The sequence below is a fragment of the Azolla caroliniana genome, unplaced genomic scaffold (assembly GCF_043228905.1).
Source record: "Azolla caroliniana isolate FFs.n. ecotype wild unplaced genomic scaffold, voAzoCaro1.0.p SCAF_17, whole genome shotgun sequence".
NCBI lineage: Eukaryota > Viridiplantae > Streptophyta > Polypodiopsida > Salviniales > Salviniaceae > Azolla > Azolla caroliniana.
Genome location: NW_028230452.1, coordinates 5,596,053 through 5,668,141, shown reverse-complemented (window position 1 = coordinate 5,668,141; position 72,089 = coordinate 5,596,053). Strand labels below are relative to the sequence as shown.

Sequence of the window (72,089 nt, the reverse complement as noted above, 5' to 3'; positions counted from 1 at the left end):
ATATGTGCATATGCATGTGAGTTATGTTATATGTATGTAATACAGAGGAGGGGATGTGTGTGTCTGTATATGGGATTGTGTGTGTATGTAGATGTGTGCACATAAGCATATGTATGTATTTGGGTGGGTGGGTGTGTGTGTGTGTATGTATGGATTTGTATGTACATCTCGATGAATCTGTGTGTATGTATGGATTTGTATGTAACATCTCGATGAATCTGTGTGTATGTATGGATTTGTATGTAACATCTCGATGAATCTGTGTGTATGTATGGATTTGTATGTAACATCTCGATGAATCTGTGTGTATGTATGGATTTGTATGTACATCTCGATGAATCTGTTTGTATGTATGGATTTGTATGTACCTCTCGATGAATCTGTGTGTATGTATGCATTTGTATGTACATCTTGATGAATCTGTGTGTATGTATGGATGAATGAATGGATTTGTATGTACATCTCGATGAATCTGTGTGTATATATGGATGGATGTGTATGTACATCTCGATGAAACACTGTGTATGTATGTCCAGAGGGATCTGTGTGTATGTATGAATGGATGTGTATATATGCCAAGAGGGATCTGTGTGTATGTGTGTATGTATGAATGGATGTGTATACATGCCAAGAGATCTGTGTGTATGTGTGAATGGATGTGTATATATGTGGAGATGGATGTTTATGTTTGTATAGATGGATGGATGAACTGTGTATGTTGTGCTATGTATATCTAGATATGTATGTAAGCATGTATGGTATGTATGGTATGTATGGTATGTATATATGTATGTATGTAAGCTTGGGTTATAATAGTGGTGGGAGACATGTAAAGATGGTGATGGTGATATGCAGCTTTGTTCCAATCTCTGCTGTATGAGGCATGTGGGCGGACGGTGAATCCCGTGTTTGGGGCGGTGGGCCTCCTGTGGACAGGGAACTGGGCAGTCTGCCAAGCAGCAGTGGACACAGTCCTCAAAGGAGGCTCCCTCAAGCCCACAACATCTATACTTGGGAACCCTTCCATCATCAAACCTAACACCACCATGATACCTACTAAATTCGCCATGACTCTACATCCCGATCTCGAAAGACTATCCTCCTCCTCCTCGCACCCGCCCACATTAGACCTCTCTTCCAACCCCTTCGTCATTAGCTCCGACCCAAACCCAAACCCAAACCCAAACCCAAACCTGAACCTGAACCCTCTCAAGAGATCCCGACCCTCGTCCCCACCTTTGGAAGAGAAACATCCTGCAGCACCCGAGTCCAAGGCCGAGATTGATAGTGCTAACCACCATGCCTCATCCATTGCCTGCGAGACCTTTACGTCCCCTCCGTGTGAGCATGTCGTGAAAGATGCCGGAACTTCTCCGAACCTCATTGCTCCCGTCCCAAGGCGAGTCAGGCCGATCATATTGACCGGACATAATAACATTGTGAGCAGATCGTCATCGGATCACACCACATTGATGGGTTCCCGCCGGCCTTCTCCTGAAATCTATGATACCGATGCATCGACGCGGCATGTTGATCAAGACAGTAATGTCCAGTGTGTAGTTGAGCTCAATTTGACCCTTAATTCACATGCCAATTTAGGCTCCATTTGTAAGCACTCTAATGGGTCTTCTCCTAGGGTATCAAGCCCTTGTTCTTTTTCGGAAGGCTCCGTGACGACGAGCTTAGATACATCGGAGCTCCCTATATCTTGCTTCAGAGCAGCTTTGTCGCCGCAAGGGTCTCTTTGCGAAGCACCTCAGCTACTAAAGTTACTTTAGCTTTTGTTGCAGTAAGATACACAACGCAACACAACACAACACATCACAAACACAGCTACACAACATGCACATGCACATATGCATTTGAACCCAACTTTGTCTAAAGTTTGTGAGTGAAGAAGTTTTGATACTCTTAACGCCTAACCCAATCCTGACGGTGCTAATTTGTGAACTCCTATTGAGACAAACACCATTAGGCTTTGACAAAGAGAAACAATTGTTTTTGTGCGTGAATGATGAACTTCAATTGAGATTGGAGTAGGCGATGTGATAAGGAACTTGGAAGATAAGTGTTTTTGGGTCCCCTATGCAAGCATGCTTTGTTTTGTTTAGTTTATCTTAACCTATCACCTTTAATAATGATACATTTTTGTTGACACGATTGAGTAATATGTTTTTTGGTGGTGTGTTTGTGCATGACATCCCATCGTTTTGGAGCACATTTATGCCCACAATGGGAATTTGGCAATGAAAATAGTGGCTGTGGATTTCAATTATGTTGAAGCTACAACCCATCACTACAATCAATCAACTCTGGTTACATGTCTCATTTTGTGCTTTCTACTAATCAATCTAATCAAATTGAGAAAAAGAACTATTTGTATGAGTGTCTAATGCTTGTAAGAAATTTTATGGGGAAAACTTAACTATTGTGAATGGAGCATTGATGATGGCATCCTCCAACCTAAGATGACTAGAGCCTTCATTGATGTTTCAAGAAAGATGACCCATGCAAATTGCACTTGTTTTTTGTTCATAAGTGTTGTCATTTGGATTGAGTTGAAACCATGGTTGGATTGGTAAGAACAAATAAGTAAAGAGTAAAAATGCTAGTCCAGGATGACTAGGTGTGACATAAGCAAGTTGCCATTTTGTACATGGTTCTCTCTAATGGAACAATGTATTCGCATATTGTATGCTCATAAGACACCATATTCACTTATAAGAGGCTTGCTTGAGTTGCCAAATGAAATGAAATCTTACTTGGGTGTGGATCTCATCAATAAGCTCTTCCATTTAGAGGGGGTTATAAAATTAAACACTTGAATACATAGCTTTAGGGAAATATTCCATCCCTCAAGCTTATTGCCAATATACATGAACATATTTACCATGTTTACTTGAAATTGATTCATAAACACTATCAATTGGTTACAACATAGTATCTTTAATTGATGGTATCTAGGTGATGTTGATCTATCAATGAATTCAAGTCATGGGAAAATTTCACGAATAAGTGTCTTGACACTAAGCGGGTGCATTGCGTGTCTTTATTCTTGTGAACATATTGTACGTGCGCATGAATCCCCACAATGCTCTCCTCTAAAGTAATAAAATTGACACACATGGAGTAGATGGAAATAACTTGTTGTGCAAGAAAGAGCCTAGCCATTAGTGCCCACTCTGCTCCTCATATTAGATAAATAAGGAAGTGAGAAAAGCAATGTGAATGCTTCTAGACAAGCGTTATGAGTGATTTTTTATATGTCACGAAAGTTGGTGCATTAATTGAGCATATTGTCCTTGCTTGTTCCAAGTATATGCCATTACAGTGTGCACTCCAACCAAAGATAGAAGTGATAACACGTCAGAAAGTTTGATTTTTCTTGTCTACTTTTAATTAACTCAACTCAAAATTCCAATAGAAACCACTCCGTTGCAAAATAAGACTTTCGATGAATGTTTTTAAATGATATTTTAATAGAAATGTATATTCTATGTGTAAAGATAATCCTACTCCACATAAACTATTGAATTCAGGGTGAGAATCACAAGTAATGTGCACACATATATCTTGGGGCATTGTGTTATTAGTATTAACATATTATCTGATAGTTTCGTCCATGTGATTCGTGGCATTAAAAAAGTTATAAATGGTGACAATTGTCATTAACTTGTAGGCTATAAGAACGAGTCTCTTGCTTTTGCATCCAGTTCCTCCATAATTATAAGTAAAAAAGTGAAGAGATTGGACATAAACAAATAGAGCTAAAATTTGGAACTAACATAGTGTTGTCCTCATGAGACCAAAAGGCAGGGTGTGCATAGCTACCACAAGAAGTTGTCTTTGTTTAACATCTTGTGTTCTATATTTTTTCCCACAACATTCAGGTTGATGAGCTTTTGGGTGCGACTTGCGACATACTTGGACGATGCGATTGCTCATTGTTGGATCTTGAGCAGAACGATGTGACATTTCCTATTCAATTATCCACAATGCTTGAGGACATACAATCTAATTCATCTACAAGTAGCCAACACCCTTATAGTGTCCAATAAACTTACAATATGATTTTTTAAGCGTTGACAAAGTTGTTGCGGTTTAGACGGGAGAGAGAGAGAATGTGACAAAAACTAGGACGTGTCACGCAAGTGGAAAAAGATGACGCGTGTTCAAGAAGTTATGGAAACTCCTAGAGCACAACAACGTTAAAAAGCAAAATAAAAGAAAGAGGTTGAAAATATATTTTTGATTACCAAGTTCTTTATTTTGTTTGTTCTTTAGAAGCATCGAGTTTCACTTAATCCCTCACAAAAGGGCCCCTCCCTCCCCTTAACAATATCTATTGAATAAAAACAAAGGAATAAGAGAAACCTAAAGTCTACACAAAGTCCAAACTTTTAAACATGAACAAAAAACACTACATTGACCAACAACCAACCACACCTACTGCCCTCTTTAAAACCTTAATGCAATAGAACAAGTGTGTCTCTTGCATATGAATCTTGCACATAAATAATGAAACATCTCGAGTTTGAACGGAAGAAAATGACTCAAAATGTATGTCGTGTCTTCCGTCCCTAGCTTGAGAATATTTCACTTTCCTTCCTAACTCGGCTTCCACTACATCCAAAGGTCGCTTCTCGAATTGTTGTTACACCCTCACAAGGTCATCCTCCATCATGCATGCCTCAATCATTGCGAATTACAGTTGTACTCCTTATATTATTAAAGAAAGAAAGAAAATCATTTGACACACATGGTTCATGAACTTAAACACACACACACACACACACATCATTAACCATGTTACATTTAAATCACTTTTGTGTCCATCCTTAGAAAACTTTTTAGGGTCACTCTTTCACGGAATGCACTTCTTTAACTAGCTTTAAGCTCCTAACAATTTATTGTTGTCGGTTCATTTGGGTCATGAAATCCTTTGATTGCTTTTCATAACCTAGCAACACCATTTTCATGTAAGTGAGAAAAGGTTGATACTTACAAGTTAAAACTAAAATGAAGCCAAGAGCAATGAAATATAAATAGAACACGAATGTATTTAACTATTCTCTATAGATGAACTTGAAATATAAAGACGCTATGATCATAACTAGCCCTTCAATGAAATTGAATGCACAAAATCCGCCTCGTTTTTATCATAAACATCATAATGTCAAAGTTAATTCAAGAGATAAGTGTCAAAAAAAACTAATTTCTTTGTTTCTCACACTCTTCACATGATGTATAACGTACATAGAAATTTGGGTGCCATACATGGGGTCCATTAGAAGGATGGTGTGTTGTTGTGCATAGCCAATATTTATGGATCTTCTTTAGTAAAGGTAAATGGTATGATTGCAAATTTCCCATTTTACTGTGTTTTCTGAACTCCAACAGTTAAACATTGATGTTTGTTCCATGAGACTAGATTCTATGTTGTCGCGATTATATTGGGGGAGAGAACAACATGCATCCTCAACTTGGTGAAAGAAAAGTTTTAGAAAGGTAGCTAAATATTAGTGGGCCGGGAGCTAGACAAAAGTATTTGTTTCTTTGTATGAATAGTGCTTTGCCATGTCAAAGTACCTCCCAAATTTCATGTAGCTATGTAAATAAAATGTATGAGTATTATTTGTCAAATAACATCAAAACAAAACTTATGAGCATTCGTCGACAACATCTACAATTCCGTTCTTTATATTTTTTGTGGATTCCCATGGTTGAATGTATGATTGATTCCACATTGTCAATTGTGCAATGTACACATTCTATGCCAAACTATCCATGAGTTGCATAATTTTTTATGTTTTGAAATTTGGATAACACCACGCTTGATTTTGTCCTTTTTAAAACCACACCTATTAGCTAACTAGTATGAATATTAAAAAGCATCGGAGCATGTTTTAGGGCATTTACAAAATTCCATGATGTCACAAAGTAAAGGATAAGGGATGAAAACGCCGATTAACAAAAAAATATGAATGTAAAAAAAAGAGAATTTATTTCCCTTTCCCTTTTTCTTTTCCAAGCGCTGATTGAGACGAGTTATCATAGATTATATATATATATATCATTCAGGCAATGTAGTTATGTGTTTAGATAATCTTTACGACATTTGTCCAATAACTCTTTGGATTCTATGGAAACAACGGTGTAGACGGGTCTTCTCCAACCAAACTGCACATCCAACAAGGTTACTGCAAGAGATATGGAGTGAAATTGTAGCCACTCTAAAGAGCCAATATGATGGCCTCAAGGGCGGCTCCGATGGAGTCAAAAGACAACGAATAGCCTTTATCCAACAATGGTCGTCCTCTCCCTTTTTTGAGTCATTGGGTATCCACATAAGATGGAACTATCGTGTCCCTACAGGGATTTGTACATAATAATCTCATTTGTAAAATTTTATAACTAATGGAAGGAGTTTTTTTTGGAAATAAAATAAAAATAAAAATAAAAATCTTTACGACATTTGTTTTTTTGCGGAAGCTAGCACATCTAATACTTATGATTCTATATCTTTTGCCACTACACCATGACTCTTCTTGATTCCCTAACCATCAAATATATCATTTTTATTCACCCATGCCATTCCTAGACTTCACACATGGGCTCTACACATGGACCATATGCCCTTGTACACATTCATGATTCTATATTTGTAAGTCGTAACTACTATAGTCCTCACATTATTCCTACCTATGAAGGAATGGTCTTAACCTTGAAAAATAATCCTTTAGCACACTCCCCCTCACAACTTGATTACTAATTTATGACAACTCCACTTTTTATATGAATCCAAAACACGTTACAGTTCATGCATAATGTAAATGCATTGTTCTCAAGAAATGTCAATCCAATATTGACATACACAATTAAGAGAATCGATTTATTACGGTTTTAGATGTCCCTCTACTTGGCAATCAATTAGGGACTATTTCTAAAGATTTGAAAACTTTTGGATTATTTTTTTGACAAATATTGTTGAGAGTTTTACCACTTTACTAAAAATCTACAAATAATTGAGAATTATGATAAAGTGCTACTTTGGGGAAATTAGAAATATTAGCCCTATTTTTGACAATTGTGGTAAACATTCCATGTTCAAGGATTTGTCCTTGATAATGTTGCTAAGCCACTCAAACGTTTGGTGTTGCAGACCACGATCCCAAAAGAATCAAGGGGTGACCCATGTTATCTAACTACATAGTTTGTCATGGGAATGACTATGTTATACTCATCGTGACTGGTTTTTAATAGGAGTTGGCCAAGACAACAATAACATGAAACTCTTTTGAACAATCCCCAAGATGAGAGAGACTCTAAAACAATGCAACACTTTAAAAATACAAAAATATAAATATGTGAACCCGAATTCATTTGGATAGCATCAACTTACACAATATGGCCTAGGCATTGATTTTTATTTGAAAATGTAACCCCTTTGGGAAGCTCTTGCATACAAAGCATTACAAAGACCAAAACAATAACTCTTTGTTGATGTTGTAAATGCATGCCTTGCAATGGACTACAGATGTGATGAATCCAAGATGACAATGAAATAATGGACGAAGCGCCATTTGTTAAGTCTTATAAACAAGGTTGAAGTTGCATAAGATTGGAAGCTATTACTAAAATCTCATAATCGGCAAGAAGTGCATGAAATGTCGTTTTATGGATATCATCCCTATTATATACACGAACTTTATGATTTCCTAACACAAAAGTCGTTTTTGTCTAAATAACGAGCACCCCAAAGTTGATGAATCTTAACTTATAAATTAAAGGAACCGCATATTTTATCCATAACAAAAGTGTGTGCGACATCATTCCATCCTTTTCTTAAATCAACAACATGGATTTGGGCCAAGGAGAAAGGAACAGATGAAAGACACCTGGTATAGTAAGTATGTCACATTTTGTGGTCGATTGTTTCCTCAATTTTGGTAGCTACATGATATGGGGGTTTTCTCATGGGTTTGCCACTAGATAGCAACTTATCAACTGCATGCTCAGGCTTCTATGAAAGGAGAAACAAGGATTTAAGTCATTTGAAATTGCACCCATATAGTGTGTGTAACTTAGGAAGAACTTCTACCATGCAAGGCCTCCATATGGTCATTCAAATACTTGGAATTTTGGAATGTCTCATTTAATTCTCAAATCAACAATTTTGCAAAACTTGGTTCAAATTCATACATAGATTTACCAAAGGAACCTAGAAATGGAAGGAAGTACACTATGAGTTACAATTAAAGTTTTGATGCCTAAAGCAAGAATAAAATCCATGACAAAGAATGTTGAAGGAATGGGCAAAAACAAAACATTTCATATCCTTCTCTGAATACAGAATGTGTGATGCCGATACCCATATGAAATAATGATAAAAGTTGAATGATCATCTAAATCAAAAAACTTAATATGAGGAAGAAACAATGATGATAATAATGGCAATAATTTGACGATGGTGATAAGGAGGATTGTATCGAGGACAGGGAACATTAGGATGCAAGAAACACTAGGGGCAAAATACTATTGATGTGAGAGAATGGAGCAACTAGCTTTATTAGGAAAAAAACCATAATTGTTAAAGACATCTAAAGGTTAAAACAAAAACGAGTTCTCTTTAAAAAAAATTTACAATACCCAAAGCTGACACCACTATGATGACTTGATGACGCAAGTCACTACAACATGACACTAACTAATGTCACCTTCACATGCTTGCTTGTATGCCAACATTGTTGCCCTAGTCATAACTAAATTTCAGGTTTCCATCGGTAATTCCCATTTTGTAAGGAAAATTGAATAACTTATCCATCGTACAATCTTCATTGTAGGATTTTATTGGGAAGTTGGCCAAAAAAGGGATGTTTTCTTTGAAAAAAAAGTGCACATGTATAACTGATGTTGTTTTAACTTTTTCTAATTGCTCATTGATCTCATGGGTTGTGAAGTTGTGTCACATGGGATAATAAGTAGGCCCTAGTGGTATTGGGCCAGTGTTACATGACATGCCATGTTAAGTAGGATTCAATGCAATTGAGCCAGAGTTACATGAAAATAAAAATCGATCCGAACTACGTAAAAGGGTCGAGGGACAAGAGAAGTAATGCAACTCATAGGACAACATGTATTCAAACAACCTTTTATGATGGGTGAGATTGTATGCAACTCTGTAGTCACTCAAATATCTCATAAGTCACTAACACGTTGTCACGAAGTTTCGCGCACGTGTGTTGCTTGGGCGGGACCATGGGGGTCTCGGACTAGGGAGTACTCAAGGGATAGAGAAGACCCGAGGTTTGCTTTACGACAATACTAATTCCCGACCCCTTCCCGAGCAAGGTCTCGTTGCCCTTTGTTTTGTGAGGCCGGTGGCTCTCGTTGATCACGACTACCAATTTATGTCGCGAAGTTTCGCGCACGTGTGTTACTTGGGCGGGACTACATGGGTCTTGGACTAGGGAGTACTCAAGGGATAGAGAAGACCCGAGGTTTGCTTTACGACAATACTACTTCCTGACCCCTTCCCGAGTAAGGTCTCGTTGCCCTTTGTTTTGTGAGGCCAGTGGCTCTCGTTGATCACGACTCGTCGACCTTCCGAGATCACCGTATGAGCCAAGTGACCAAATGGGTACAAGCAAGATGAGCACACAACATGAACGCACAAGGGGACAATAACACAAACACGAATGTCCGTATGTCTTTATGAGGAGGAGAGGTGCATGGGCGTGCCTGAACGCTCCCTCGTCACAAGACGTCGAACGTACGAGGAAGACACAAAACACACGCACAAATGCTCGTACGCCTTTATGAGGAGGAGAGGTGCACGGGCAAGCCTGAACGGTCCCCTCGTCACAAGACGGCCGAACGTACGAGGAAGACACAAACACACACACAAATGCTCGTACGCCTTTATGAGGAGGAGAGGTGCATGGGCAAGCCCGAACGGTCCCCTCGTCACAAGACGACCGAACGTATAAGGAAGACACAAACACACATACAAATGCTCGTACGCCTTTATGAGGAGGAGAGGTGCATGGGCAAGCCTGAACGGTCCCCTCGTCACAAGACGACCAAACGTACAAGAAAGACATGAATAAAGAAAGAAGGAGAGAAAGAAACACGAATGATATTGACCAAAGAGATAAATACGTGTTCGATTCTAACGCAAGAGGACCCTTTAGAAAATGGGGTTTTGTTTACAATGACAACTTATAGTTAACCACAAGCTCAATCAAAACATAAATATTAAATGCCCTTAGGGACAAGGCAAAACCGAACACGTCGAAGATGAACACACGAGCACCACCAAAATGCCAATCCCAACGAACCACGACCACCCGAACGGCGAGCACACGGGCTCGCAACGACAAACGGGGCAGAGCAACATCGAACCAACGAAGCTTGGGCTCACGAGCACTTCGAGTGCCGACGCGAATAAGACGAGCACGTGGCGATGGGGGGGGATGAAGGGGTATGAGATGAAGAGAAGTGGTGAATAAGGAGATGAAGAGCTTCAAAGGAAAATTGGCGATAGTCTCCTCCTCCCAAAACGTCATTCTGAATGAGCCCCCCTCGACCTCCTTTTATAGGAAAAAAAGAAGGGGGGGTCGCCAAATTAGTCTTCAATGAAAAAGGAATAAAATTCCTTAAATCACGCTGTACTATAAGACTAGATTCAAACCATACACCTCTAGCTTATAGTAAATGTGACTATTCACTAGCCCACTAACTCTCTCTTATATAATATATAATTCTAGCTCTATACATTTATAGCCTGTCTCCTCTCTACCTTTTATCTCTCCTCTCTCTTACTTTTTGCACGAGCTTCTATACCTCCTTTTCACCCTTTCTTTTCCTTTTTTTTATTTTGCATATGCACAATTAATCGCTTTTGTGTGCACACACATTGCACATGCACATTTTTGACTCCCCCCTTTCGCCGGTTTTTCCCACCCTCGAGCACGCCACATCACAATAACGTGACATGTAGAGATAGATGGAACAAACATATTCCTGTTGATATTTTCTGCGTACGTACCACCACCTAGTTATGGTTCGAAAACGAGCACGGGCAAGGCATTTAGATTTAAAAGCACAAAAAGCACAAAAAGCACAAAAAGCTCAAAAGCAAAAAAGTAAAGAAAGGGAAGGAACTTAGGAAGCATAGAAAGCACAAAACCACATAACACAAAAGCACAAAAGCAAAGAAAGCACAAAAGTAAAGAAAGCACAAAAGCACAAAAGCAAAGAAAGCACAAAAGCAAAGAAAGCACAAAAAGCAAAAAAAGCGAAGGAAACATAGAAAGCACAAAATCACAGAAGCAAATAATGTAAAGAAAGTAAAGAAAGCACAAAAAGCACAAAAAGCAGAAAAGCAGAAAAGCAGCAAAGAAAGTACAAATGCAAAAGGTGCTTCAATTGGAAATGCTTTGATTAAATTAGGAAAGAAAGAAGAGTTTTCGTAAATGGGGAAAAATGAAGGGTCATTCTGTGGGTGCAGGAGGCAAAAATGGAGGGTAGGAGGCGACAGAGGAGCAAGCAGAGAGGGGCTTCTGCTTCTGCTTCTTCTTCATCCGCCAAATCTAACCTGTCAAGCGACGTTTGTAATTACTACTGTGGCCCCTTTTTCTCCTCCTCCATCGATCCACTGCCGCCTAATCCCCCTTGGGTCCAAAACCCTAACACGCCCCACTATCACAAATACCTTCACAACCCAAATCCATACCCAACCACGCCTCAGCAGAAGCACAACCGGCACTACCATCGCCGCCCACCCGCTCCGTCATCGTCATCGGCACCCCCTCATTGTAGGACCCCTGCTCCTCCTGGCTATGGCTATGGCTATGGCGGCGGCATCCGTTCCGCTGATTCGCACGATTCATCCACGATCGTCATTGCCGCCATCGCTGATCAGGATGACCCCCTCTTCTCTTTGCTCCTTGAAGAGGCCCTCCAACATGCCAGTGTCCCCGGGGGAACTAGAGCAGACCCTCCTACAAGGTACATTGCCCTCCATCCCCATTGAAGAAGTTCATTATGTTTCTAAACAAAAAGAAAAACAAAAGGTCTTTTTGCTTTCCTTCTTTTTAATGGTAGTGAAAAACATCAAAATACACACTTTAGTCTCAACATTTTGCATAAGACCCTCTTGTTTTCCAAAATCTGTGACAATACTCCCATAGTTTTCAGAGATTAGTAGAACCTCTCGCTATGATAATAAAGTAGGTTTATTAGGGTAATTTAATCCTAAATATACATTTCGAAAACATAAGGGGTTTATTTCAGCCCAAATATAACCCAAATGCTGGGGGGCGTTTGTGCCATTTTGATAATGACTGGTTTTATCGAGGTAGAATGTATCCTTAAATTTAGGGGCATTTTGGTGTTTACCTCTTGTTATTTTTATCATGAATCTGTGTAACTTTATAGCATGACTTCGTCACGGCACTGCGTTGTAATCTTTTCTTCTGAATCAAAATATGCATTGTAGTTTTATTTACTGGACATAAAAAATGACACTTATATTGCTTAATTCTTCTGGCTAAAGTTAGATGAGGTAAGTATGGTTCTTCATACCAAAATATGGAAACCTTGGATTTGAAAAGTGTGTTGATATATTAAATTCATATGCATAGACTCTATTTTGAAACTAGTGTGCCCTCAATATCTAGAGTAGAATGTAATTAGTACATGCCGAATTTTTACCAGATCCACCCGAAGTTTGGGTATGTTGACACCTGAAATGTGATCAAAAGGCCTAAAGCCTTTGAAATGACAATGAACATGCATGTATGTCAAATCAAATCTTAGAAACTAGTCCTCAAATCAAGTCATGTTGCAAAAACTTGAATACCATCTAAAATTTGGCCCACAAAAATGAATGACTGAACAACGAGATATAATGATGATGCCATATACACTGAGATATGAGGAAACACTGTTAATGGTTTTCCTGTATTACCATGATGTTAACAAAGAGGTTTATTCATGCCAATCTCCAAGTGAAACAAGATCCACTCATTTTCTTTTCATTACTTGTACATTATTACACAAAAAGGGAATTATGTTGTGTACATTATTGTATTCAGGATGAGATTTATTGACAAAGATGTCAGAATTCAGAGTCATCAAATGTGGTTAGGAGAATTAAGCTCACGAACAAATTTTATGCGACAACTTGTAGTATCTATCATGATAAATGAAGTTTGAAGGCTCAATTGATATATCAAGGTATTGCAACTTTTGTAAACAGTATTAGAAAATATGTGTATGTATGTTTGTCATCTTGATTGTCTTCATGTAATAGTTTATACTCTTTACATTGTTAGCCAAATCATGCATAATCAGTAATCAACAAAGTTGACTGTTTAAGGCATTGAATTTATTGTATTTTTGGTTGGTTAGCATTTAGGATTTCTGATAGATTCAACAAGAAGCTCAACATCTCATTGTAAATTGGCATTAACCTTGGATCAACATTCAAGCGGGAATAAGGTACGCATAATGTTTTCTTATGTTTTTTTTTTTTACTAAACCATTACATGTTTGTTTGTTTGTTTGAAGGCTAGCTAACCAATGTGAAGAAATGAACATTGTAATGATTAAGTGTAGAGGCTGCTTAGGGTCTCTCATCTTAACGATACTGTGCCCATGTTTATTTCTTATACGAGCGAACAGCTAAATTTTTCAATGGTAATCTGTTATGTCAAATGGAGATAAATTATGAACAGTTCCTTGTTCACTCTCATATCAATAACCAGTATTTTAGTGTGTGATAGATGTCATGGTTTAGTAGAACCATACCAACTTCTGCAAAGTATTTTTTTTTCACAAGCAGTCAAGTATTTTATCGTATGGCATGGCTGTGTAAAAGGAATTTGCAAAGTTAATATGTGAGCTAGTGTAATTATCTGAAAGCTAACATATAAATTTAATTATGTGTGCAAATTCTACTTTATAATGGACTTGATACATTCACATTTTGCTGGTAATACCAAGACAATTAGTCAAATGAATTTGGAGTCTAAATGGGAACATGTTGGAGGTGTGTAGCAAGGGCCTCCATCCCCCCAATGTGGGTTGGGGAATGTTCCAGGCTGTCAAATTCGGCAAGACCAGACCATCAGTCAATGGCAATGGCTGGTTAATGCTCATATTCACCTGGTTAAATCAAGGCTTAGCAAACCAGGTGCGGTGGTGTTTGGATGAATCTCTCTCCATCACAAACATATATGGATACATGCCTCCATGAGAGATCTCGCCTGCTTGCTCACTCCTACTCACAAGAGTATATGATATGTAGCAAATCATCCACTCTCTCTATATTACTCACCAAGAATCACCCTTAGGCCACTTGCTGCTAATCACTCATTATTTACATGCTAATCAATCTCGCTAATTATGTACTAGTCATAATCCTCTGTAACACCTTTCATCTCTTGTCTAATACTCCTACCAGGGTGGCCTTTTATATGTGAACCCCAGACTATATTAACTCTGATGTGGCTGACATTTAATCTATTCAATGCCTCAAGAATATAGTACAAATTAATCAGTGGCACAATTATCTTTATTCTCTAGTCTTGAGTGCGAGTGACTTTGGGGATATTCGAGTACATAGGGACATAAATTTTCGTTCCTCTTTTACTAGCACCAGAAGTGGGGAGGGGGGAGGGTATCCCGACCCTCACAAGTGAAGAAGAAAAGAATCAAGAAAAGAGAGAGATATGAAATGGTGTGATTAATGATTAATTAGCTATTTCATACTACGAGAGGAATTTCTTTTATAGCGGTTTGGTGTTATTCCCATGAAATTATAGGTTCATTTACATGTAGCCACTACTGCATAGATGTCTCACAGGGCTAGGAATCTGCGTACATTAATGTGCTTACATTACTCCATGTGAGGCTTAGTCTATAGAAGACATGTTTATCATGCTACTAAGTTAATGTTCAATACTTAGCTAGTGATCTTGCATGTTATTTTCTGGTTTTGAACAACCAGATTTCCTTCAATCTAGGAGGTTCTATAATTCCTTGTGATGAGGACCTCAACCTTCTCTCCATCCACATGCAAATCTTTATATCTGCTTTATCCTCATGGCTTTGTATCCATTTATATTCTATGATTTAGATTGATCATGAAATGCTTTTGACATCTTGCTTGTGTGTGGAGTCAATGTCAATGTTGAGCTCTTATTCTACCTAGTCCATACCTTCAGATCTTTGGATGCTTTGTGGGAACCTCCATGTCTGTGTGCTGCTTATAGCTTGTTCCAGGAACCTCTTTGTTTGGGACAAAGTTGTTTTTTAGTCATGAATTTTGGTAGTCCGTGCTCACAACCCCTTCTCTTTCTTTCTCATCTTATCAATTGTCAACCTTCTTTCCACCATAGGAACTCTTCTACGATGTTGGTGCACAGGATATATAAAAGGTATTCTCCTTGGCCAAATGATCTTGGTTTCTCACGTGACATCTTGAAATGTACTATGCAATTTGCATGTCCTTCAGCATCCCATAAAAATATTGAGCATTCCTTTCATAGCTAATATGAAAAACATTAATTATTTTGTTTGGGGTCTCCATTTCTTCATCAAGTGGTGGCATATTTAGACTGACATCCAACTAACATTAACATTATTATTTATAGCTTAGGTTTATATTCATCTTCTTAGTGACATAGCTATTTCTTTGATTTTTGCACCAATTCCTTTAGGGGATTCACTCATCATTTATGGAGCATGCAATAGACCTTCGTAGAACCCCAATATATAGATACAAAAGTCCTTGTGGACTCATATATACGCCTATCGAGAATCTTTTGTGAACTGTAGATGTTGAAAACCAGAGTCAATTCTATGTCATGCTTTTCCACAAGTCCCATCATTTCTACTTACATGGTACTTTACATGTCCATACATGCTTGATGATAGCTAAACTATAGAATCTTGTCTTAAATCACCTATCCGTAATCGTTTCGTTATTTGGAGTGAGTAGTCAATTCACCCAAAGAAAATACGAACATAGTTTTGGTCCATTGTTTACTGTAAGTTATCTTACAAAATGTGATACTCAATGTCAAAAGTTGTTGAAAAAGAAAATCAACTCCAAAATTACACATGTCTTCTCAAACTTCCACAAAACTACCAATAACGTATTATTATGTCAACCAATGTTAGAGATGATTTCTAATGTAAGCATAAAATAAGGAAACAGATCGGATAATAAAGAGAAAGAGAGAGAAAGAAGGGTGTCGATCCACCCGATTACCCTCAAGCGAAGGGATCGAGACGGACCTGAGCCTTGAACGGCGTCCCATACCATCGCTATGGCTTTGAGTCATACCTGGTGATGGGGCACACTTGCCACAAGAGTCTGATCACTACAAGAGCACAGTATCGACGTAGTCGGATAATGTGTCCAATGAGTATAGCTAGGACTCATATCTGTAGCCAGACCTAAGGCCCCCAGGCAAGTTTACACTTGCCTTTAAAGGTTGTCTCAATCCCTAGGATTAAAAGTAATACTCATTTCTTTACATTCTCGAATAACCCTCACATTCTTATCTTTGTGTGTAGAAAATTACGGTTTACTACCATGGGATAAGTTAGGGTTATGCCTGTAACAACTACTGGTATGTGATATGTATTCTTTCTTCAAATTGTTCATTACTTTCCTATGCAAAGGGTCTTCATTTGAAGAGCTATTGAAGAAAGTTACAAAGTCAGTCTCAGCACTGTGATGGACATTGGGGAAACTGAAGACATATTTAGTCTTTGATTTTATGACATTATTGATTATACAAGGTTTGGGAAGAGTGTTGTCAAGAAATCTATTAGTTGGATTATCTAAATGCTTGTCTTAGGTAAGTTGAGAAAACTTTTGTATTTTGGGAGAGCACAATACTTTGTGAAGATAATCATGTAAGATATCATTGTTTGACATTTGTATTACTATACTTAGTGTTTTGGATCTTGTATAATCAAGTTTTCAAAGTTTTCTACTCCACAAGTTTTCAAAGTTTTCTATTCCACAAGTTTTCAAACAGGAATGACATTGAAAACATATGATCTTTTCTGTTTCCTGTCCATCCTATAAGATATCATTGTATAAAACTTGGCAAGGAGATTGTAAATATTAGCTATACTTTGCATGTTTGGATCTCCTATGTTCAAGTTATCGAAGTGTTCTGTTCTATATTTTTCAAGATGGGAATGAATTTGAAATCACGTGCTATGTTGTGCGTTATGATGACAATCACCATGATGGTTTATCACTACATCAAGTGCGTGTGGCTCAGTTCATTTACACTTCGTTAGATGAAGAGGTCACATGCTCAATCCTAGGATCAAGTGAAGCAGGTTTGGATTTGAACAAAACACATCACCAGTTAATAGAAATTAAACTAAGCACTAGCAAGTGCATGTTGCTCATTCGAAGGACTGCCTCTAGAGTAGCTATTGCTCAAAGTATTCAATCTTATGGGAATGCACCAAATTTTCTTGATCTTCATGCACCACAAACTTCCATGACACATGAATCTCTCACTCTCTTTATGATGTACATATGTTTAGAATTAATGGTCTACATAGAATAACGTTTTTGCCATGTCGGGACATAGTTGCTTATGCAGTAGTGTATAACTTCTTTCTTGATTTTGTCTCTTGCATTGTAGTAAATGATATAGTCACGGTCCTATTTTATACTCTTGAATAGAATGACTTCTTTACATTAGAGTGTATAGTTTGAACATTGCTATTTTCTTGAGCCAATAATGGAGCAAAGTATGGCATTCATCCACAGACTCTCACACTATTCGTACAAAAACTAGGGATGATATTAACAATATGTAAGGTTCACTAGAATTGTTGTAGAATTGATTTATGAAAGACTATTAATATAACAGTAGCTAGTATGACAAAAACTGCAATAAATTTATAAAAACCAAGAGCCTAGTCATACAACTCCTTAAAGGTCCATTTGTGAGAATGTGTTGGGTGGTGCATTTCCAGTGACCATCAGCAGTTGAGCATTGTTAGTATTTCAACCATGTTGATAACAGACTTTGTGGCCTTGGTGTACCACCAACGATGGCAACCTTGGTGCCCATCATGCTAGATGGTGGCACCACAACATAGTGCTAGGGGGTTGAGAGAGCTTATAGAAATTGAGGAGCAAGTGAATACAAAATTGCACAAGAATTTGACGCAAAAATGAATGTGTAAACACACAAGGTGATATTGAGGATAACTATTGTTGGAAGACTCTTTACAAAAGTAGACAAGAAGAGCTCGAGTGTTTATAAAAGAACAATCTCTTGTCACTTACTTATCATATGCTTCACTTGGGTATCATAAAGTTGTCACTCCCTATAGTATCCAACATAGTATCATGTACCCTAATCATCCCCAAGTTTTTGATCTTATGAAAGTGCAATTCTAAAGAAGTCATACCCTCCAATCCCAACATTTGTGATGTCCAAATACTCTCTCTACAAGGAATCAACATTTTTTCTCGTTGGCAAGGGACGCAACTCGATTTATAAATCCAAATTCTCTAGATTTTTTAGGAATTTTCAATCTTGAGAATCTGTTAGCAATATTACTAATGAAACCAAGCATCTACATTGAATATCTTTTACATATACTCTACAATTTCTCATTTTCTTGGTCCTTATCGTCATTATATCATTGATTTACTTTCAAAACTACACACAAGACAACAACATGAAATACAATACACATTACATGTCATAACAAAAGCCATATAAAACCTCACCTCCTAGCCATATAACCAATGTGGGCCTAGATGTCATTTTGAATGTAGAACAACCTTAACCCCAATGTTGGCCTACACCATATTTAACCTCCCAAGATAATATATATATATATATATATATATGGTGAAAACACACAATTAGATTAATAAATGTGTGTGAAAAACAATACTTACAATGGATAATACGATGGAGGAGGGTCACCACTACACAGGTAGTGTAACATGTTGAATTGCCAAATGGCAAGACTAACACTCTTAGTGAGAAAATAATTTCTACTTGCTCCAATAAAAAAATTCCTTCAACTTTCCTAGATATGATTTGACTCCATGCTTACCATTAAATACATGTGCATTGACGCAATCCCCAATACCTCTGAAATAGGAAAACGATCCCCATATTTGATTTTGTATCAACCTGTGTGAATTGTGCACATGCCCATTGTCTTGGCGTCAAATAACATCGTGATAAAACTTGCCAAATTTGAGAAATGTAACTCCAAATTTGACAAATAATTGGACATTGTATGAAACATGGAGTACTATGTTCCACTTGGACAATTCAAAAGAAGCAATTGCTCGTTGCTAGTGCATGTCGGTTAGAGCTAATACCAAAACCCCCAATCAAAACTCTCCAAATGAAGGCCTTTGTTACAAATGGCAATTTAGAATGCCAACTAACTTTTAAGATTTGTCACCATCCGTAATCAGAGTTATGTACTAACGAATTCTTGTTTAGCTTCAGATGATAACCATTGGAAAGAATCCATGGAGCAATATGATACAAGAGATTAATAGTCACTTGTAAAAACAATGACCCGTAAACACAAATCAACACACCGTTGATCTTGTGTTTGTAAGAGGTAAATGACCTTGCATCGATATAATAATTGTCACACTTCAACAACCTTCAAAATTCTTCAACAACTCTCTCTCTCTCTCTCTTTTCGTAAATCAATGTTTGTTATTAAAACAAGATGATAATACAACCCTTGCTATCTTCACTACTTCATAAATAGTGATAGTGCAAGGGAAACCCTCTCAAGTGTTGTAAAACTAGATGACATAAGTTTATTTCCTCTTGGGACAACGTCCCCATACAACATAGTTGTGATGTTGTGTTATCCCATGAAGTTCATAAAACAAGAACTCGTTTCTCATGGTCCAATTAAACCACATCCCCCAATATCTAAGGTAATAAAAAACAACCTTATACGATGGTGTGGGCATAACTTTATCCTCATCCATAAAAACCCATTTATAAGGTGACAAAATATTTCCTATTATCGATGCCCAAATTTGTGACATAATCACCCAAATGGCTTTAGCAACTGAACATGTAATGAACCTATAGTTGGCATCTTCTTCAACCACCGTATAGATAAAACATGTCTCATTCGAAATATGTCTTCGTTTTAAGGTCATCGTCAAAGGCAACCCACCAACAATCACATGCCAAAGAAACACCTTAACACAGAATGGAAGATGAGACTGCCATCTTGCATCCAAAACTCTCTCTCTCTCTATTGTAATTAGCTTACAGTACTGGTAAGTTGTTACACTACAAGCATTACGTCTTGGATTAACCTAAATTTCTCACCTCTCTATTGTCTCTTTTTTTTCTCGCAGTTAGCTTACCCTAGTGGTAAGTTGTTAACACTACAATCATTGCGTCTTGGGTTTGAAACCCAATTCTCCCATTTCTCTCGATTATATTCTTCATATATATCTCTTAATTCACTAGATGCCACTGTGGAATGTAGGGGTTGAACCCATGACCACTTGGTCTCCATTGGGCAACCTCTCTCTTCTCTCTCTCTCTCTCTCTCTCTCTCTCTCTTTCTCTCTCTCTCTCTCTTGTAAATGTATGTTTGTTATTAAAACAAGATGTTAATACAACCCTTGCTAGCGTCACTACTTTATTATTAGAGATATGGCAAGGTAAACCCTATCAAGTGTTCTCTCTCTTTCTCTCTCTCTCTCTCTCTCTCTCTCTCTCTCTCTCTCTCTCTCTCTTGTAAATGTATGTTTGTTATTAAAACAAGATGTTAATACAACCCTTGCTATCTTCACTACTTTATTATTAGAGATATGGCAAGGTAAACCCTATGAAGTGTTATAATACTAGATGACATAAATCTACCTCATATTGGGATAGTGTCCCCATACAACATAGTTGCAAAAATTGCCAAATCAACTTCCCCATCATCCTATGGAGTTATTATATTACCCAACAAATTCCATCAAACAAGAACCCATTTCTCATGGTCCAATTAAATCACATACCCCAATACCTAAGGTAGTCAAACACGAGCTGATATCATGGCATGGGTAAAGCTTCAACACCATCAATGAAAACCCACTACTTGACTACTTTAACTTGCCTTCTTGATCATGTGAAGACAACTTATTGAAAAATCTATGCTAATGTGTAGAAGATAATGATCTTAGTTGTAACATTTTTCTAAATATCTAGGTGTCACATTTGCAATCACAAGTTGGTATCCCTACGAACTAGAATACCAAGGATCAACTCCCTCAAGAATATGCAAATCTAGCCTTTCTAGAATGATAATGTCATAGGGTACACTTCCAAGAGCCTATACAAAAATATGAGTAGTCCACAGTATGGTTGCCCTTGCATTCATGTACAATATAACCGTATGAGCTCTAGGCCTCCCATGTACATGTGGATACAAATAGAGAATCACTTGGACATAATGTTGTCACAAATGATACATAGCAAAGTGTCCACCAATAACAGATTAAGGTAGATAGAGCACTATGCATCCCTAGAGCTAAAAGCTTTTTCAAAAGAATTACTGAAAGTGTAGGTCCCTTGCACTCAACCACATTAGAGAGAAGTAGGCCACACTTTGTGCATATCCAAAAACCATTCGACAAGCAATGGAGAAGACTCAACGATAACAATTTGGTCAAATCTTGCTCAAGCTTTTAAAGTATAGCAAATAAACAATCATATTAACATGTGGGATGCAATGACAATCACACATCATTAATTTTGTCCGTAGTTCCTTACCTCCACAAACAACATGTTGAGGAGTCATCATAGAGTGTGTAGAACACATGAGTCATACCATCACTATATCATTGCTCGCCATGTCTGATTCCCACAAGGGTGCGTAGATTCACTTGTTAGTATTCTTCGTAGCCTCATTTCTTTGCACCAACCGATATGGTCACCACTATTCTCACATCAAGATAAGCTTTAGGAAATTGAGAGGTTTTATTTTTGTTATAGTATGGATGGAATGAAGTCATCCAAATTTGTATTTTTATTGGAAAAACATTGAAATATAAAACCCTAGGGATTTTCCTTTATTTCCCGGAATGCCCTTAATGTTTGTCATTTCTTCAAATGCCCTTAGTCAAACCCCCAAAAGAAATATTATATCCACAATTTGGCAAATTCATCCATTTTTTCTTCATCCACATGCATTAAGATCAAGATAAATAAGATTTGGGAAAACAATAGTATATTGACATATGATTTAGGAATTATAGACTCAAACTTGACATCCCCTACATGTTGAGAACAAAGTTTGGTAATCAAAAACTGACAGGTCAAACATTACTTAATATGTAAGTCATGGAGGTCATAAGTTTCATTTGAACATCGATGCATTTGTTTTACTTTCATACGATGGGAAAGTAGTTTATGTTAAGGTTTAGATTATATAGAACTAACTCAAAATTCCAATGATGTCTTTGGCCCTAATAGTATTTTGAACATTTAGTCCAATGTGGTGTGAGACAGCACCAAAGTGGAAGTGCTTCGAGGACTACCAAATAAAATAGTTATTGTTGCGACATGCAACATATGTATTATTTCATTGACACTTGTTCAAGTAAAAGTAAACAAATGTATAGCAAATAAATTGACCTAATTACAAATGGTATTTATGCATGTTATGAATCATAACATACATAAATACCATTTGTAATTCGGACAATTTATTTGCTTATAACTTATGATACTTATGTCAATGAATGGTGCACTTTCCTTAGAAGTAAAGGAAAATATCTACAACATCAAATAATTGACTTGCAATTTGAGTTTCTACATATTGTCGTAAGTGTCTTAAGGCTTTACGAAATTTTCGTAGATAGATCATTGCATAACAGGAAAAAAAAAATGTTCTTTCTAGAATAAAGTGCAAATAGAATTTGTAATTGTGTGGTTTACACTACATTATCATAAGTAGAAAGTGCAAATGATTAATTAGGTCTATAGTTCCATAAATAGGATAGAGAGAGAGAGAGTAGGAGGGCGTGTTATGTGTGTGAGAGACAACTAGAGATAGAGAAATATAGATTAACAATATAGAGCAAGAGGTGGACTCTAATGCACATAGTTCACTTGGGAACAATCTACTAATGAATAGGAGAGTGAGTAGGACATCAAAGATATTTGCTTCATTCAATGCATAAGGCGTCTCCTATTTCTAAAGTCAATGGCCATGGGGCTTTAAGAGACGCATATGCTCCAAGGAGTGTGTGTTACACACACGGTGTGAGAACAAAAAGTTAGAAAATTTCTTCTATAATGTACTAAAGGTAATGAATTGAATGCACAAAATAAAGAAGCATGCTTGCTTGCATGTGTGCCATTTTGAAAACAAGTTGGCATACTTTTTTCTTAAAATTCAATATAATGGTACAATGCTTCACGGAATTACCATGTCGTTTTGTATGTGTGGAATCATGAAACATTATTATTGTGAAGTGTTTGGGCTACAAAAGATATATTTGAGTATATGTATGTCTCGAATGATTCTTGTTGATAGTGTATCAATAATTATATTTGAAAGATTTTTATGTTCGTGGGTACATAATATTTCACATTGCTATTTTGAAACAAAGCAATAACTATTTTTTCTTTGGATTTACTATAATGCCGTAATGAGTTGTGGAATTGTCATTTAGTCAATTTGTGTGGAATCATTGAGCATCATTGTTTGAATAACTTGAGCTACAAAAAGACACCTTTATGTATATGTATATTCGGAATGACTCGTGTTGACCAATTGAAATTGAAATATCTTTATGAATGCACGTACTACTTCCGACAACCATTTACGAACTTTAGTTATCAAGTAGCTCTCAACATTGGTATCTCCAACTCAAGCTTCATTCAATACTTTGAGTTTATTATAACCTCATTTCATCATCAATGATGATTGAAACACTATCATAATGAATCCAATATTGATTCTATATTTATAGATCAGAATACATTCTTCTTAACTATTGCAAACAATACAAAAGTGGTTTGTATGTCAAGGAAAACATCTTAAGGAATTAGAGCTTGAGGTGTAGTTTATTTTGTAACAGTTATATGTTTCATCTACTTGATAACTCTCAAATAATATCCATAATCATCTTGTCTAATCTCCTTAAAGTATGATATTGCTATACCCAAATCTACTTGGATTTACAATGAACAAACACATTTGATCTCCTTTAAGTCAACTTGTACATAAAATTCTTGAAATTGTAAGCAATATCATTTTACATCACCACTAGGGTTTTCTAGTTAATTATTATTTGGAATAGCCAAGGATAGTCAATTTTATCGTTGTATTAGAAAACAAGGGCATCCTCAAAGGGTTTTAATGGCAATTGGGAGTTTACAAGTGTTGAGCGGCAAGCTCAACTGGAGCCGGATCGGCTGAACAAGCCTGAGCCGGTAAGCGAGACGGATCGGTATGACGGTGAGCAACCGAGCCGGCAAACAACGAAGCCGGTGAGCTGGGGAGCCGGTTAGCCGGATCCAATCAGTAACCGGCAGCCTAGTGTTAAGTTTAGACTACTAGGCAGTTATAGTCTCGTAGTAAGTGTCAGATGCTTGTGTGAGCATTGAAGTACACGGTACTTCTGTCAGTCCCATGAGGACTTGTATAAATAGTGATGGTAAGCCCATTGTATGTACAGAGAACATTTCATATAATTTTGAATTAACGTTCTGCTCTCTCTGTCTGTCTCTCCCGTGTACTCTCTCTCTCTCACTATGTGTTTCTTGTGTTTCTATTTTAACGCTTCCACAAACATATACGTTTTCATGGTATCAGAGCGTGAGGGTTGAGAACCTCTGCTGCAAACATTCGCCTTGAAAAGCAAACCCTAACAGGTCGCAAGAACAGACACAGAAGCAGTTATGGACAGATGTATGGCAAATTCACTTCCCACAGAGAAACTCAACCGGAGCAATTACGCCGTCGCGAAGTTTCGCGTTTGCATGTAGGAAGAGGCGGGACCACGGGGGTCTTGGACCAAGGAGAGAGTGAGATAGAGAGAGTTGTAGATACACAGAAGGAAAACAAGAGCAAGAAACAGGAATCCGATTACTATAATCCATAGCTTACAACTCGAACAGTTACAACCGGCAAACCGGTAATGGACCTGACACGGGGTCCTACTCACGCACACAGACGACAATCACTCGACTTGAAGAAACAAAAAAAAGGGGGGGAGAGCCTCTGCTGGAAGCACACGAGCTATCCACAAAGCAGAAAGCAGAGGCAGCGAACTCCCGACACCCACAAAGAACTATGATCGGAGGAGAGAGAGCTCGGCACTCGGTTCTGCAGCAACACTTCGTCCTCGCCAACGCGCGATACCTTTTTCTTCCTTCTCTCCCTCCTTAAATAGTTTATTCCATGCCCCTCTCAACAGAGATACGCACAAATCCCCTAATAAATGTGTACTACCTAGTATTTACATCAGCCGACCTAGTTATGAATCATGTACAAAATATCAATTCTCGCGTCCACCCATGTAAGAACCGGTTCATGCGCCTTTTTCTCTGATTCTGCCTATGGTCGGTTTTCTTCACGACAACGCGTCCTGGTTGTACAAAATGCATCAGTACCTACTGGGGCATGGGCATTGGAGTTTCGTGGAACGAACGAACGAAACAACACCTAATACGACACATGAGGACTTCCCAACGTGGGAACAATCTGCAAGCAGAGTGATGTACTGCTTTGCATCCAGTGTCGGGGACCAGCTGCTGAGTCACATTCGAGACGCCAAGACGCCGAAGGAGGCTTGGGGAAACCTGAAGAAGGTTTTCGCCGCAAGCACTACCGCTTGAAAGCTGCAACTCCGACAAGAGTTGAGCAATGTCCGACAGAGGGACATGTCCGTGGCTGATTACACGACCCGGATCAAAGACATCTGTGACTCGCTTGCCTTTATTAACGTTACCGTAGAGGAAGATGAGATGGTACAGGTCTGTCTTGGGGGCTTGGCGTCTAAGTTCAGAGCGTTTCGAACGGTGGTGTGTACAAGGGAGAATACGCCGTCATTTTTTGACTTACAGTCGATGCTCCTTGTAGAGGAGAACCACGCTGGTGCGTCAACTGGCGCACCCACTGACAGCCGGATGCTGTACACGGAGGCGGATCGGTCCCGTGGGCGTGGTGGACGAGGCGGGTCGGCACGCAATGGAGGCGGCCGACAAGAGCAAGAACGAAGGCACATAGAACGAAGGCACAGTTCAGGGACTCCCACAGGTAGGGGGAGTCATGGCGACACCGTAAGACGGCAAGAGCAGTCAACAACGGAATGCTGGTACTGTGGCAAAAAGGGCCACAGAGAAAACGAGCCGATTCAGACAAATCCGGATCCGGCAAGGCTGGCAAGGATGGCCAGCAAAGCTCGCACTACGCGAAGGGATCGGGAGGATCCAAGAGCGGTAACGGGCCAGCCTTGGTGATGAAGCACGAGGCGAACTCGATGAAGAAGAACACTTCCAAATCGGAGGAAGTGTGGTATGTTGACTCCGGTGCGTCGAACCACATGATGAGCCACAAAGAGTGGTTCTTCTTTTTGGAAAAACCGGATCAACCAGGAGTAGTCGAAACCGGAGATGACACTCCTCACCCAATCGTGCATGTCGGAGAAGTCCCTTTGAGCCACGTCGGACAGAAGGGGAAGTTGATGAACGTGTTACACGTTTCGACAATCACGAAGAACCTGGTGTCGGTCGGACAGATCGTTGACCAGGGGATGCAGGTGCGGTTTACGCACCTTGGGTGCTTCATTGAGGATGAGGGCGAAGTTATTGCGCAAGGGCGCAGAGACGGGAGGATGTTTATCCTCGACACCAATGACGTCGGCACCGCTCTATTTGCAAAAGGACAGAAGGTCGAGTCGGACATCGACCTGTGGCACAAGCGGATAGGCCACATCAATTACCGGAGGCTTCAAGACCTGCAAACAAAACAAGCTGTTTTCGGTTTGCCGAAGTTCAGCGGCCGGAAGGCCCAAGTATGTGAAGCCTGCCAACTCGGGAAGCAACACTGGCTTCCATTCCCTGCCAAACGTAACCGGAGTTGTAACAAGCTCAACCTAATCCATTCGAATGTGAGGGGACCGACACAGAATGTTAGTCTTGGCGGGAGTCGATATTTCGTCTCCTTCATCGATGACTATATGCGGCACACATGGATCTACCTCATCCAGTAGAAGAGTGAAGTCTTCGAGTGTTTCTGGAGTCTCCAAAGCATGGTGGAATGGGAATCGGAGAGGAAGATCAAATGCCTGCGGTCGGATGGCGGGAAAGAATACTTTTCCGGCCAATTCAACAGTTATCTGTAGCAAACGGGTATTCAACGAGAGTTCAGCTGCAGATACACACCGCAAACAGAACGGTGTTGCCGAGAGAAAGAACTGGTCGCTTATTGATGCGGCAAGGGCAATGCTAGAGGAGAAGAGTATGCCCAAATTCTACTGGGCGGAGGCAGTCCGAACGGTAGTCTACATCCAGAACCGGATCGGTGACAAGGTGTCAGCTCACGAGCTGTATTTCGGGCGCAAGCCGAATGTAAGACACCTTAGGATATTCGGTAGCATTGCATATGTGCATGTGCTGGATGAGAAGCGAAGGAAGCTGGATGCACAATTGGAAAAATGCATCCTCGTCGGCTATGCTCAAGAGCAAAAGGGTTATAAGTGTTATAACCCCCGGACAAAGCAGGTCCGAGTTAGCCGAGATGTCGAGTTCGATGAATCGACATCATGGTATTCCTTACCAACTCTGAATTCCAATCCCGTCCCGATGCCGGAGGATGAGGCTAGTGAGCCAAAACCGGCCCAGGTAGAGGATGATGAAGCGTGGACTCAAGATGAGAGTCCGGAATCATTTCGGTTGAGCGAACTGAACGAGAGACTTGTTGGGAACTCGACATTCCTTATGTCCGATACTCGGCCACAACCGAGATTCCACTTTATACACAGAAAAAAACAGGTAATGAAACGCGACACAAAAGAGGAGAAATGGTACACAGGAGGTATACGTGGAAAACCCCAAAATAGGGGAAAAACCACGGCAGCCCACAAGCTGCAAACTATCACTATGTAGAAATATACAACAGTGAGATCACTGAGGCAATGACCTCGTGCTCTCAGATCTTCGCCACAGGCGGCGGTTACAACAGAGGCAATGACCTCGTCTCTCTTTCTCTCTCTCTCTGTATAGTTACGCGCTCTTCTCTATCTTCTAGCACCAACAAGGAAGAATGACAACAACAAAACGACAACTCTCATAAAAGTTTGCCCTAAGTCATATTTATACTAATATGACTTTTCGGCTATTTACAAATGTTGCCTTGATGGGCTCTCAGAAACATATTTACAAATATGTCTCTTCCTCCGGTTCATACCGGGCCTGCACCATCCGGCTCTCCGAAGTCAGGTACTCCCTATCCGGTTCATACCGGGTCTGCACCATCCGGCTCTCCGAAGTCGGGTACTCCCTATCCGGTTCATACCGGGTCTACACCATCCGGCTCTCCGCAGTCGGGTACTCCCTATCCGGCTCTCCGCAGTCGGGTACTCCTCATCCGGATCATACCATTTCGGCCTCGGCCTGTCGGCCTCGGCCGAGTTTGTTCGTCGGCACTGTTCTTCTCCCTTCCCATCCGGAGGGACCTGTCTACCAACAAACTCCCCCTTCACTCCGGCATGGGGTGTCTTTCCAGCCCGATCCTCTTCCGGCATGCGTCCAACTTGTCGGGTGTCAGCACTTTGGTCAGCATATCTGACCCGTTCTCGGCCGTGTGAATCTTCGCCAGTGCGAACTCCTGGTCATCTACCCTTTCCCGGATCCAGTGATACCTCCGCTGGATATGCTTCGTCCGGGAATGGTAGGCCGCATTCTTAGCAAGGTGGATGGCACTTTGACTGTCGTAGTAGAGTCGGTATTCCTCTTGTCGGATACCGAGCTCTCCGATCAAGTCCTTCATCCATAATATTTCCTTGCTGGCTTCTACAGCCGCCATGTACTCCGCCTCTGTGGTTGACAATGCAACCGTCTTCTGCAGCCTCGACTGCCACGAGACAGCTCCCCCTGCATATGTCATCACATACCCGGATGTAGACCGGCTGGTATCCACATCAGCCGAGATGTCTGAATCGGTGAAACCGTCCAGTTGAGGTTTTCCGGTGCCGAATCGGAGACACATATTTGAAGTGCCCTTCAAATACCGGAGTATCCATTTGACCGCGTTCCAATGCTCCTTGCCGGGATTACTCATGAACCGGCTCACCACTCCGACTGCGTATCCAATGTCCGGTCGGGTACAAACCATTGCGTACATCAAGCTCCCGACGGCAGAGGCATATGGAATCTTCATCATATCTGCCTTCTCTCCTTTTGTCTTCAGGCTTTGGTAACCGATTCCTCCATTTGCTCTTCATCCGAATCCGATTCGGGGTCTTGACCAGTTCCGGTCTCAGCTTCCTCTACTTCTTCTTCTGCCGGTTCGGTATCCTCACCGTAACCGGCTGGTTCCTCGAGTGCTAACCGGTCTCTTGCCGGTTGGGTCTGCTCATTGTAGAGTCTATCCTTACCGGTCGACTCGGAGTTCATTATCTTCTTCTCCGACTCCCAGTCGGCGAGCGTCTTGTCCTCCATGAAGATAATATCTCGACTCCGGAATACCTTCTTGTCGACCGGGTCCCACACTCGGTAGCCGAACTCATCGTCACCGTAACCGAGGAATATGCATGGCCGGGTCTTTGGATCTAACTTTCCTCTCCGGTCCTTTGCTACATGCACGTACGCGAGACACCCGAACACCCTCAGATGCCGGTAGGACACTTCCTTACCTGTCCATACTCTCTGTGGCGTGTCTCCGTCCAAGGGTACTGAGGGTGATCTGTTTATCACATATGTCGCCGTCGACAGTGCCTCAGCCCAAAACTTCTTGGGTAGTTTTGCATGCGCTAGCATACTCCGGACCCTCTCCATTATGGTCCGGTTCATCCTCTCGGCCATCTCGTTTAGTTCCGGCGTCTTCGGCACGGTAAATTCGAGCCGGATTCCCTTCGAGCGGCAGTACTCCTCGAACTGCCCACGGTATTCACCTCCGTTATCTGCTCGAACCGCCTTCAGCTTCCGGCCGGTTTCTCTTTCCACTCTCGCGTGGAGCTCTTTGAAGACTGATAACACCTGATCCTTCGTCTTCAGCGGTGTGACCCACAACTTCCGGTTGTGGTCATCTATGAACGTCACGAAGTACTGCGCTCCGGCATGTGACTTCGTGTCTACTTGACAAACATCCGTATGCACCAACTCCAGTGGTGCATTACGTCTCATCGGTGGCCTTGGTCGGAAGGAGGTCTGGTTCTGCTTACCGGCCAGACAATCAGTGCACTTCTCTAAATGCACGTTCTTCACTGGAATGAGGTTGTCGTCTGCAAGCCTCTTCATCCCCTTCTCACTCATGTGACATAGCCTCTTGTGCCACAGCTCACCGGCAGTGTCGGAAGCCACGTTCACTTCTTCCGGACATAACCGGGCATTCATCAGGTACAGTGTGTTTACCTTCCGGGCGCGAGCCACAATCAGGCTCCCTTTGCTGAACTTCATGACACCGTTCCGGATGCTACCCGTGTAGCCCTCATCATCTAGCCGACCGGCTGATATCAGGTTCAGACGAACTTCCGGAACGTGTCGGACATCCTTCAACAACAACTTGCATCCGGTTGGTGTTGTCAGCCACACGTCTCCTATGCCGACAATTCGGCATGTTCCTTCATTCCCCATCCGGACACAGCCGTGATCACCGGCTGAGTAGGATGAGAAGCATTTCCGGTCCGGGGTAAGGTGGAACGACGCTCCGGAGTCTACCACCCAGGTCATCTCGTCGCCGGCATGGTTTATCTCACTCTCCTCGGTGATGAGCATCAACTCCTCTTCACTTGCCGCAATTGCCGTCGTTCCCTTTCGGTCCAGCCCCCTCCGGTCTTTACCATTCCGGTCTGTACCGTTTCGGTTCGGGGTTTGCTTCGAATCGGTACCGTCGGTTTCCTTGTCTTTACGGAAATGCCGACAGTTCTTTTGGAAGTGCCCCGGCTTGCCGCAATAGAAGCAAGTAGGCCTCCCCCTTGACTTTGACCGTGTCCCCGACTTCTCCCGGTTCTGGGGACTACGGTTTCTATGTCTTCCGCGTTCCGATTCGGTAAGGAGCGCTTTGGAGTCGGAGCTCGTATCTTTGTCTTTCCGACGAGCCTCCTCATTTAGCAAGCTCGACTTTACTCTTGCTAGGGATAACCGTTTTCCTTCCGGCCCGGCGTTGCCCAAAGTGACAACCAACGTCTCCCAGCTATCCGGGAGGGAACCGAGCAGGAGCAGCGCTAGGACCTCATCGGCAAGAGGTACTTCCAATGACGTTGCCTGGTGAATCAGCCCCTGGAAGGCATTCATATGCTCCGCCATGCTGGAGCCATCTTGGTACCGGAGTCTTACTAGCTTCCGGAATACCGACACCTGATTGACAGCATTTTTGTTCTGGAACATTATGCCGATCTTCTCCCAGAGCTCATGAGCCTTGCTCTCTTCATTGAAGTTGTTGTACAGGCTCATGTCGATGAAGCACCGTATGTACGCCGTTGTCTTCATGTGCATCACCTCCCATATCGCGGCGTCGATTTTGTCCGGTCTCTTGTCCCCGAACTGAACCGGCAGCCAGAGGTCTTTAACCACGAGCATGTCCCTCATCTTCGACTTCCACACTGAATAGTTGGAGCCAGTGAGCTTGAACATGCCGCCAAACGATTCGTCCATTTTCTGTGTCGATTTCGCTCTGATACCACTTGTTGGGAACTCGACGTTCCTTATGTCCGATACTCGGCCACAACCGAGATTCCACTTTATACACAGAAAAAAACAGGTAATGAAACGCGACACAAAAGAGGAGAAATGGTACATAGGAGGTATACGTGGAAAACCCCAAAATAGGGGAAAAACCACGGCAGCCCACAAGCTGCAAACTATCACTATGTAGAAATATACAACAGTGAGATCACTGAGGCAACGACCTCGTGCTCTCAGATCTTCGCCACAGGCGACGGTTACAACAGAGGCAATGACCTCGTCTCTCTCTCTCTCTCTGTATAGTTACGCGCTCTTCTCTATCTTCTAGCACCAACAAGGAAGAATGACAACAACAAAATGACAACTCTCATAAAAGTTTGCCCTAAGTCATATTTATACTAATATGACTTTTCGGCTATTTACAAATGTAGCCTTGATGGGCTCTCAGAAACATATTTACAAATATGTCTCTTCCTCCGGTTCATACCGGGCCTGCACCATCCGGCTCTCCGAAGTCGGGTACTCCCTATCCGGTTCATACCGGGTCTGCACCATCCGGCTCTCCGAAGTCGGGTACTCCCTATCCGGTTCATACCGGGTCTACACCATCCGGCTCTCCGCAGTCGGGTACTCCCTATCCGGCTCTCCGCAGTCGGGTACTCCTCATCCGGATCATACCGTTTCGGCCTCGGCCTGTCGGCCTCGGCCGAGTTTGTTCGTCGGCACTGTTCTTCTCCCTTCCCATCCGGAGGGACCTGTCTACCAACAAGACTGAGTCAAGCTGACCAGTCTGATGAGGAACCGGCGAGTAGTGGAGACTCTGTCGTGCTCTCCCCGCGCAAGGAACTGAGGAGACGGTTCACGCGCAAAGAGAAAGGGAAAAAGAAGATGTTGGAATTCGAAACCGGCAACGATGAGTCGGATTGGTGTGCATTCGACTCCGGCAAGGAGAAAGGCGGATCTTCGGCAACGAAGTCCGGACCGGCCAAGAAGGGCCTCAATACGGGCAACGGTGAATTACGCCGGTCCACCCACCAAAACGATCCCGTCAACCGGTACGGGTACAATGAGTACATGGCGCATCACTATCTGTACATGACTAAGGTGGCGGAAGTGCGTGTTCTGGAGAGCTACGTAGAAGCGACAAAGGACGCAAATTGGCGTGCCACTATGGAGGAAGAAATGCAGGCACTGGATGCCAACGAGACATGGGACCTGGTTGACCCTCCCCGTCACTGCAAACCGATTGGATGCAAGTGGGTGTACAAGGTAAAGTACAACACCGATGGTTCAGTTAACCGGTACAAGGCCCGGTTAGTGGCGAAGGGTACGCGTAGACCCATGGAATTGATTACGACGAGGCCTTCGCTCCTGTCGCGAAGATGACGACGGTTCGTGTGGTGCTGGCGGTTGCTGCGGCAAGGGGGTGGCATCTTCACCAGATGGATGTGAAGAATGCCTTCCTTCAAGGAGATCTTGAAGAACGGGTCTATATGATCCAACCCCTTGGTTTCCAATCAGAGATGAACAAGTCGGCGGTATGTCGACTGAAGAAGTCACTTTATGGCTTGAAGCAAGCCCCCCGAGCTTGGAATGCGAAAATCACACACCGGTTGTGTAAGATGGGATTCGCGGCCTCCAAGTCGGACTCTTCATTGTTCATCTGGAAAGGCTCAGACGGTCCGGTATGTATACTGCTATATGTTTATGATTTAGTAATCACCGGACCGGGCCTTTCTGAAATCGACCGGGTCAAGTCCCAGTTGTCGGACGCATTTGAGATGAAGGACCTAAGGGACCTTCATTACTTCCTTGGGATCGAGGTGATCCACACCCCCGACGGCATATTGCTCTCACAATGGCATTACGCATTGAATATGTTGTACAAGTTCGGCATGACAGAATGCCGACCTGTCTCCACACCCTTGGACCGGAACCAGAAGCTCCGTCCCAACTCCGGACCGACCTGCAATGAGAAACGGTTCCGACAAATCGTTGGAAGCCTTATATATTTGACCATCACCTGACCCGACATCAGCTATCCGGTCGGAGTGATAAGCCAATTCATACAGAAGCCGACTGTGGAGCACCTTCAGTGCGCGCAACGAATATTGCGATATGTAAGCGGCACGAAGGACTGAGGACTGTTATACCGGCGAAGTATAACTGAAGAGTTGGTCGGCTACACGGATGCCGACTGGGCCAGTGATGCGTCAGATCGCCGATCAACTTCCAGATTTATGTTTTCTCTTGGGAGTGCGGCTGTTGCGTGGAGCAGCAAAAAGTAGCCAACAGTGGCTCTGTCTAGCACTGAGACTGAGTACCGGGGCGCGACCGTGGCTACCTGTGAAGCCATTTGGCTTCGGTGACTGCTGCGAGACTTGCGGATCGAGGTACAGACCTCGATCCCGATTTATTGTGATAACATCAACAACATGCAACTCGCCAAGAACCCTGTGTTCCATGCTCGCACGAAGCACATAGAAGTGCATTATCATTTTGTGCGTGAGCGGGTCCTGAGCGGTGAAGTTGAACTTCGGTATGTTCACACAAATCGGCAAGTTGCCGACATCTTCACCAAGCCGCTTGGATTTGACAAGTTGCAGCACTTTACCGACATGCTTGGTGTTCAACATCTCGACATGCCGCACTTGAGGGGGAGAAGCAAGGGCAAAGACACTACCGAAACGGGCAAAGGCAAAGAAATTGTTGAACTCGTCGGTAAGAGAAGAACCGGAAGAAGGGGAGACAAGAAGAAGAAAGAAGCCGAGTCGACAAAGGAAGTCGACACATCCAAACAAGTTGGAACAAACGGTAGTGGTGGCAAGGTCAAGGAGGACCGAGCCAACCGGAAGGAGGAAGAAGTGTGCACTCAGGAAGAGAAGTGCATGCTATGCGGAGGTCACCACGACGGAAGTGACCATGATGTGGAGTCAAATACAGAATTCGACTTCGGTGAACGAGTTGAAGAAGCCGAGGGAAGCACGAAGAAGGCCAAGACCCGGACGTGGTCCGATGTGGTGAAAGGCATGATGCCGGAAGTCGAATCGGAGGATACCGATTCGGACAAGAGCTGGAACTAGTCGGAGACAGCCGATTCGCATCAAGAGTTGGATCTGGATGAGTCGGATCAACCAAAGGCCAAGGAGACACGGACGCAGCGGAAGTCAATGCCATCGCGGAGGAACCGACGGATCGGCAAGCGCCAGAGTCAGAGCAGCGAAGGAGCTGAGATGGGCCTGATGAGCAGACATGCCGACCAAGAAGGTCGAGGCGCGCAGAACTAGAGGGGTCACGGCAAACGAGACCGGACCGAACGAGGAGCGCGAGCAAGGCAGAGCGACACTAGGAGAAGTCGGTTGGTAGAACCAACTGCCACAGATGTTGACATTACTATCCTACCTCAAGTTGAGCTTGAGGGGGAGTGTTGAGCGACAAGCTCAACTGGAGCCGGATCGGCTGAATAAGCCTGAGCCGGTAAGCGAGACGGATCGATATGACGATGAGCAACCGAGTCAGCAAGCAACAGAGCCGGTGAGCTGGGGAGCCGGTTAGCCGGATCTAATCGGTAATCGGCAGCCTAGTGTTAAGTTTAGACTACTAGGCAGTTATAGTCTCGTAGTAAGTGTTAGATGCTCGTGTGAGCATTGAAGTACACGGTACTTCTGTCAGTCCCATGAGGACTTGTATAAATAACGCTGGTAAGCGCATTGCATGAACAGAGAACATTTCATATAATTTTGAATTAACATTCCGCTCTCTCTGTCTATCTCTCCCGCGTACTCTCTCTCTCTCACTCTGTGTTTCCTGTGTTTCTATTTTAACGCTTCCGCAAACATATACGTTTTCAACAAGTAACGGAAATGTATATCTTCTTTTGGCCCAAAAACTACATAACAATCTTTGCTCTAGAATTTTAGTTTCACATGTTGGTTCATCCAAACAACTTCAAATGGGAACTTGTAGTGATACGTCACCTTTGTTAAATGTTCACAAAAGTCGTACGAAGATAAATAACACCTAATACTTTTTTCCCTTGATGTTTAGCATACCCAATCCAAGAGTTATACTAGATCCCATAACAAAAATTGATGAAACGTAGATCCCTTTTTATGCACACAATATTTAGGATATATGTTCAATGTCCCCTAGCGACGTGCAATGTCCAATATCTTCTCGAAATAAATATTGTTTGTGGGCCTCATATTGGATCTATTTAGTGCATATTATCATAATTTTCTCCCCATTAAAGACCATGTTAATTTGCATACAACTTGAGCATTGTGATTAAAGTTGTATTTGAATGAATGATAATCACTTACAAATCTTCATCGACCTAATACATACACTATGATGCATATACTATAGTCTATATCTATGCTCCAATCGTTAGCACACAATTTCTGAAACAATATCAAAAGTCTATTGAGCATAATTGTGTCATCTCAGTGGATCTCGTTCCTATGCCAACACATACAAAATCTATGTGTAGCTAAAGAGTTTTGGGACAAATTTAGTGTGCATTAGAGCCCCATACCCATTCTCTATCTTCGGGAACACCTAAACACTCCACCTCCCCACACAACGAAAAAAAGCTCATAATATCAGGACCCTAATGAATAATCACACGTTTATGTATCGGTGAATAGTTACCTAAAAAAAACAAAACCTCGTTAAGTTTCCGCAAGAAATCCCGAGGAAAATACACATTATTTGGGACTAGTAAGAGATATCTATGATCCTTTGAATAAAAATTACAAAGGGTATTTTGGTAGTTTTGAAAACCCACCAATTCCAGTGATAGTCACTGAAACAGGGGAATCTAAAATGGCTATGGAGACCCTTGGAGGGATGTTTTAGTAGTTTTGAAAACTCACCAATTCCAGTGAAAGTCACTGAAACAGGGGAATCTAAAATGGCTATGGAGAAAGAAGAGTACCAGGTACCAAAAAAGACGTGTGTTTCATTATATAACTCTGTGTTCTCTCTCAGGAACTAAATATGTATTATATATACATTATTAGAAAACTCATGTTTTTTTCAAGATTTTGTTTTTAATAAATGCATGATCGCGTATATCTCTCTGTGTTTTGGTATACTTCATCTGAGTATTTGGATGACCTAAAAACTTGTAATTTTTATATTCTTGTATTAGGTCAAATTTTGGATTAGGTCATCATTTGGTATATTATAGCTGAGTATTTTGGTGATCTGAAAATGGTTTTCTTTTGTTGGATTAGGTCATTGTTTGGTGTCATAGCTGAGTATTTGGGCGAATGAAAAATGGTGAGTTTTCTTTTCTTGGACTAGATTATCATTCATATTGTAATAAATGACCTTTTGGAATGTTAAACTGGTCATTTTACTTGGTTTGGATCCAATTCTATTCAAATATTTTCAGCAAAATTCAAACTCGTAATGGATTGGAGATCGTGACAATGGCTAGTCACTATTGTATGTGACTGGATTAGCTACGTTCGGATTATAGATGAGTATTAACTGATTACCAGCATAAAACTTGGATTTATTTGTAGTTTTAAACTACATTTATTGATCACAGAATTAGTTTGAAATGATATATTCAAATAGGTTTGAGTTTATGTTGAAGCATTTATCATTATATATGCCTTGATTAGCTTCATTAGTATTGGAGCCAATAAACTGCGATAATGTAATGCCAATGTCTCTCGCAAAAACGTCATGACTCCAAGGTTGTACTTGTAGATCGAGTTCCTTGGTGTTAGATTGATGCATTTGATATTTGAGACTTGGTCAATGTCTAACTTTCTTGCAAAGATTGATCAAAACAACATCGTGGGTTTTCTGATACTAATAAAAAATGAGACTGACCTATATTCTAGACCCATGTAGCCTAATCAGAACCAGTGCTATCCACATGTCTTCAAGATGTGCAAGTCAAGTCCAAATTGATAGACCCTCAATTTTTAATCATTTCATCACAAGCAATGACAATGGACATGATAACGATACTGGGATTCTTCCTTTTAGCCCTTTTGCACGGGCCGAAGTTTTTGACACAGTAAATGTTGCTAACATTTCAAACATGCGGCAGGTCTGCATTCATGGTTCTTTGCATCAACTGATATTATCATCAGAAAATGAGTCGATTGAGAGTTATATCTCTCTGTGTGAGAAGTCCAAAGAAAATAGAAGTTCTGAATATGCGAAGCATGTTCAACAGTGCATTATTAATGCTGGTTTGGAGAATCATAAAGTTCTTGGAAACCTTCTCGTTCTCACATTTGTGCAGTCAGGGAGCTTAGTCGATGCCCATCAGCTTTTCAACAAACTAAATTATAAGACTGAAAGGTCTTGGACGTGCCTTATTCAATCATATGTTGAATGTGGCCAATCGCAAGAAGCTTTTGATCTCTTCAAGAAAATGCAAGTTGAGCCTACACATTCTAACAAGTATGCGATTACGTCGACTCTAAAAGCATGTACGAGGCTCAAATATGTGGAACAAGGCAAATTGATGCATTCAAAGATCATAGAAGAAGGTCTTGAAGTTGATCCAATAATAGGGAATACATTGGTCGATATGTATAGTAAACAAAATTTGATGGATGATGCACAAAGATTGTTTGATAAATTAACATTTCGGGATGTGGTCTCGTGGAATGCACTTATTGCTGGATATGCCGAGCAAAAACTTAGTGAAGAACTTGAAAATTGTTTATTAACCATGAGATTGGAGGGTGTGTCACCTGATCCAGTCACATTCCTTTGTATATTAAAAACTCTCGAGGGTAGAGAAAGCATAGACAAAGGTCGTGAAATACATGCTGAGGTTGTTAAAAGAGGATTTGAGAGGATGTTTTTTGTTGCAAATAATATTGTACATTTGTATCTGAAATTTGGTCTTCCTGACGAGGCACGTGAAGTATTGGATAAAATGCCAGAACGGAATGTTGTCTCCTGGACTGCTCTTATCACTGGTTACACAAATTGTAGCCTTGCCGAAGATGCATTGACTTGTTTGGAAAGCATGAAAAAAGATAGAGTCTCTCCAAATAGTGCCACCTATATTTGCACTTTGCAAGCTTGTATCAATATAGGATGCAGTGTTATAGGTCAAAAGCTTCACTCAGGCACTATAAAAATGGGGTTTGAGAGAGATAATACTGCAGTTGGTAATATTTTAGTGGATATGTATATCAAATTTGGATTTCTCATTGAGGCTCAAAACGTGTTTGATAAACTATTGAAGCGAGATGTTATCTCCTGGACATCACTTCTTGCTGGGTACGCTGAAAATGGTCGTTGTCGAGAATCATTAATGTGCCTGGACATGATGGAAATAGAGTGTGTATTTCCAAATGCTACCACTTTTCTATGTAGCTTGAAAGCATGTGATATTGCTGGCAATCTAGAGAAAGGTCTAGAAATTTATGCCGAGGTTGTCAAAGAAGGGTTTGAAGGGGATTTATTCATTGGTAACACATTGATTGATATGTATGGCAGCTGCGGACTACTTATCGAAGCCCAGGACGTGTTTGATGAGATGCCAGTTAGAAATATAATTTCTTGGAATATACTTATCGCTGGATATGCTGAACATGGAGATGCCAAAGGCACAACAAAATGCTTGAAAGAAATGGAATTGGAAGGCGTGTCTCCAAATGCAACAACTCGTATTTGTAGCTTGAAGGCTTGTGGCTACTCGAGTGCTCTTGGCAGAGGGCGAGAAATACATATACAAGTGATGAAAGAGGGATTTGACAGTGATCTATTCTTTGGCAATAGCTTTGTAGATATGTATGTGAAGTGTGACCTACTTGTAGAAGCACAAAATGTGTTCAATACTCTGAAAGATCGTGACGTAGTGTCATGGACATCATTGATTGCTGGTTATGCTGATTGTGGTCTTACTGAAGAAGTTTTTGATTGTTTCAATATAATGATGTTGAAAGAGAGTATTGCTCCTAATGCATCAACATTTGCAAACGTGTTGAAGGCTTGTAGAGCTTCTGGAGCAATCAATAGAGGACTTGAAATGCATTCAATGGTTAATATAGCTGGATTGGAAAGAGACCCGTTTGTTGGGAGTATGCTTGTGGATATGTATGCCATCCATGGATCACTCGAAGAGGCCCAAGATGTTTTCGATCAACTACATGTTAAGAATCTGGTGTCATGGACTGCCTTGATTTCTGGGTATGCTAATCATGGATTTAATGAGAATGCACTAATCAATTTGGAACTCATGCAAATGTATGGAATCTTTCCTGATGCCACTGCCTATGTGTGCATCGTGAAGGCATGTGGAAATTTGGGAGCTATTGATACTGCACAAGATATTCATATCTCCCTTATCAAGGTAGGATTGATAGGAAATGCTACTCTGTGCATGGAGAATCGTAGTAGAGTTTGTGAACTCGATTGTACCGAATCAATTTTGTGTAATGCTCTTGTTGACATGTATTCCAAATGTGGGAAGATGGCCGATGCTCAGAATGTATTCGAAACAACATCGGAACAGAATCTCGTGGTATGGAATGCATTGATATCAGGTTATGCCTTACAAGGAGAGCCTGAAATGTCACTGTTATTATTTCATCAAATGAAAGGCGCAGGCATCCGCCCTGATTCGGTTACCTATGTGAGCATTCTCACCGCATGTAATCATGTAGGTTTAGTCACTAACGGGATTTTGTACATTGAAGAAATGACTAAAGTTTATGATATAAATCCGAACCTCGAGCATTATAATTGTATTATCGATCTTGTTGCTCGTGCTGGACAGTTGATCAATGCAATCATCATGTCGATCGCAATTCCCTTCCAACCTGATGTTGTCACATGGATCACCATTCTAGGGGCTTGCCGGAAATGGAGCAACACTGAGGTTGGTAGACATGCCTTTGAATATGTGGTAAGTTTAGATGAAAAACATCTCGCCGCATTTGTTTTGATGTCGAATATATACCTAGGTCCACATGTGTGAAATGCCTAGGAAGTGGAAAAGAAAATGAACATCTTAGGCACTTGCAGTCGGAACCTACAACACCATCAAACACGCGCACGCAACCTGCTGTTGAGGCAAGAAGGGGGAATTGTCATAGTCCAGAATGTGTTAAAAGTGGATAAAAAATTAGACGGAAGATTTCAAGGAGACCAATAGACACACAATGATGGATTTTTCTGTCTAAATTATAACTTGGGTTTCCTTTTGCCCATGATGAGAGACGGTGTTAGACATTAGATGGATCAAAACTGTGAGTTGGAACTTAAAACATCATCAGGGTTTGGTTTGGGGATACAAAGACAAAATGCAAAAGAGCTACTAGACCGTCTCCGCACAGGATTTCCCAACGTGGAATCATTGGTTGCCAAAGAGAAATGTGAAAGAGAGCCAATGCTTCTTAAGGAGAGGTCCTCAAAAGAGTTTTCATGGGGATGAAGAGGTGTGGAGATTCCATGCTGCAAAGTGTTTGTGGAGACCAAATTTGAAGATCATAACAGACAAATCCAAGCATGTTCTCGGAAAATTTTGACACCATCAAGTGGATTCTTTAAAAATTTCAGACCGAAGTTTCATGGTATCAATATCATTAATAATTGACTATCGGGTTTAGGTTCATTTGACTTTTGAACAATCACGCAACAAAACCATTGTAATAATGATAGTCGAAATCTAATGAAACCATTTAAATCTTCATTTACAAGGATTAAAAAAGCTTTCAAAATTGATACTTCATCATATTGATGATGATCTATGGATCTAAATACCAATGATGTGTAGCCCACATCTAATGTAACAATTGAAATCTTCATTTACGAGGATTAAAAAAGCTTTCAAATTGATGATGATCTATGAATCTAAGTACCAATACGCTTAGCATTGTGTTGTGTTATGGTCAGTGTCCATGAAAGGAAAATGTCAAAAGCAAACCCCTTGAACTAGCCAAAGTGCACATGCATAGATGTAATTTTTGCAATGTGTATGAAATTGATCCTTGACAAGCAATATTGGACCATTGTCCCAACCTGATAATAATTGATCACAATCTCGATTACGTATGTGTGACTTTGTTAGATATCTTAATGGTGGGAAACCCAAAATAAAATACTTAGAAAGTGTCAAATTAGGAGCACTCAAAGAATTGGGTAGATGTCACAGGAGGGATAACAAACAAAAGGGGATAGTTGAGAGAAAATCAGGATCAATAAATATTTGGATAAAGTCATTATTGAGAAAAAGATGGCAATGGGTTCAAAGCCCCATGTTAAATCACCAAAGACTTTGAAAGAACATTCAAACTTGATCAACAAGGAATCTGTGAATGGAGAGGAAAGGATAATGTTGCTACAATAAACATACGGTATGTGTACACATGTCACTCGCATTGAATCACTTGAAACCTTCTTGTCCATACCTCCAACAAGTGGTGGTAGCATACTCCTTGATCGTGACACTAGACTAAGAACCAAGATCCCATGAAGACATACATGGGGAAATAAATATTCTTTACTAGGCGACATAAGCTTCTTCTATGCCCCTTTTCACACATTAATGCTTACGGATGCCTTTCAGATATGAATGCTCATAAAAAATAATACAACATACTTTTTTTTGTAGGCTTTCTTTGATCAATAATACTTCATTTGCTTCGTTAGTACAGAAACACGCTTCATGACGAATGCCTATTCTAGGCACATCACAATCATGAAAAGGATAAATGACCTCGACAAATTAGTTGATTGATAGAAGTTGAAAAGAGTTGGCATTAATTGAAGTAAACTTAACAAACTTTCTTTCTTTTCATATGCCCTCATCATACATAAGATTCTTACCTGTTCCTTCCTTTTTCTTTTTCTTTTTTCTCTTTCGATCGAGTTGTTGAAAGTTCAAACATGAAATGCCATTAGACAAATGAATTATTCATAACGGTGCCATTCCAAGAATCTTCTTATCTTTAATTTGCAGCCTCGCATATCAGAGAGTGTAGTAGTTGTTTTCAAAACCCCAATTCATCGAAAAAGTTTTTTCTTTTTTCTCTTTCAATCAAGTTGTTGAAAGTTCAAACATGAAATGCCATTAGACAAATGAATTATTCATAACGGTGCCATTCCGAGAATTTTCTTATCTCTAAGTTGCAGCCTCACATATCCGAGAGCGTAGTTGTTGTTTTCAAAACCCCAATTCATTGAAAAAGTTGATCCAAGTTTGAAACTCAAGTCAAAGTAGAGTTCTACATGGAATATACACGTAGACAGTAGGATCGTATATTTGGAGTTGGTTAAAAAGATAAACAAATGCATGGGTCTCTTTTTATATGCTCATACATGGCTTTTTTTTATATATGAATCTTCATTGACTTTGCACGTGTGACTTCTTTTATCCTTCATACCATTTATAAGAACATCATGAGGGAATGCATCATGTTATGCTTGATGTATATATTGATTGTGATTGGCACATGAGAATTGAACGTATCGATATTATGAATCGGGGATCTTCTCACATCGAATCACTTGAAAGCTTATGAAAGAAAACACACTGTTGAAATATTGAAAAAAGAAGAAGCACACCCACTTGATTGTCGTACATTCCATTCCATTTGGCATTTTTCAGATGTCAAGGTTTCATTCTTTTAGGAATTCAAAAGGCGCGTGAAAAAAGACAAATCCCTACCAACCCACCCCCTATCTATCTATATATATATATCTTAAAAAATTGTATCTCGCATCTAAGAAGATTCGTGATTAGTCGACGACGCACACGACTCGGTATTCCACCCGTTTTCTTGAAAAGGTCCATTCTAGGGGATGAAGCATATGATGCTCTAGGTCAAACTTCTATCCTGCCCGAGCGAGAGTTAAAGACTTCTTCTTCTTCTATGTATCGATGGGGAATTAGGATTAGGTTAAGCTTTGCATTTGTGGAGAGAGTAATTCATTGTTTGTTCCATGGGAATGTCCAAAACTATACACTAGTAGTAGTAGTAGTAGTAGTAGTAGTAGTAGTAGTACTTAGCGATGGGCCATGGTTCGGTTCGGTTTCTTTCCCTTGAAACTGAACCAACGTGAACTAAACCATTTATATAAAACAAAAACCAAACCAAACCATTTAAACCCAAACTGTTGAGGGAAAAGTTGAAACCAAACCAAACCGTTTAATAAAAAAATTTAAACTTAACTATTTAAGTCAAAACTAATTAAAAATCTAAATAAACAAAAAATACATTAAATTAAAAAAGCATTTAAGTTAAACTAATTAAATCAATGAAAAACCATTAATTGAACTATTAAATTAATAAACTATTTAAGGCGAAGAAAAAAGTTCAACAAAAAAAATAAAAAACCTTAAAACTAAACCATTGAAGCCTTATAAACCAATAAACCTGAGTTTTATAACCAAGCCGAACTGAAACCGAAACGTTTATTAAAAATCCAAATGAAACGAAACCATTAAAAAATTTCGGAACCAATAAACCATGGCTTAACGGTTTGGTTCGAGCTGAAACCGGGCCCATAGCTAGTAGTAGTAGAAGTAGAAGTAGTAGTAGAAGTAGTAGTATTTGTAAGGAGTGAAGTTGCATAGAAGAAGAAGAAGAAGATGGGCGGACAAAAATCAAATGGAAGGAGGCCCATAAAATGTCCGGCACGAAAGGAAAATCGAAGAAATGGAATGAATGAATCATATATGTATGTATGTATGTATGTATGTATGTATGTACATACATATGTATATGTCTGTAATATGTATATATGTGGTTTAATTCATACAAATTCCTCATCATTCATAGAAATTCCTCATCATGTGTTCCTTTTTGGGCAGATTTTAGAGAACGACAGAACAGAGATTGACCAGTTTGTGTCAGTGAGTGGATCAATCAGTCAAATCAATCAATCAAATCAATCAATCAATCAATCTGTCAGTCAGTCAGTCAGTGTCAGTCAATCCATCAGTGAATCAGTCAGGGCCCATCCATCCATTATCTCCATTGGGGAGGGGAGGGGCCAATGAATTTGGGAGATTGTACCGCGTCCTTTTCTTCTGTTGCTGCGACAGCGACATTCTTCTTCTCCGCAACACGCACAGCAATATGTCTTCCCCTGATTGACTTCCATGAAGGAGGGGAGAGGAGGAGGAGGAGGATAGGAAGGTAGAAGAAGAAGAAGAAGAAGAAGAAGAAGGAAAGGAGGAAGAAAGAAGATATGGCTATGGCTGTGCCTCCGCGGGGTAGACTCCGACGTACTGTCATTCTTTGGTCCGTTAACCTCATCGTCTCATCATTTCGATATTTCGTTACCTGGTTCTCTCTCTCTCTCTCTCCGAGTTTTTCTCCTTTCTTTGTATTGTATGATTCAATGAAGAGTTCCATCATGTTTGGAATTAGTGTTCCTCGATGTCTGGAATTAGGGTTTATGCTCATGTTCAAAAGTAGAGGCATTCTCCGTGTTTGAAACTACTGTTTTTTTAGCCATGTTTGAAAGTAGGGTTTTTCTTCATGATTAAAATCAGAGTTTTTCTTCAAATTTGAAATTAGACTGTCATGTTGGAAACCAGGGTATATATTCAAGAAAGGATCTCTTCCCCTTTGTAATTTCTGGTTGCATATGGCGCTTTCATGTAATTATAAAGTCTTTTTGTTTTTGTAAATTAGGGTTGGATTATGTTTCCTGTTGAAGTTTTTCGATCAAAGTATTTACGCATAGGGTTGGGTTCTGCTATTGATTCAGGATATATTAATTGTGGAAGAATATAGGATCAGAAAATATATCTAGCTTGTTTGTCCTTAATTTCTTTGATTCCCCTTTTATACAAGAAAACAGTGTATAAAAAATCGAAACTACTAAAGGCTTCGATGCTGGGTTGGCCCCAATACAAGGTAAAAACATGCCTTTGGATTGCTTAATCCCGCTTTTCTGAGAATATCTGCTAGTTGCTGTTGTTGTGAAGACACATATGTTCTGCAGATCAGTAGGAATGTTGGATTGCTTAATTAATCATTTTGTGAGAATATCTGCTAGTTGTTGTTGTTGTTGTTGTGAAGGCACATACGATCTGCAGATCAGACCACTATCCACCTTCTCCTTTATGGAATATTTGTCCATCTCCATGTGTTTCGTGTCTATCATTCTGTACTGGATTGTATGCTATTTAATGGGGTTGCTGATTTGTTGTTGCAGTAAAGCTGCATTTCTCCTTCCCATTTTGATTTTCAAGTTTTTCATGACCATTTTTATTCACAAAACTTCACATGTTCCTTGTGCCCTTGGTCGAAATTCAGCTTCAGCACTGGATTTTGCTACCACAGTTTGCTTTTTGCTTCTCCATGTCACTAGATTTCCTCCAATGGAAGTTACAGTACCCTGATGTTGATCTCCTTCCTATCTAGAACTGAACCTGCATAATCCGAATTTGTATATGCCTATCTATCAAGCCCTGTTCCTCTTGTAAAAGAATAACTTGGCCTGGATTGCCTTTTACATATTACAGTGCTAGATGTACTGCCTCTAAGTGAACCTTTCTTGAATTATGCATGAATTGGCTAACCACACCGACTGCATATGCAATATCAGGCCTTCTATGTGATGAATAGATTAGCTTTCTAACCAAAATTTGCTACATTTCTTTGTCTATGCACTCATCTTCCTTTGTGTTCTCCCAATTTGTGATTTGGGTCAATTGGTTTGCTAGCTGGTTTGCACGCAACCTTCCTCAAGTCCTCGAGCAAAATCTGTGGAATAACTTTTCTGAGAAATGAAAATTCTATGTTTAGACTGGCCTGATTTAATGCCTTCCTAATATCTTCATCTCAAAATTCTTTGTTGAGACAATATTGTTGAAATTCTGTCTCTTCCTCATCATCCCCTGTACACTAAGCTTTGTTGAGATGGATGGATAGGGTTTAGCTCAGTTTGAGAAGTCAGATTTGAGAGTCTTGGACATGCATAGGTTCATGAGCAGCTGCTCTCTTCCTTGACTATACCTTGCCAAACCATGGATTGTTAGGATTTGTTGTCTCTTCTTGGCTGGCCAGTTTCTGAAGATTTTTTTGTGGGGCTTTGATCTCTAGGGACTTGATTGGTTGAGGCATAGAATCGAGAATAGGTTGTGAATCTGAATTCCAGATCTGACGGTTATTCTGATTCCATCGCTGTATATTGGATAGGTTGACATTTCCTATTCATGAGGGTCTCTTGACCCTAGACTAAAGGTTCGGTAACTATTGAGGGATTATGTGGCTGGTTATTATCCGGTTCAGCATAGAGTAGTGAAAGATCTATGTCACAACAAGTACTTAATCTGAGAACAAGATGTATTGGATTTCATAGTAAGTTTCTACACTTAATTCCTCTGTGAAGATTAGAAATGGCAAAAGTATGACTCCAATTCCTTAAATATTTTACCATGAAGTGTTTCTTAGTTTGAGGGTAATAACATCTATAGCTTGTTTTACGAATGAGTAGCCAATAAATACACACTTTATAGTTCTAGGGTCTAGCTTCCCTCGGTTTATACAATGAACATGAATAGAGCACCCATCCAAAGATTCTAAGAAAAAGATTATTGGTGATCTTTAAACTTGGGAAAATTTGACATAAGCTAGATTAATTATAAGACACTCTGGATTACATTTGCATAGAGTGATTTACTGCTGAAGGATGCAAAACACCAAGTTAAGATGTAAAATATATGACTACTTTTTGTTAAATTAGATGCTCATAAGAGTCATTATCAAATGTGAGATTTGAATGCATGTATGTAAGCTTGTTGATCCATAGCTTTTTGGTGCGTTTCAAGAAGTGTTAAGGATCAACCCAATACTTTCGGGGAGATGTTCAGGGCAATCCTTAAGCGTATGGCAAAGTCTTCTTATACATAGTTCATTTGTGCCAAGATTGAAACATGAACGTTCTTTTGTTTTATGGACATGCTTAGTAGTTCTATATTGCATTTCCTCCCACCTGTAGGTGAGTCCTTGAAGATTGGTGTAAATGCCAAATATTTGACATTTAAAGAAACATTAAAAAATCAATGTAGATCAAATTCTTAGATAGAATAGTCCTTGACTTGCATCTTTTTCATAATGTCTTTCATATAACCGCTTCTCTCCAATCTAATGTTGTCACTCTGGATGGATTTATTGAAAATGTGTTTGATTATTGGCAATTTTAGAATCTGTATGTGTGTAATGCATGTAATGAAATCCTTCTATGTAATCCTCATAAACTCGCTGCATAACTTGATGTAATCAGCAATTTATGAGCTCAAAGAAGCCAAATTGACATAAACTAAAGTTGAGAGAAGTATTGTTTTTTTCATGTTTGAAATTAGGGCTTCTCATCTTATTTGAACTCAGATAATGTTCAATAAAAAAGATTTTTTCATGCTTGAAATTAGGTTATATTCAAGGAAGGATTTCTTTATCTTTGGAATTTGTGGTTTTATATGGCTTTTCGATGTTACACCCATGTATCTTCTCCTTTCTAAATGTTTTTCCATCAAAGGATATACATATATTGTAAGGTTTTTCTGTTGATTCAGAATATACAACAAATGATTAGTTCAGGTTTCATGAATAACTATATTCATGTCCATGGGAAATGATGCTATTTTCCTTTTCAACCTTTTCAGTAGATGGTTTAATAACATATGGCTCTTTGGTTTAACAACATACCCCTGTTTTTATTTTGTAAAGGTTTGATTTTTTCTTTTGCTAAAGTTTTTTTTATCAAAGGGTATATGTGTATGCTCAGGTTTTGCTGTTGATTCAGAACATAACAACAGTTAATTAGTTCAGGTTTAAGGAAATAACCATAGATGATGGAAAATGATCATGTTCACGTCAAGTGAAAGCTATTGTATTTTTCTTTTCAAAGCTTCGTGTTCATGGTATTAAAACATTGATTTTTGATGGATTTTGTATCGATTGATGTTCTGATACCGAGCAAAATATAAAGGTAAACCATAAAGCACATCCAAAGGTTTTGCATGATTCTATATCATCAGCTATTTATTAGCTCAGAAAATCAAAACGGACATAAACCAATGTTGTGATTCTCGATGTTTTTTTATGAGAATGTATCAATGTCTTGGGGATTTTAGCGTAGTATTACTGAATCCATCTCTATGCATTCCTCATATAGCGGTATAAGTGCATCTTGTCGGCAATTAATCAGTTCCAAGAAGTGAAATGATATAAACTATATGTTCTGAGAAGTAGGGGTTTTCCTCATGTTTAAAATTAGGACTTCCTTTCACATTCAGTAGGGGTTTTCCTCGTGTTTGAAATTAGGACTTCCTTTCACATTCGAATAACAAGATTTCTTCATGCTTGAAATAAAGTCCTACATGCTTGAATTTGTGTTTGCGTATGGCTCTTCAATGTTATCATACACCCATTTTTTATGGGCAGGGTTTGATTGTATTTCTTATTAATTCAAACTAATCGAATACTTTATCAAATGTCTAAGTGAAGCTAATCCAACGACATCTCCGCTGATGCACCAGCTGCACTGATCAATTGTCTGCCTTTCAAAGCTTTTTGATAGAAAGAGTATCCATATATGGTCGGGAGATTTGGTTTTGTCACAGTTACTGACTCCTTCAATGTGGCTACTTTGTTTTGCAGCTTTTTGTGTCAGAACAAGTCCAGAGATGCTGTCAAATTGGGTGGATAATTCCATATTTTTTCCCGAATGCAGACGATGAGTGAATTGGTTTTTTATTATGAAATTGTCAAAACTGTTGTATTCATCATGGATCTATATTATGTTAGCGTGACGAATGATGTCGGATTGTATACTGCATAATGAGGTGTTAACTTACTGTTTAAGATTAAATAATCAGATGTTAACTTACTGTTTAAGCTTAATGTGTTGATCATAAATTCAATAGTTGATTAAAAATTCTAAGAAGAAATAGATCTACAAATGGATGGTGCTATTTATCAATATGCTATATACAACAGTAGATGATGAGGTGCACTGCAATAGACCAATGGTTTGAATCTAATTAGTTTTTGTACAATCTTTTGTACGATTATTGCCAGGTTTTACTTAATAATCCTACAAACTTCTTCATAGAAAAACATCTATCATGACAAGGCTTGCAATCTAGTTTTATGGTTTAGTGCTGAGTGAATGTCCTAGCCATAGAAGGCTTGAACATAAGCTAGATTAATTATAAGACACTCTGGATTACATTTGTATAGAGTGATTCAATGCTGAAGGATGCAAACACTAAGTTAAGATGTAAAATATATAGACTATATTTTGTTAAATTAGATGCTCATAAGAATCATTATCAAATGCGAGATATGAATGCCTATATGTAAGCTTGTTGATCCATAGCTTTTTGATTCGCTTGTAAGGATCAATCCAATACTTTGGGGCAGGGGATGTTCAGGGCAATCCTTAAGCTTTTGGCAAAGTCTTCTTATACATAGTTCAATTGTGCCAAGCTTGAAACATGAACTTTCTTTTGTTTTATGGGCATGCTTAGTAGTTCTATATTGCATTTCCTTGCACTTGTAGTTGAGTCCTTGAAGATTTGATGTAAATGCCAAACATTTGACATTTAAAGAAACATAAATGAATCTTATGTGGATCAAATGCTTAGATAGAATAGTCCCTCCCTGCCTTTGCATGTTGTGTATGGGTGTGCAATAGGGATCTCGGGGAAGTTTAGGGTTTAGGGTTTCATGACACTATGTTGTCTCTTTGATGATTGGTACTAGGATGCGGTCATTGAAAAATCATCAAGCAAACAATTAGTAGTGTCACCCATTAGTATAGGAAACATTGGGTGAGTAGAATCTGACCCAAAATCTATGAGTAGTGGTTGAGTTGGTGGTTTCCTCACAAAGTAACACATTATACTCCAAGTCTTAACATTACCTCAAATCCCTTGTCACGTTTCGCCCTAGGGTGTTCCTATTCCAATTTGTTCAATGCTTGTGCAATTTTTCTTAAATTGTCTTCTTCATCACTAGTAAGTATGAGTAGTAGATTGTTAGACAACAATCTCCCATGTTTCCATTAATGTTGCTTCCGGCCCCCCTTCTAAAATGTGAACTAAGAATTGAAAACATGTGAATTTTAGGATTAAGCACATAATCAAGAAAGATAAATAAGTGAGCATAGGTAATTAAAGCATTCGATTAACCAGCCTCATCATCATATAACATAGAGAATAATCCCTAAACAAAATCATGGCTGAATTTAGCTCCTATGAACTCAAAGACACTAATGTGTAAATTAAGCTTCAGAATCTCTCAATTAAGGCATGCCCACTTTCCAATTAGGAGGATAGTGAGAGAATAAAGCTCAGAATTTATGGGACTCGTGCTACAAATTATTTCCTAATTATTGTAGATTAATCTTCATAATCCTTACCCAAAAGAACATGATAAATTGTGTGTTTATAACCTTATGGTATAATTAGGGGCATAAAATAGTCTTGTGGATAGGGGCCCAACCATATACATATATGTATATATAGCTAAACTTGGAAATGTAGTAGCCATGGCTTCTAGGTTCTTGGAGATTGACCAACAAAATAAGCTAAATTAAACTTGTATGTCCCTATAAACAAAAGAGTCTCTAGTATTGTAGTGAAGTGTAGCACAAATTGTGTGACATTTTTTGCCTTTTGGGTTCGGGTTTGGTTGCTATTATTATGTCTTTGTCCATTCTTTGGTCTCAAAACCAAACTTAAATAACAACCTCTCGTGCCAGGATTGGAGTGTCAAGTTTTCCATAAAATAAAATGCATCTTTTTTATTGTATCAAGTCTTTTTACGACTACTCTTTGTAAACGGACCCTTCTTTATGTGAAATCGAGCGTAAAAAGAAAAGAAGAAACGGATCTTTCTTAATATTCTACTCATGTGCCATGGTTATAAATTCATTTGCCCAAGTGATCCGCTCCCTCCCCTGATATCTCTTTGGGTAGTTAAGTAGCACAATGGTTAGTATGTTTTTATCTCGATATCAAGTGCCCTTTGTCCATTATATCCCCACAATGCACTCAAGTTGCACATCCTTCACCATGAATGATATTGCCTTCCTGACACCTACATGGGGAGGTATCTATACGTATTTGTCAACTTCAATATGGTGGCATCTTGAGCGCAAGACGATAAAGCACACAAGTTGCATGCCCCTGAACATGAATGATGTAGCCTTCGTGACATCAACATGATATTGGTATCCAAACTTGTAAACAACTTTAACACGGTGGCAACAATCACCAACCTTGTGCACAATATGATAATCGGGGCACAATAGAGCCTCCTAATACATTGCAGGCATGCAAATATTTAATGAGTTATGGCTCAAGTGCAATTCTACTTAAAAACCAAGCAAATTGTTAGAGCCAAAGGTTATCTTAGTTGTATGATTGGATAACTATGTATAGCACCCTCGCCCCTTAGTAAATAAAGAGAACACCACCCTAGCTAAGTCCTTAGAAAATATTGGTGCATTATAATAAATGTGCCAATTTAAATTGATGCATTGCCTTACTCTAGCATCTAACTATGTATATCATCCATTTCTATAAATTTACATACATCCCACAATTATCCCCGTTTTTTTATAATCCCTCGCTCCTTTGTTGTAGTTATGAGAAATCATCATTGTCTTAACTTCTCGCACTAATGAAATTCGTATTTGTTCAAATTTTGATGCACGAATATGATAAGTCATGAAACTAGAGTACATATTGATTTGAATGTTGGTTCAAGAGACCCAAACAAACTACCCATCTCCTTGTTGACTCAAACATATAATGGATTTTCTTTGGCCTTCGCCTCCTAAAGAGCTGAATTTAGGTTTTAGCTCATAAATATCATTATAACTTCAACATCCATCTACATGTACCTACAAAACTCCTATTTTGGTGCATTGTACCACTACATCGATAGTTAAGACTAATTCAGTGTTGTACACACAAGATGATGATCGAGGAGCATCAAAATGTGGAAAAAACTGTAGCATGATATTTGTTAAAATTCAGCTTGGCTTTGGCAAAGGGTTGTGCATAGGTGTTCCCAACCTTTTGTGCACCATGTCGCGCAACCCTTGGCATGGGGGTTCGATCCCAAAAAACCCATCTGCCATCAGAAGCAACAAGGTCTCGATTTTCTCAATCAATCGAAAGAGGGAAAGACAAGTAATGTGCTTGAAGACAATAAATAATAAAAGATATGTTTTCATGATTGTAGGTAGACCCATTGGGTGAAGCGCATTGATGGGCAATGAGTAATACCGATAGCTCAGTTCCAAAGGGTAATAATTATTAGTCCACAACATGGGAGGTTGTGTTTTTGTTGCGCTGTGAAGCGAAACATAGTTAATGAGGGAACCAATAGAGCAAGGCAAATAAAGTAGTGATTGATCGAGCCCACACGCATACACACAATTTGGTTGGTCCCCATCAATCACAGTCACTCCTGAGGAAAATGATGAAATCAAAATAAGTACAAATGTCACATACAAAAACAACAAAAAGAAAAAAGCTATGAATATATAAAGGGAACAAGTTGGGGTTTGAATTGATACCTTATGATTTTAATGAGGTTGGGGCAAGGATATGTGTGTGTAATGTCATTTAATGAAAGGGGCCCAATAAGGTCAAATCAATCAATCACTCATTACAAATGAACATATGGGAGCACTTAGTATCAATCCGTCCATCCATCCATGTAGTAATAGGAGGAGAAGGTAATGTTTATACATATATACATGTGTGTGTATATACTCCATGTTGAATGATTCAATCATGTCTTTTGCTTGTTATTCATCATCTTAATAGTTAAACAATTCCATAGTATTCCAGCTAAACATTATCATCTCACGCAACTTTGCACTTTGCACGCAATAAGAGAACAAACCCATTTCACACTTGTACGTAACTATGTATGCGAGTTTACACACATTCATACAACTTACTTTTCCTACACTTACAAGCTAGCTCCCACAAACGATTACTCTCCACAGAGTACGTTTGTGTGTATTTAGTATGGACCGTACTTACTTTGTGCATATGGTCTATCATTGGTATGGATTATAGAGTGCACTCTTCTAGTTTCATTAAAGACTTTCATTTTGTGACTCCTCAATCTCGCCATCTATAAATCTAAATATATCTACTCATCTCACTCTTTTGTACGTATTGGTCCCCTTGATTGGAAAAGCTCGTTTGCCTATACACTCCTTGCTTTAAGCCTTCATTTTCTAGTATATTCTTGTTGAACAATTCCAAAAATAAATCATTATTCCCCCTCATCTTATGTAACTTGAAAATGTGTCCGACACATTGCCCGAGTTTGATGAGCACCCACTTCTATTTCTTGTCACAAACAACTTTATGTTTTGCCTTTTAACATGGTGACGAACTTGGGAATTGGCCTTTGAAGCATGTATTCTCTATACAAGGCTTTAAAAAAAATGAAACCAAACTTTTTTAAAAAGTTAAAATGTCAAACGATGAGCATAATTCTTTAGAGTGCTTTTCAAGGGCGGGGAATTGACCTAACACCCATAAAATTCAGGCATGAGTCTGACATGTCTTTGCAATGAGAACCAAATTTAGGGTTTCCCATTGGTTGTTAGGCCGTTTTGGCAACATGATCATTAGTTCTTCCAACTAGATAGAAGTGATGGAGGAAAGCCTGGGTAATTCGAACTGTAACTTCAAATCCATCACATGCATACCTATAGTGTAAACAAGAAGTGATTCCCTACACTAATATTTGACATACTACCCTACTAACTAGGGCCACTAGAATTTCATAGGTCATATTTGACCTCCAAAGTCGATAATAGGATCTCTCTCTCGATTACACACACATACACACACTTTCATGCATATTCCCTCTCTCTCTCTCTCTCTCTCTCTCTCTCTCTCTCTCTCTCTCTCTCTCTCTTTTCATACTATCCCAATACTTAGTATGATCCTTAAAATTGTCAAAATGATGATACACTATTCCAATTAGAAACCCATTTTAGGAGTCAACCCCGTTTTTAGACTTCATATAAACAAGTTTCGAATCATTACGAGAATGCCACAAAGAAAATTACAATGGAATCAACTCTAAGAACTAGTGGAAATAAATCGCATAAAAAAATGAAGGGCAATGCTGCAAAAAAACAGCTCTTGAAATGAATGGAAATAACACATGCATTGATGTCTAAGGTGTAATTGGTTGAACATGATAGAGTAAAAAAAGTACGTTTTACCATTTTTAAGCTTACATTAATACATATTCTAAGAGCTTAGAACTTTCTGCCCAAAGATCCGCAACTTATAATATATTCCCAAAAAGCTATAAATTGATGTTGCTAAGACTAACAATGTCACATGATTCATGGACAAGTTATGAGCAACAAAATGTGATTTATAAGGAAAACTTGGGTAAACACTCTCCAAATATAAAAGAGCCAAGTACAATGATACCATCAAGCAAACACTACTTTATTATTACTTTATTTCTTTCCAATGCATTTATGTATCCATTAATGAGTCTAGAAATAGGTAGACCTATAAATTAGAATCTTATTAATGCGGACTCTTTCTAGTCCATTTGAATCCTCTCTTTCTACGAAATATTAAGGTTATCTACGACAAATGTGTGCATTCATTCTCTAATGAATGAATGCCTTTCTAGTCATGCAAACCTCTCTCCATGTGAAGTTTTAGGTTGTTGCGAAAAAGTCCAATTTCTATCCGAACATATCGTTCTCTTTTGTATTGTATGATAACTATTAATGGTTCATCGAATAAAGAAGAATTACAACATTTCGCTAACATGGCGAGTTTCCTCTAAAAGTTGTTGAAACTTCGTACTAAAGTTTGTCGGTGTATTAATCGACAAGTTTTTTGTTAGTCATTGATTATATTGAAGCAATACACTTGCATAGTTTTTGCTTGTTATTGGGTAGTATAAAGTACGTTATTGTCCATAAGGTTTTGTTTATGTATGTAGTACACCAAATATCCAACGGTAAATATAGCTTACAATTTAGCCAGTACCTCAAGGAAATAGCAAGTAGAGATGAATTCAGATCATGAGAGTCTTTAAGTACACATCAACCATAGTTGCACTACACAACTCTAGTTTCATAGAGTTGGTGCGCTAAAGGTTAAATTTGTTAAAAAATCTACTCAAAAGCCATAAAAAGACAACTTGGAGGGCTGGTTTGGAATTTGTTTTATGAAACAAACTAATAAGTTATCATGCTCCAAATATAAGGAGTGACAAAAGAAAATAGCACCATCCAAATGTATGAGTATAGGAAGTGATGAATTTGTTTTATGAAACAAACTAATAAGTTATCATGCTTCAAATATAAGGAGTGATAAAAGAAAATAGCACCATCCAAATGTATCAGTATAGGAAGTGATGAATTACTACTTGCTCTCACCAATGACACTTAGATGTATCGATTAAGTTTCCATGTATCCTAGTAGTAAGGCAAGGTCTGCACTAATCCGTGCACCCCAAGTTCAAATATTGAATAACCTTGCCTACTAAGTTTGAACCTCACTAGTATATGCCTAACCCATGCACTCAAATTCAAACATCGAATGGCTAACTAAGTTTGAATCTATAATGAGCATGATAAGAATGAGGATGCTACACAACTCTATCCTCAACTACTTGTGCAAGGTCTCTTACCTAATATGATGACATTTTTTGGTATGTTGAAAACAAGTGGCAACATGGGAGAATTGGTAGTACATACTGAAATGAGATTAGATTTTGAGATGGATCTCAGTTAAACGAAGTATCCATGGCTAACCATTGTCTTACACAAGACGGGCTTGGGAAGGATAGTCGCTTCCTTTCCATCTATTTTGTAGGTTGTAGCTGATATGCCTTTTTTAAAACTAATGGAAGGATATTTTGTTTTGAAAAAGAAAAAGAACCAAGTTTGAATCTTGTGAAATGTATTGCTTTAGTGGTTGAATACATGCCTTCTAGTCTCTATCTAACAACCTCAAGAATTGAACTACATATCCACTACAATAAGCATCCATAAAAAAACATATGAAGGTTTTACTCTTATTTGTGTTAAATAACATATGAAGGTTTACGCATATTTGTGTCAAGAAACATACGAGAGTTTACGCTTAAAACCTTCTTATTTGTGTTAAAAAACATATGAAGGTTTACTCTTATTTGTGTCAAGAAACATACGAGAGTTTACGCTTAAAACCTTATTATTTGTGTTAAAAAACATATGAAGGTTTACTCTTATTTGTGTCAAGGAACATATGAAATTTTACGCTCATTTGTGTCGAAACATTGATGACATGCCAAAGATACCATTTCATTTACAAGAAGAAGGGGAATGTATACAACTCATTGGAATTGCACTAAGTTCATGGTGATTGATTAAATCCTATAACAAGGCTTTCTCATTGTACATAATGATGATGATGATGGTGAAAGCAATATACATTGAATACCTCAGCAAAAAAGAAATTGCGGAGGAGGAGAGGGCGAATCGTAGTTTATGATAAACTTCCGGGGATCAACAAAACAATGTAATGCATGTAAATCATTACTCAAACCACACTTGCGACGTGATCCGTTCCAAGTTTTTGTCGACAAATGCTACTATCGAACCGTTGGTCGATCTCCTTGAGATACTTGACAACTTGCAACATGGTGGGACGCCGGAACGAGTCGTCCGAAGTACACAGGGTTGCGACCCTAAGGACTTGTAGCATCATCACTCTCGAGTTTGTGTTGTTCTCGTCCAAGTCATCCGAGGAGGAGAAGGCGAGCACGGGGTCAAAGATGTCAGCCACGCACCCGTTCTTCATCATTTGCCTCACCCACCCGACCAAATTGCCGGCCTCGGCCTCCTTGAAGTCGGGGCCAGTCGGTTCGCGTCCTGTGAGGAGCTCGAAGAGTATGACCCCATAGCTATACACGTCGCCTCTCGTGGTCGATCTCCAGCTCTGGCCATACTCGGGTGGTATGTACCCCAATGTCCCCGCGATGTCGGTCGTCACGTGGGTCTCGCACGCACTGATGAGCCTCGCCAGCCCGAAGTCGGCCACCTTTGGCTCGAACTCCGCGTCGAGCAATATGTTGCTCGCCTTCATGTCCCGATGGATTATGTGTGGGATGAAACCATGGTGGAGGAACGCGAGGCCCCGTGCCGAGCCTAACGCGATCTTGAACCTCTTGCCCCAATCGAGGGCCCGTAGGGCATCGGTGCCGTTGCGGAGCCACATGTCCAAGCTCCCATTGACCATATAATCGTAGATGAGGATCTTCTCGTCGCCGAACGTGCAATACCCCAAGAGCGGGACCAAGTTTTGATGCTTCACCTTTCCGAGTGTCTCCATTTCAGCTAGGAACTCGCGGGGGCCTTGCAAGCCCGCGGGCCGAAGCTTCTTGATCGCGACCTTCCGGTGGTGTTGTTGTTCGGTATCCCCGCATAGCATCGCCTTGTACACGGTGCCGAACCCACCATCTCCGATCACGTTGGATTTGGAGAAGTTGTCCGTGATCCGGAGGATGTCGGCTAGGGTTAGGCGGAGGAGTGGCCTCTCGAACATCGCCACGTTGATGCTCAATGGCTCCCGCTGCGTTTTGCTCGAGAGGGACGAGATGTTGGAGCAATGCTCGATGCTCAAGATCTTCTTCTTCTCGTCCGCGAATTGATCGTGGTGTTCTAGCGATGATGCGTTCGTCCGATCTGCCAGGCCCTTGTTTAGGGCTAATCTCCATCGGAGCAGCACAAACATGAAGCATGCAATTGCAATGGCACTGCCTAGGGTTATGCCCACCATGGCACCTTTGCTTAGTAGGGATGTGGTAGAGAATCGGTAGTGATTATTGCTATTGTTATTGTTAAGCATGCCGAAATGGCACCCGACTTCGATCACATCACCACATAATCCTTCATTCTCTCTGAAAGACCAAGCACTGAAGTTCTTGCAAACACCAATGTGAGAAGGCAATTCACCACTCAATTGGTTGCTAGATATGTTGAGAAACTCGAGCTCGGAGAGACCACATATACTCCATGGTATGTGCCCTTGTATGCCATTGGCCGATAAGTCGAGGTATATGAGTTGGGAAAGACGCCCGATCGCATCCGGGATGGGTCCATCCAAAGAATTATCATGCAAATCAAGGGAGTTTAATGCACTCAAGTTACCTATCCCTATAGGAATAGGCCCATACAAGGCATTATGGCTAAGGTTAAGAGTACCCATCTCGGGCCACATGATCATATCGCCCAATGAAATCACCGAAGAAAACAAGTCGTCGAGGCTCCCGTGTATCTCATTTTCTTGAAGATATAAACTTATGATGCCATTCATATGTGACCATGAGAAAGGTATGTTACCTGTGATTTTGTTGGAGCTCAAATCTAGATGCTGAAGAGAAGCAAGTTGTCCGAGCTCGGCAGGGAGGTGACCGCTCAGCTCGTTGTGGGTCATGTTCATGGTTACTAAGCTTCTTAGCTCACCTAAAGATGAGGGTAACTCACCATTGAGATTATTGAAGCCCAAATTCAATCCTTGGAGCTTGTGCAAGTCTCCGAGCTGGTCCGGCACTTGTCCGGTAAGGAAGTTACTGGACAAATCGATGGCGGTTAAGTTGGTTAAGTAGGAGAGTTGGGATGGTATCCCGCCTGAGAGGCTGTTTTCATTCAAATACAACTCCACCAATACGATGCAATTCCCGATGGAAAGCGGTATGCTCCCCGAGAGGGAGTTCCAGGAGAGATCGAAATAGCCATGGTGTTGCAAGTAGCTCGAGGTCGGGATCGAGGTTTGCTGGAACCCGAAGCAAATCTCGGGCGGGATGGGGCCGGAGAAGTTGTTGTGGGAGAGGACCAAGCATTCGAGGTTCACGAGTTTGCCGATTTCATGGGGTATAGACCCAGAGAGGTGGAGATTAGAGCCAAGATCGAGAGTCGTAAGCTCGGTACACCCGAAAAGCTCGGGGGGTATGGAGCCACCGAGCCAGTTCCCACCAAGAAACAAGCCTTGGAGGTTCACAAGCTTCCCTATCTCCTTTGGGATGGCACCTTGGAGCTGGTTGCCACTTAAACCTAAGTGCTGCAGGGAAGTGAGGCTCCCGATGAGGGGCGAGATGCGGCCCGAGAGGCGATTGTTGCTCGCCTCGAAGCCGAGCAGCACGTTCGCGGGATTCATCCATAGCTCCTCGGGGATCGGACCCGAGAAGCTATTGAAGGCGAGCTCGATGGAGACGAGCAATGGGAGGCTTACCAACGAAGCCGGGATGGCTCCTTCCAAGTGGTTGTTATCCAAATGTATCTCGGTGAGGTTCCAGCATCTCCGGAAGGTTCCGGAGATGGTACCGGAGAGGCCATTGTTTTGTAAGGACAGAGTGTCCAGACCTATGGCATTGCATAGCTCTGAAGGTATTGCCCCACTTAGATGGTTGTCTTCAAGAGAGAGTGAGGTGAGTGAAGAGCAATTGCCTAGCTCAGGTATGATCCCCCCACTGAACCTGTTGGAGCCAAGCAAGAGGTTGTTCACACGCGTCCACCTGCCCAACCAGGCGGGCAGCACCCCGCTCAGCTCGTTCTTCTCGGCTGAGAACGCGATGATGGAGCTATGGAGGCCGGCCAGAGTGTCCGGTAACGGGCCCGAGATGGAGTTAAAGGAGAGGATTAGGGTTTCTAGATTAGTGCAGTTCCCCAAGCTAGATGGTAAGGAGCCATTCAAGAGGTTGTTCGCTACGGACAAGATCCGTAGGCTCATGAGGCGACCTATCGCCTCGGGTAATGACCCCGTGATGCTATTCATGGTTAGGTCTAGCTTCTCTAGGTTGTGGAGGTTCCCAATCTCATGTGGGAAGGGGCCTTCAATGTAGTTGTTTGTGAGGGTCAAGCTCACCAAGGAGGTTAAGAACCCTAATTCTGGTGGCAATGGACCTGAGATCTTGTTAAGGCTGAGGATTAGGTCGACCAAGCTAACCATGTTTCCGATCTCATTGGGTAGAGGCCCACTTATGGAATTGTTGCTTAGGTCCATGTATTGCAGTCTCGTTAGGTTGCCGAGGCCGGGATGGAATGGCGAACGGATCACGTTATTGCTCAAGTCGAGCGAGACAAGATTCGGACCTAAGCTTCCGAGCTCGGGCGGGAGGCTAGTGAAGCCATTGAAGCTCAAGTCGAGGTAAGTTAGGGCTCCGAGGTTTCCGATTCGGGAAGGGATGGGTCCGTTGAAGCCATTGGTGTTCAAGTCCAAGGTTTGGAGGTTTGGCAAGGAGCCAATTTGGGGGGGGAGTGGGCCAGACAGGGAATTGGAGGCCAAATTGAGGTGCTGGAGATGGCTGAGATTTTCAGAAGATTCTATGGAAAGAAGGCCAGATAACATGTTTTGACTAAGGTCCAGGGACTCAAGGTGGATCAAATTGGTGAAGATGGATGGAGGGATCGGTCCCATGAGACTATTAGAGCTGAGATTCAAGACTCTGAGGTGGGTGAGGTTAGCTAAATGTGGAGAGATTGGGCCCATTAATCCCATTCCTTGGAGCTGCAGAGAAACCACATTTGAGCCTTGGCATAAGATTCCATCCCATTCACAATAAACAGGAGGAGGATTAGTGGTAGTATTACTCCTGTTGTGAGCATTATCCATCACTGGTACTACTTCAACCCAATTCCTCAAGGCTATCTCAGATGACAGACCCTTCAAGCTCCATTTGAATGCCAGTAGAGCCTTCTTCTCTGCATCACCACCATCATCTTGTGCCCATGATTGTTGCTCTGTCATTATTGCATCACTAATCCGCCCACCATGGACCAGTTGAATCATGGACACATTCCCACCATATCCACCACCATCATCATAGTCATTATCCTTGGTTGCTGCATTACTTATTAGTATAAGGAGCATTGCAATTATCTTGCAATTGTAATTACTATGATTGGAGAGATTATTGCTGGTTAAGATTGCAGAGGGACATTTGAATGTCCTGTGTACCCTTGATGCCATGATTTTGTCTTTTAAGGTTTTTAAGTCCTTATGATTAATGTAACCATATTAATATGAGAGTGTAAGGGTAAATTAATGTAGGTATGACTGGATTGCCATAATAAGCATAAATCTGTAGAGAGAGAGAGAGAGGCAGAGGAGATGGGCAACAAGGTAAGTGTATAGAGAAATAATGAGTGAGTAAGTTATTATAGGCTAAAAGTAGTAGTAATAAGCCTCTTATATATAAAGCAATTATACAGCTGAGTCCTTAATCATTATATGATGATTAGCTATGAAATCTTAATCATAGGAATTAAGTAGTAGTAGTAGAGGTAGGGGTAGAAGTAGAGGTAGAGATAGAGATGGAGGTGGAGGTAGAAGTAGAGGTAGTCCTACTTATAGCAAGGAGCTCTAAAAACTTAGGCATCATTAAAAGAGCATAAGTTTGTTCATATGATGATGAGAACACAAATGATTCATATCATGATCCTTTGCCAATTAGGTGTATATATATATATATACATATACCTGTGTTTGTGTGTGCCACCTAAGGACTATGCTTTGATTAGAGAAAGTGAAAATGGAGGAAGTGTGTGTAACTCAATCTCATAAAAAAGTGGTGATGTGTGAGTAAGAGTCGCCCGGTACGTACTTGAGCCCAAGTGTCGCCACGAGAAAACTAGCACCCCAATCATTACATTATGATTCCACGTCGCCCCATTGTCGCCAAAAAGTTCGTATAATATGCCTAGTCGACCGACCGGGATTGTAATGGTTAAGGGCTCTTTTATATAAAGTTGCGCATCCCACGCCCTTTGTTATATAGGCGCCAATTCCCGATTATTCAGCCGCAATAGCAAGGATTCAGGGTATCCCACACTCCAAAAACAAAGAACGTCTATTCAAACCTACCATTGCGAGTTGCATTAAACAAAGAATGTCTATTCGAACTTAACATTGTGAGTTTGCATTATTGCAGATAGGACGGAGGAACATAGCTATATGCAATAGATTGAACATAGTACTTGGGAAACATGTGAGTTGAGTGTGTTCTTTGTGACATGGGAATTGGGAATCGAGATATGTGAAGAGTCATGCCCTAACTAGTTAGGTATGTGGGTGCTTCACTAGCATTAGCTCATACTATTTGATTACATATAGGAAAACATAATTAATGTTGGACTTGACCTTATGAGCTCCTTTAGGCAAGGTACATCATACACCCTAGCTAGAGTATTGTGGAAGGGAGTCCATAATTAATGAGCGTCGTACTAGGGAAACAAGTCAAGAAAGTTTGTGATTCACATATGGAAACAATGGTTGTACTAGGGGAACAAGTTGAGAAAGTTTGTGATTCACATATGGAAACAATGGCGTACAAGCAATCGCCAATCCCTAGGTGCCTCAAAACCTAGTCAAGTATGCAAAGCATCACATACATAAGCGTATTAGGTTAAACATTGTCTATTGAACATGTGGGGGGGTAGCTCTTTCACACACAAAGAACCTCACTTGTATTGCAGAGCCTCACTTGCAAGAAGTTCATAATGTTGAGCATGACTGGCTGAGAATGAAAAAAACATTCTCCCAAATGGCTACTTAGCATAAGGAAACTTCAACCAGCTAAAAGTTTGTTCACATATGCCAAGCCAATGTACGTAGGTAGTTATACATGTGCGACCTCACACATAAAAAGAACACAATCTTGAGCATTGAGTTAAGGAACCATGATCATGTTGGAATGGTTGGATTCTTTCATTAACGCAATGGAAACTTGGTCTTGATGCACATTAAGTGGCATTCGAGGGACAACTAGCACGAACGAACTGGTAACAGTTATTGATATGTGGAACTTGCACGGGCAACAGTACATGAAAAGCTCATAGTTCAGAACCCTAGTGTTTTGGACATTACACTGAGGACATGTGAGGAGGAGTGAGAAGCTTGAGTGACTAGTACAAAAAGGATGATGTGAGAGAGAGAGAGCACTCAATTGGAGAGTTGACCCTTAGTTTTCATTTGTTTTTATTTTATGTATTAATGTTGGCTTTCTCAATGATTATTTTATTTTATTAATCCCCGCAATTCAAGCCTATCATTAAATAGAAATGTTTTCACTATTTTGCCCCTCCCCTAAAAATTCTCATCTACCACATGATCCTATTTCATGTACAAAACAAAACAAAACAAAACAAAAGAGGTTTTGTCTAACTACAAGGCAGTCCACATACCTCACACAATTTGCAATTCTCTTATCGAGACAACGCCTTAATTTTAAAGAAAAAAAAATAGAGCATGTTGGTGGTACCTACAATTTGGACAATATTCCAGCTATTGAAGTCCTATCATTCATCCTTGATAGATCTATTGTCACGTATCCCGCTAATTTTTGCCTCAAAAATGACACCGAGATGATTCCATGTCCATATTTGCAAACCTATGTGCACACAATTGTGGTGTGTTCACTATAGAAAGATCGGTTAACAAATATTGGCCGCCAAGTGAACCTGCTACATGAACTCATTGTGTTAATGCCATGTTCTTTATCATATAAAACGTGTTTCATGGATTGCATACATTCTCAATAATTCCCTCTTTACAATTAAGTTATGCAATATTTAGCTTACTAAAGACATCTTCCACGAGCTTGGGAAACCGTATATAAGGCCTCATATATGAGCATATTCCACACTAGCTCATGAGCTATGTACAACTATCATCAAACTTCAAATATATGTACAAGAAAAGGTGGACAACAAATGTGCACACGCAATTTACATAAACTTTTTGAGGTTTCTATAAAATGTGTCTTGTAGATGCATTAAGCAATTGGTGAACGAGAGAGAGAGAGAGAGAGAGAGAGAGAGAGAGAGAGAGAGAGAGAGAGAGAGAGAGAGAGAGAGAGAACATTAAAAAAAACAACACATAGCAAAATATAAAATAAATTGTTTAAATACACAAAGAAGTGAAGTACAATTAGAAACCATTTGTCAATTTGCATATCTCCACTTAATGCCAATGCCCTTTAATCATAAGGTTCCATCCCTCAATCCCCTTTTACTACTTCTCTCCATTAGTTCATACACTAACCACATGCACTGTTGTGCAATTGTACCTTCATTGGTTTCCATATGGCACGCTCCTCCAATTTGGTCAGGTTCTTCAACTATCTCATATTCATAGTACAACAATGTAGCTTGCAATAATGAGCATTGCGATTATTTAAGAGCAATGTTGTTTGTTTTAACTACATTGAAAAACAACCTTTGGCAACAAATTATTAGTGTTATGATCTCAAACTAAAATTTTATTAGACTTTCTATTTGATTGTTCATGATCTCATACAAGGTTTATAATGAATTGTAAAAAACGTGAGATCAAACCCTATGCTATAAGCTTGAACACGTGACCTTAATGTCACAAAGTAGAAAGTAGAAACTCTATGTTGACGTAATGCAAAATCCTAAGTTAAGATAAAATAATACCATCGCCAATTCATGTCCATGTATAGATTTATCCTTTGGAAATTAGTACTTCCTTTGTGACAACTTTCTCCTTTTATTTCCTTTGCTTTCCTTTTTTGCCATGAATTACATACTCGAGGAGGTGGATGGATCATCGAATAGAAGAGCTCTCAAACAATGGGTTGAAATTGGCCTGCAGAGACAAACGGGACATCAACTCAAGACTTCCATTCTGAGGCTAAAGTATTGCGGTTTCAAATCAAGAAAGATATAGGAATAAGAGGAGATTAGACTATGACAGTGTTTGACTAGATAGAAATTAAAAAGCGATGGATTTATTATAGTAAACCAACTGAACCAATTTTAATATTGTAGAAATTAAATGAAAATCAATTGTGGGTTGAGTAGAATCCTTGGTTTAGATTGTAGATACACTATTACAATAGTTCAGAGAGTTTGCTAAGGGAAAGCTTTATTTCCTTAGTAACCTTGACAATTAGAATATGATGCATATCGTGTAGTATCAAGACCCTTGAAAACTAGCTCAAGAAGTGAAGGAGCTTGTAGATTAGTTGAGCGGCCATTGAGAATTAGCACAAAAAGGAAGACCTAAACCCCTCCTTTGCTTTTATACTTTTTAACCTCCTCCCAGTTGTTCTAGACTAGTCTCCAAAAATATTCACCTTTCATAAATTAAGGGTTCTCCTTTTCTTCACTTAATGGAACATCAATTCCAAGAGGACTCGAAGAAACTTGTCAAACTTGGGTTGGAGTGGTCTCACAAAGGCCAATAGAACAAGATAGGATTGACAACGTTTTCTGCAAAAATGTCGATGGAATAAGTTCACCAACCAACAAGTAGGTTGTGTGTCCAATGATGATAAGATGTTGGGGAGACTAGATGAGGCTGAGCAAAATATATTTCCCCATTGAAACCAAGACAAAGGTTCCTTGGGAATATCTTTTTTTCCCCATAAAAATATCCTCCATTGGTATTAAATAAAGTGGCCAAAGGTAATATATAACAAAACAGTCCAGTATTACAAAAATTCAACATAATTAACTAACAAACTATCGAACACTCGTGCAACCAACAATGGGCTCTTGAGACTACATTCCAAACCAAAAGTTCATCAACGAATTCTTAAGACCTATCCTGCATTCCATATTTCACATACATAGTGATATTTAGTTTTTCCCTCCAACATGTCTTTCTTTAGAATGTCATCATAAATCTTTGTTCCTTTATTGATGGTTGTCCTGGTAATATAGGCCTTGAAGATACAATTGTATGTGATGTCATCCAATACGCATTGTGCAACTGGTTGAAGAAATCAAGAGTGTCTTCATTGCAGCCATGTTGGAAGCAATCTTTGATGATCCTGAATCTATCATTATATTTTTGGCCTGTATGTTATCATCAAGATTCACTTCTTCAATATGCCCGCCATTGCCACCACTCTCAATCTTCAAATCGGTAAGCAGGTCAATATTTAGATTTGACATCTTAAAGTGAATGCTTTCAACCGTAGTTTCACTACCCAAAAGAGCTCCGTTCTCTTTATCATTTGACACCTCATCCACAGAAACATTATTTACCTTGGGAATATCTTATGGGTAATAACATTAGAGTAGATTGAGAGTTCTTCAATCACTTCAACCAATTGAGAGGATAAAGTTTTTCATTATCAAGATATATTTTTGAGGAGTGTATGTGATGCGAAGAAAGATCTCGCTCTTCAATAAATTATATCTATATCAATAATTATAGGAGCCACAATGACCACTTGCTATAATCTTTGATTTGCTTGGCAAACCTAAGCTATGTGCCCTTCCACATTGCAAATAATGCAATAAAGCTTTATATGCCGAGTTTGGGCTAGATGACAAAGCGCTACATTGTTTTACACAGATTTAGTTGGATGGTTTATTTCCTAATGTTATCACATTGCCATGTATAGTGAGAGCTTGTGGCAATTTGAAGTAAATTATTCTTGGACAAACATACATATCCAGATCTTATTGGCGGGATATGAGAATGATATGTTTATTGCTAGTATGTTGGTTGACATGTATGGAAAATGCGAGTATCTTCTAGATGCATGTATGGTTTTTTATAAGTATAAACATGATGGCATCTCATGGAATGCCCTAATTACTGGACTCTTAGATTGTGGATATAGCTCACATGTAGGAAACTGTATATAAAAAATGTATATAGAAAATATACTTGTGTATTGGGGCATACATGTTGTTGTCTTAAAAGCATGTAGTAGCATTTATGCTCTCAATGAAGGCAAAAAATACATACTGCAATCCTTTAGAAAGGATATGAAAAAGGTCTTTTTGTTGGAAGCAGTTTGGTCAGTGTAGCCCATGAAGCATGGATTATCTTCAAGGGTCTCTCTGCACAACATTATGTGTTATGGAATGTTCTACTTTTTGGATATGTTGATAATGGATTTAGTCAAGAGGCATTAATGTGTTTACACATAATGTAGCTAGAGAATCAAGCTCCAAGTGTTGCAACCTTAGTTTCCATCTTGAAAGCATGTGGAGGCTCAGGAGTTGTAGGTAGGCCACATGAAACACACATGAAAATCATTGAGAAGGGATATGAGAGAGAGATCCTAGTCAAAAACATGCTTGTAGATACATATAGCAAATGTGGTAGCATCAAAGAAGCACAAAATATCGAACACCATGAATAGTCAAATGGGGAGCGTTCTCCCTAGCGAGAAGTTGGACCGAAACAACTTCGCACCTTGGGAGTACAAGATGCATCAATACCTTGTCGGTCAAGGCTATTCGAGCTACATCAAAGGAGCACAAGAAAACCGGCCCGATCCGAAAGACGCCGACTATGCAACATGAGAGCAAGCGGCGAGTCGAGTAATGTATTGCTTGGCGACATGTGTTCACGACCACATGCTCAGTTACATTCGAGAAGCCGAGATGCCGAAGGAAGTGTGGGAAAATCTACGAAAGATTTTCGCCGCCAACACGACCGCGAGGAAGCTTCAACTCCGCCAAGAGTTGAACAACATCCAACAAAGGGAAATGTCCATCACAAGCTACACCTTGAAGATCAAGGAGCTTTGTGATGCACTCAGCTCAATAAGCGTCAATGTGGAGGATGACGAAATGGTGCAAATATGCCTCGGCAGCGTTGCACCACGATTCGGCGCGATGCGGACCGCCGTACTAGTACGGGAGAATCCACCATACTTCGATCTTCAATCTATGTTATTGGTTGAAGAGAATCATGTTCGAACAAGGAGCAACGCCTCGGAAGGCCACATGCTCTACACGCATTCGAATGGAGGAAGAGGACCCGGCCGAGCAAGAGGCTGATTCGGCCAAGGACGAGGCGGCGGACGAGGTACGACTTACGACAACAACTCCCAATTTCGGCAACAAGACGGAAGCCATCGAGGAACCTTTGGAAGGAGGGGGAGCTTCCATTCCGGTTCGAGTCGACAAAACTCAATTGAATGCGGATATTGCGGAAAAATCGGCCATCATGAAGAAGAATGCCGGAAGAAGAAGCGTGAGTCGGCTTCCACAAGCTGACAACTCACAATTTATGTCACTAACTCCGATTGTGAAGACCTTGGCGGAATGATCGTGATGAGACATAGAGCAAATTCTATGTCAGCCTCTACTTAAACTAAAGCCTCCAATCCGGAAGATGTATGGTTCGTCGACTCCGGTGCTTCGAACCATATGACGTCCCGTCAAGAATGGTTCTGAGACTTACGAGAGCCGGATCGACCCGGTTATGTCGAGACCGGAGATGACACCACTCATCCTATTCGACATATTGGCAATGTCCCATTGGGGGAAGACGATGAACAAACTTGCATAAAAAATGTATTACATGTACCCACCATAACGAAGAATTTGGTCTCAGTCGGCCAAATAGTGGAGCAAGGGATGCAAGTTCAATTCAACCAAGGCCAACTCATCGCTCGGGGTCGAAGGGAAGGTAGAATGTTTATCCTCAAGTTAAACGAGATGAAATCGGCCATGCACGCAAAGGGCCTCAAATCCGACACTGACATAGAGCTATGGCATAAAAGAATCGGCCATATCAATCTCTGACCTTCAAAGAGAAAGAGATTGAAGAAGTATGTGAAGCATGCCAATTCGGCAAGCAACATCGGCACCCGTTCCCGAAGGAGAGGAACGTGAGCAAAGGCCTATTGGACGTAGTCCACTTGGATGTGTGGGGACAGGCACACACGGCTACGTTCGGAGGATGTCGATACTATGTTACCTTCATCTACGACTTCTCTAGATACACATGGATCTTTCCCATGAGGATGAAGAGCGAAGTGTTTACACACTTCCAAAAATTCAAAAGCGAAATCGAAAAGACAACTGGGCGTCATGTATGATGTCTTTGGTCAGACGGAGGAAAGGAATACTTCTCCGATGCGTTCACAGCATAGCTTCGAAAAGAAGGAATTCGGCGAGAATTCACTTGTCGACACACACCGCAACAAAATGGAGTGACCGAACGAAAGAATCGGCACATCCTTAAAGTAGCACAGTCTATGATGAACGAAAAGCACGTGCCAAAGTCGTACTGGGTAGAAGCACCTAACACGGCCGTATACCTCATGAATCAGTGTACGACATCGGGTGTGCACGAACTTACTCCACACGAGAAGCCGGATCTGTCACATGTTCGGATATTCGGCTCCATTGCATACGTGCACATCCCCAACGAGAAGTGACAAAAGCTCGACCTGAAGTCGGAGAAATGTATCCTTGTAGGATACTCACTGGAACAAAAGGGGTACACGTGCTATAAACCCTCTACTCGGAAGGTTCGTGTAAGTCGGGATGTCATCTTTGATGAATCAACATCATGGTACAAACCCGAGCCGATTCCTCCTGAATCATCTAACGACCTCGACATCACAGATGATGATCAACTAAGGTCAATACCCGAGGAGAGTCCTATCTCAACCAAATTGAGCGGACTGCAAGAACCTCCAAGCAATCAAAGCACATCTCGGCCAAGTCCAAAGATGGACAAAGGGAAAGCCAAAATGCTGGAATATGCAGACGATGGCAACGAATCGACTCACTCACTCGATAGTGAGTTCGATGGCTTTGATATGCCTCTTTTGAGGTCACCCGGAGTTAAGAAGGCACTTACATCGACAAATGAAAACCTTCGTCACTCCACCCGTGAGAAGAATCATGTTAGCCATTCAGCTACAATGATTATATGGCATACCATTATGCCTTTATGATGAAGGTGGTAGTAGTTCGAGAACCAGAGAGCTTGACCGAAGCCGCTAAAGATCCGTGATGGGTCGAAGTGATGAACGAGGAGATGCAAGCTCTCAGCAAGAACAAGCCATGGGATCTTGTCCCACACTCACACTAGAAGAAGGCAATCGGTTGCAGATGGATATACAAAGTGAAGTATAATGCCGACAGTTCCATCAACCACTACAAAGCTCGACTCGTAGCAAAGGGCTACGCACAAACACATGGAGTCGATTATGAAGAGACCTTTGCTTTGGTGGCAAAGATGACGATTGTGCGGACCGTTGTCGCGAAGTTACGCATGTGCGTGTAGAAAGGGGCGGGACCACGGGGGCCTTGAACCGAGGAGCGAGAGAGAGAGAGAGAGAGAGAAGAGGAGAGGAGAAGAGATTTGCATATACACAGAAGGGAGAAGGAAGGAAAAAAAAACGGAACACTTAGTTACAATAACAGTCGATTACAATATCAAGAGATTACAAACTCTGATGATTACAACCAGCAAGGCGGTGATGGACCCGACATGGGGATCCTACTCACGCACACAGACAGAACACGTTGGACCCCTAAAAATAAGAAGCGTAGAAGGGAGAGCCTCTGCTGGCAGCGCACGGGCTACCCACGAAGCAGAGGCGTCGAACTCCCAGCACCCATAGAGAATGACGATCGGAGGAGTAGAGAGAGCTCGGCACTCGGTCTTGCAACACTTCGTCCTCCCTAACGCACGATTCCTTTTCTTCCTTCTCTCGTTGTTACGCTCGTGCGTGTAGAAAGAGGCGGGACTACAGGGGCCTTGAACTGAGGAGCGAGAGAGAGAGAGAGAGAAGGAAAGAGAAAGAAACGGAACCCCGCTCCGAGGAGCCTTGAACCGGGATTTGCAGATATGCAAAAGAGAGAAGGAAAGAGAAAGAAATGGAACCCCGCTCCGAGTAGTGGCAGAGAAAGAAGAATAGGAGGAACTACTGGCGGCATTTCACGAGAGTCCCTGGGCCGGGCACCGTGGAACGTGGGCCACGTTCGAGAAGTTGATGGAGAAGTATTGGTGGCTGGGGCTGTACCAGGATGTGCATCGGTTCGTAACGACTTGCGAAAGCTATCAGATGCACTCCGTAGTCCGACATCGGGACGAGTTACACCCGACTTATCCACCTGCGGTCCATTTCAAGTGGATGGTGGACTTGGTGACGATGCCGATGGGAGTAGGACAGATGCGATACCTGGTGCTTGCGCGGGAAGACTTAACGAACCAGATGGAAGGCCGTGCACTGCAGAACAAGACAACCACGGCGGTATGCCGGTTCCTGATCGAAGAGGTAGTGTGTCGGTACGGGTGCGTCGGGAGGATCGTGGCGGACCAGGGAGAGCTGGATGCGCGGGAAGCTAAGGAGCTGTTCGACCGGCTAGGGGTCAAACTCTCCCTCACTACGACGTACAATCCGGAGACGAACGGGAAGGTAGAACATG

General features: G+C 40.5%; 4 protein-coding genes and 2 long non-coding RNA genes across 9 annotated transcripts in view; 5 read left to right on the top strand and 1 right to left on the bottom strand.

Moving 5' to 3' along the window:
* Window positions 1–2,094, top strand: part of LOC147852986 (uncharacterized) — a 2,464-nt gene extending 370 nt beyond the window's left edge. The window contains exon 2 of the mRNA XM_087333621.1: window positions 856–2,094. Coding sequence (XP_087189747.1) covers window positions 856–1,778 — 923 coding nt within the window. The 3' untranslated portion in view covers window positions 1,779–2,094. The remainder of the gene's footprint in view (window positions 1–855) is intronic.
* A 9,394-nt stretch (window positions 2,095–11,488) lies between these two features.
* LOC147852985 (uncharacterized) lies at window positions 11,489–13,759 on the top strand. Of its 3 annotated transcripts, none has more exons than XM_087333500.1 (3): window positions 11,489–12,012; window positions 13,101–13,242; window positions 13,424–13,759. In XM_087333500.1, exons 1-2 carry the CDS (start codon window positions 11,522–11,524, stop codon window positions 13,219–13,221), a joined length of 612 nt encoding a protein of 203 aa, XP_087189626.1. In that variant the 5' UTR covers window positions 11,489–11,521; the 3' UTR covers window positions 13,222–13,242; window positions 13,424–13,759. The 3 variants fall into 3 exon arrangements, with proteins under 3 accessions (XP_087189626.1, XP_087189627.1, XP_087189628.1); XM_087333501.1 differs by having other exon boundaries at window positions 13,417–13,759; XM_087333502.1 differs by lacking the exon at window positions 13,101–13,242 and having other exon boundaries at window positions 13,417–13,759.
* Window positions 13,760–37,082: 23,323 nt separating this feature from the next.
* LOC147852984 (putative pentatricopeptide repeat-containing protein At3g01580) lies at window positions 37,083–41,698 on the top strand. Its single transcript, XM_087333511.1, has one exon. The coding sequence runs from the start codon at window positions 37,753–37,755 to the stop codon at window positions 40,879–40,881; it is 3,129 nt and encodes a 1,042-aa protein (XP_087189637.1). The 5' UTR covers window positions 37,083–37,752; the 3' UTR covers window positions 40,882–41,698.
* Window positions 41,699–44,570: 2,872 nt separating this feature from the next.
* Window positions 44,571–49,799, top strand: LOC147852982 (uncharacterized). 2 transcript variants are annotated; one of them, XR_015531328.1, is made up of 4 exons: window positions 44,571–44,585; window positions 44,719–45,196; window positions 49,523–49,707; window positions 49,741–49,799. It is a non-coding gene; the product is annotated as an uncharacterized LOC147852982 (long non-coding RNA). The 2 variants fall into 2 exon arrangements; XR_015531327.1 differs by having other exon boundaries at window positions 49,523–49,759.
* Window positions 45,203–46,751, top strand: LOC147852983 (uncharacterized). Its single transcript, XR_015531329.1, has 2 exons — window positions 45,203–45,772; window positions 45,861–46,751. It is a non-coding gene; the product is annotated as an uncharacterized LOC147852983 (long non-coding RNA).
* A 7,410-nt stretch (window positions 49,800–57,209) lies between the features above and the next one.
* Window positions 57,210–62,332, bottom strand: LOC147852981 (uncharacterized). Its single transcript, XM_087333476.1, has one exon. It carries the CDS (start codon window positions 61,894–61,896, stop codon window positions 57,469–57,471), a length of 4,428 nt encoding a protein of 1,475 aa, XP_087189602.1. The 5' UTR covers window positions 61,897–62,332; the 3' UTR covers window positions 57,210–57,468.
* Window positions 62,333–72,089: the final 9,757 nt, after the last annotated feature.

What these genes read in the sequence shown, in the direction of transcription:
- LOC147852985 (XM_087333500.1), top strand. Translation starts at nt 11,522, where the DNA reads ATGGAGGGTAGGAGGCGACAGAGGAGCAAGCAGAGAGGGGCTTCTGCT. An exon ending in AGAGCAGACCCTCCTACAAG is followed by an intron (nt 12,013 to 13,100) that starts GTACATTGCCCT and finishes TATTGTATTCAG; the next exon opens with GATGAGATTTATTGACAAAG.
- LOC147852984 (XM_087333511.1), top strand. Translation starts at nt 37,753, where the DNA reads ATGAGACTGACCTATATTCTAGACCCATGTAGCCTAATCAGAACCAGT.
- LOC147852981 (XM_087333476.1), bottom strand. Translation starts at nt 61,896, where the DNA reads ATGGCATCAAGGGTACACAGGACATTCAAATGTCCCTCTGCAATCTTA.